Source organism: Gossypium hirsutum, chromosome D07 (genome assembly GCF_007990345.1).
Source record: "Gossypium hirsutum isolate 1008001.06 chromosome D07, Gossypium_hirsutum_v2.1, whole genome shotgun sequence".
NCBI lineage: Eukaryota > Viridiplantae > Streptophyta > Magnoliopsida > Malvales > Malvaceae > Gossypium > Gossypium hirsutum.
Window position 1 is genome coordinate 1,048,251 of NC_053443.1, and position 72,089 is coordinate 1,120,339.

Here is a 72,089-nt window from a genome sequence, read left to right on the forward strand (position 1 = left end):
TTGCAACCACGGTCTTGCAATCATGGTAGTTCCTTCTCAAATATTCTTTTGACAAAATCGTTGATCCTCGATTTTGAAGTGGGGGTAAATTTGAAGCACAATTAATTTCTCCGCTGTTATCTTAGACAGCCCAATATGAAGTCTTTATTTTCTTCTTTTTTTCGTAAATCCGTTTGTGAAAAAAAGATTACAAACAAATATGCCAGACCTCATTTTGGATATTGTCTCTGAACTGTCTGAGATCCGCCATTGCCATCAAACTAAGGCCAGCTCAGAAACTAGATCTCGTATCATCCACCAAGTTACAATCCTACCCTTTCTCTTAGCTCCGGATTCTTTTAGGGGTGTAATCAAATCGAGTCAAATTTAAATAAGGGACAAAGTTAAATTCGATTTAAAATTTGGAGTTCAATAGTTAACTCAAGCTCCATTAAACATCAATTTTTAAGTTCCAACTCGACTTAAGACATAATCCAATTGCTTGAACTCGATTAAATTTCGTACTCAATCTCAATTAAATTTATCCGTAATTAAATTCTTTCTATATAAACAAGATAGAAATGTGATTTCACAATATATAAATATATTAAAATGATTAAGCTCGTAAATCATTTGAATTGAGAATTACAATACTCAAATTCAACTCTATTGATAACTCAAATTTAACTTCACAATTACCAAATTGATTTTGAGTTTGTTCCTACAAATACTAATTTCTCATTTACGCTCTTAAGTTTTCCATCCATGGCATCCCAATCTTTTGCACCAGTTTAGTATAGAAAGAAATTAGATACATCAATTGAACATGTACAAGTTGCGTTACAGATTAATTTGTATTAGAAAATTTAAGATTATTTTAAGTTATATCATTTGAAGTTGAAAGTATTCGAGTATTTTACTCAAGCTTTTAAATTAAATTATTTATAATAAAATTAAAATTTTAAAAAATCAAATCAATTAGTTTCATCGATTCAATTGATTTAAAAGAAATTTAAAAAATTGATTTTAACCTAATTCAATTAATTACGAGTACTTTGTTCAAAACCTAATTTAACCCTTTAAATTGAAAGGAATTTAAATTTAAATTAATGGAGTTGAATTTCCGAAGAGATATAATTGATATCTAAGGGACATCATTTGTTTTTCACTTTGTCTGGTTACAATCAGTAAAGTGGCAGCAGTAAAAGAGTCAGGAAAATTCATAAAGATTCAGCATTAGCTATCAAATTCTTTTTATATTGAATTTCTCAAATTTGTATTTGGATTCTTTCATGATTGTGAAAAGACTGAGAACATAGGGTTTGATTTTTTTTTAAAAGGTACATGAACAGTATAATGATCTTTGTTGTATATATCCTTTAAGCATGGGTCACAATTTGGGTGTCCAAAAAAATATAAACATTCGAAAGAAATTTAAATTTAGAGCACAAATAAATGAAAGGGATAAAGTGGTGTGTCGCCCACAAATGAAATTCAAAATTGTTTTCCGTGACCCGTTCCACTATATAAGAAATTATCATTTTATCTTATTACTAAAATGATAAAATTATAATAACATGATATTGAAAAAATTCTATACATTTTAGTTTAAATATTTACTTGATTTTAAAAATATTAAAAATATTAAAGATAAGTAGTAAAAATTAAATTGAAGTAGAGCAGGGTGGGGTGGGGCAGGGCGGGTAAAGATGCATTCAACATCCATAGAAGTGATAGTGAAGTTCAAGATTATACATCCATAGTGGAGCAATGTGGATGGTGGAGGAGAGTATGCCAACTTTAGAGCAATGGTGGATTTAGTAATATTCCCCCGCCTTGCTCCTTTGCTATCTCTAAGCACAATCTTAGAGTTCCAAGTCATTACATCTGAATAGAATTCAAGTTCAATGATCAAATTGGGAAACATCATCAAATTTCGGAACTAATGTGGATCAACGAAAATTAAGAGAACAAATTGAAAAAAATAACTAATTTAGGGACTAAATATTGTTTTATCCATAAATGAAATAAAACAGTGAAAAAGAATTTTTTTTCCCTGCAAAATTCACAGTTATAGAAGCTGGGAATTGCAGCAATTGAGAGAAATGTTTCCCAAAAACCCCCCAAAAGCAAGAAAGGGCTGAATTTTGCAGCCAAGGGGCAGTACAGCTATACATTGGGGGTTTATATATAAATATATAATAGGGTCAACGTTACAGAGGGAATAAAGAAGAACAAAAAATATTCACCAGAATGCTACCCAATTTCATTGGCTGTGTTTGTTTTTTACTGTTTTCATGCTGTTAAGTTTTACACTGAAATATCGTTTGGCTTTTTTTTGTTTTCACTTCCATCAAACAATTTACCTTCCAGTTAAAATCTTTATTGATTTGAGTAGATTTATCAATTTTGATTCAAATCATAAAAGTTCAATTTCACAAACCCAACATACTCGAATTTGAAAACTCAATTTGGTAAATTTGAATCTGAGGTTGATATATCTTTACAAAAAATCATCATCTTGAAAAGGATATTAATTAAAAATTACCTGAATAAGTAATTGGAAATAATCTAAACTTGAAGTGAGCAAAATTCGAGATAGCTTGAACACAAAATTGACAAATCTTGAACTAACCCAAACTTGTAGTTAACTCAATTTGAAATGAACCGAAATTTTAAAATTATAATTGTTCAAATCTAATTTCACTTGAGTGAAAATTCAACTCGTATGTAATTAAAAAATTTAGGATTTAAAATTAAAGTTAGTTATAAAGTGTTTTCATGTAATTCTTGTTGAAACCTTTTTGAAATCGACCTTTTATTTTAAAAAACGAAAATAGGAGTAGCCACCAATCACTTTTGAGAGGCATGATCAGGTTACCTCGTAATTTGATCATTTTCATAAGAGGTTTGATTTATTAAAACGAGGTTTTTCGGTCTACAAAAATCCAAAAAATGGGTTTGGAAGTCGGTTACGCACTAGGAAAGTTTAGCACCCTCGTAACGCCCAAAATTGGTACCTAGTTGATTAATTAAGTGTCGAAAGTTGAAAACTCGAAAAGAGTTTAAATATAAGATCCCTCTTTGTATCAATGTATTTTTTTAGTAAAATCTCTTGAATAAATCAAAACGTGTAAAAGGACATCTTATCTCGAAGTAACGAAAAGGTCGTATCCTGTAAGTTAGGATACGACATCTCGAATCCTCGAAAATAAGCTTACCCTTTATTTAATTACTATTTAAATCACATGTGTTTTAACTTTGAAAGGTATGTCCAGTTATTTAGGTTCAATGAGAAAGTCAAACCCCGTAAGTTAGGGCACGACTTCTCGAATCACCAAATACGGAACCTTGTCTTGTTTCCTTTTTTAAACTTCCTTTTTTGAATAATAACAATGTAATATTTAAAACGATGGGTATAAATCTTATTTGAGATATAGTGTAAAGACAACTAATTATATCTAAATATAAAGCATGATGTAGTGATGGTGAATCAATACAAAATGACTATATGGATAGAATATTGGAATGATAAAAATATAAATAAATAAGGGTATACTTTAATAATAATATAATCTAAATAAAGTGACTTAAAATAAAATAAATGAAAAAATACATGATAGACAAGACACGACTTAAAAGTACCAAAAAAATAATAAAAAGAAGAATGAAATAAAATAAAAATGAGATAATAGTCAAAATATAATGATATGTACAAATATGAACAATATGGATTTAAAAAATGGAAAAAAAAAACAAGATAATAATAAATAGGTAAATAAAAAAATAATAATAAAATCCATGAAAAAGGCTGATATTGAATAAATAAAGGATTTAATTGAAATCTAAATGAAACTCGGGGTATAAGTTGCAAATAGTAAAAATAGGCTAATAAGGACTACAAAGTACAAAGTAATGCGCTAAAAAGAATAGGGATTGAAAAGGGAAATATCCCTTGTCCTTATGCGCGCCTTTTTTCGAATGGACCAAAATAAAAAAGAAATGAAATTATATGGTAAAATTTGGAAATATATAAAAATAGATAGGACTAGATTGAAAAATAAATAAAAGGCTGAAGGATCGAATCTGCAAATAACCCATTAGACGCGAAAACACGCAAATCTTGGTTGCTCTCGGGTCGGATCCCGGGTCAGGTGAAACGACGTCGTTTCAGGCGTTCAACTTTTAAAACGGTCCAAAGACCAAAATGAAACAAAAGTAAAAATAGGTGACAAAATCCAAAAATATAAAAAAAGGATAGGCCCAGATTGAAGCAAGCCGCAAAAGCGGAAGGACTAAAGGTGCAAATAGCCCCTTTGTCCAAAAACACGCGGATCCTAAGGCTCTTGGGTCGGATCTCGGGTCAAAGGCCAAAATGGCGCCATTTTGGGGCTATTGAATCCAGCTCTAAAACGACGTCGTTTAGCAAGTCTATTTAAACCAATTTTTTTTAAAAAAATCATGAGCCTATTTCTAAAAAAACATTTCTAAAACTTTCTCTCATCTCTCTGAAACACGTCCCTATTCCGGCCTAAGGGTCTGGCGAGCCCACGATGGCCACCAGTAGCCGGCGACTGGCTCCGTCGTTCCCGGAGGCCAAAAAATACCGAAAATACCCCTTTTGGCCCGCTTTAAGCCTAGTTTTAAGATCTAGAAGGCAAATGCCTGAAAAATAGAAAAAAGAATGGAAAAGATTCGACCTTTGCCCTTTTCTGCCGATTTCGACGCCAAAGAAAGTTTCCGATGACGAGTATGTGAAGCAACTCAGGTGAGTTTCTTTATTTTCTTTTTATTTTTATTTTTACATGTAAAATATAAGAGATTTTAAGAGTAAAAAATAAAAATAAAAAACAAAATAAATGAATCACCTTTTAATATTCTTTTGTATTCGATCTTTTTTTTTGTATTTTTTTCTCCTCTCCATTACATTGATGGTTGGTGTGGCTTTTATAGCCAGTTTTACAATATTTTTGTTTTCTTTTTCTGCCATACACTGTTTGTTTCCTGTTTCTTGTGTTGTTTCTGTCCCTTTTTTGCTTTGTTTGCAGGTGTTGGGGAGGTCAACGAAGGCGGGAAAGGCGGTCCTCTTGCTCCATTACATTGATGGTTGTTGTGGCTTTTATAACCAGTTGTACAATATTTTCTTTTTCTTTTTCTTTTTCTTTTTCTGCCATGCACTGTTTGTTTCCTGTTTCTTGTGTTGTTTCTATCCCTTTTTTTGCTTTGTTTGCAGGTTTTGAAGAGGTCAACGAAGGTGGGAAAGGCGGTCCTCTTGCTTCTTTGGTGAAACGGCGGCAGTAAGGGTGTTAGGCCTCGGGACAAGGTGCGGGCGACCCGATCGAGGAGGAGCGGCGTATGGCTCTAGGATTTTTTTTACTTCTGCTGAAATTGTTTAGGCTATGGACCTGCTAATTAGGCTTAGGGTTTTTTTTTACTTAGGGTTTGTAACTTGTAGCTTCAATCTATTCGACTACAACTTTAGGAAAATAAGACTCGCCACAATGACTTCAATCTGTTCCACTGCAATTTCAGGGGTATAGGATTTGCGACTTGTAGCTTTAATCTAATCCACTGCAACTTCAGGAAAATAAGATTTGTAACTTCAATCTGCTTCACTACAACTTCAGGGAGATAAGACTCGTTACAATGACTTCAATCTGTTCCACTGCAATTTCAGGGGTATAGGATTTGCGACTTGTAGCTTTAATCTAATCCACTACAACTTCAGGAAAATAAGATTTGTAACTTCAATTTGCTCCACTACAACTTCAGGGAGATAAGACTCGCCACAATGACTTCAATCCATTCCATTGTAATTTCAGGGGTATATGATTTGCGACTTGTAGCTTTAATCTATTCCACTGCAACTTTAGGGAAATAAGATTCGCATTTTCAACTTGCTCCACTGCAACTTCAGGGAGATTAGATTTGTAACTTGTATTTTTAATATGTTCCACTATAACTTCAGGGAAATAAGATTCGCATATTCAATCTGCTCCACTACTTCAGGGAGATAAGATTTGTATCTTCAATCTTTTCTACTGTAACTTTAGGGAGATAAGATTTATAGCTTTAATCTGCTCTACTGCAACTTCTTAGAGACAAGATTTGCTATCTTCAATATGCTCTACTGCAACTTCAGGGAGATAAGATTTATGGCTTTAATCTGCTCCTCTACAATTTCAGGAGATAAGATTTGCTATCTTTAATCTGCTCCACTGCAACTTCAAGGAGATAATATTTGTGGCTTTAATCTGCTCCACTGTAACTTCAGGAGATAAGATTTGCTATTTTCAATTTGCTTCACTACAACTTTAGGGAGATAAGATTTGTGGCTTTAATCTGCTCGACTGCAACTTTAGGAGATAAAATTTGCTATCTTCAATCCGCTCCACTACAACTTTAGGGAGATAAGATTTGTGGCTTTAATCTGCTCCACTGTAACTTTAGGAGATAAGATTTGCTATCTTCAATCCGCTCCACTGCAACTTTAGGGGGATAAGATTTGTGCCTTTCAATTTGCTCCACTGCAACTTTAGGGGGATAATATTTATGGCTTTAATCTGCTCCACTACAACTTCAAGAGATAAGATTTGCTATCTTCAATCTACTCCACTGCAACTTTAGGGAGATAAGATTTGCTATCTTCAATCTGCTCCACTGCAACTTTAGAGAGATAAGATTTGTGGCTTTAATATGCTCCTCTGCAACTTCAGGAGATAAGATTTGCTATCTTTAATCTGCTCTACTGCAGCTTTAGGGAGATAAGATTTGTGGCTTTAATCTGCTCCTCTGCAACTTCAGGAGATAAGATTTGCTATCTTCAATCTACTCTACTGCAACTTCAGAGAGATAAGATTTGTGGCTTTAATTTGCTCCTCTGCAACTTCAGGGAGATAGGATTTGTCATGATAACTTCAATCCATCCCACTGCAACTTCAGGGGTATAGGATTTGTAGTTTCACTGATTTGTTACACCATTCTCTGAAGAACATGACCTGTAGAGTCCATTTCATGGATCTATTTATGTCAAGTGATTAGGATGTCATGATCAGAATGAATCAAACACTCCTAACTAGATGTGTATGAATGATGTTTCCATGAATGTGAAATGTCATTTTTTTCGAGAATGATCATCTTTTAATGCTTAGGTTAACATTGCTCGTTATTCGTCGAAGTTCTATCACTGACGTATTACCTTGTCTTCTTCTTCAGTTGGTATTTTTGACAGAAATCTCGAGGAAATAATCACAATTTAGACTATTATTTGCCAAATGTTTCCACCTCTTAGACTTGGTTAGTTCTGACTAGTGGTCTGGTTTCAGGTACTCGTACCATTTAGAAAACCTTTCAGAAAAATATGCAGAACTTCTTTTACTTGAATATTATTAGTCCATTAATCGCTATTTCAATGAAAAATGCTTGAAAAAGATCATAACAATGGACAAGATTAGAATTTATTGGGACCAAAGCTCGAAATGAATAAATTAATCAAAATAGCAAATTTTGCTAAGATACAAAATGAATAAGATGAAAATAGGTGCCCTAGATATCATGGCATGAGCTTTTTCATACTAACTTCTCGAAGACCCTTTGAACTTGATATGTGTTTAGAAGACCTAGAGTACTTTGTTAATGCCCCAAGATGTAGCATCCCTTCTCCTTGTTAATTCGGAAAGGACAAGACTACCACATGCCCCATCTTCGATCAAAATTTGAATTTCCCTTTCTTGGGTTTTCAACTCAAAACCCCGTTGGTCTCAAGGCGCCCTTTTACGAGTTTTCACCTTGGCCTCTCTTTTTTTAAGTGAAGTATTTCTTTATTGAATTTAAATTCACAGGATTAGACAGGTTTTTGCCATCCATCTTGGTCAAAATTAATGCTCCTCTAGAAAAGGCTTTTTTTACCACATAAGGTCCTTCCCAGTTTAGTATCCATTTTCCTCTGAAACCCTTTTGTGTGGGAATGATCTTTTTCAATACCAGGTCCCCTTCATGAAATTCTCTGAGGCGAACCATTTTGTCATAAGCTCGCATCATTCATTTTTGGTACATCTGACCATGACAAATAGCTTTTAACCTCTTCTCTTCAATCAAGTTCAATTGATCATATCGGGATTGGATCCATTCTACTTCATCCAACTTCAACTCTACCAATACTCGGAGATATGGAATCTCGACTTCAATGGGCAAAATCACCTCCATTCCATAAACCAATGAGAAAGGCATTGCCCTGGTAGAGGTTCAGACAAACGTTCGATACGCATAAAGAGCAAATGGTAACTTCGCATACCAATCTTTGTAAGTCTCTGTCATTTTCCCCACTATATTCTTAATGTTCTTATTGGCTGCCTCCACCGCACCATTCATTTTTGGGCGATATGATGATGAGTTGTGGTGTTTGATCTTGAATTAACTACAAACCTCCACTATCGAATTGTTGTTCAAGTTCAATACATTGTCAGATATGATTCTTTCTGGCATTCTATACCAACATATGGTCTCTTTCTTCAAGAATTTACTGACTGCCGACTTCTTGACATTGGCGTAGGAAGTGACCTTTACCCACTTGGTAAAGTAATCGATGACCGCAAAGATGAATCGATCCCCATTGGAAGCTTTTAACAAGATTGACCTAATGACATCTATGCCCGACAAAAAGAAAGGCCATTGAGAAGTCATAACATAAAGAGGTGAAGGAGGCACATGAATTTTATTTCCATAAATTTGGCACTTATGGCATTTCTTGGCATAACTGATGTAATCCCCTTCTATGGTAGACCAATAATACCCGAATCTCATGATTTGTCTGGCCACTATAAAACCAAGATTTTTTTAGCCTCAACAATGTCTACACGTCTTAGTAGTACCTGATCATTTCTTCTATTATATAAGATCTACCCATTTAAGACATAGTCACTGGCCAGTCTTCTCAACGTCCTTTTATCATTCTCAATTGCTTGGTCAGGGTATTCACGATTCTTCACATACCGCAGTATATCATGGTACCAATCGTTACCATCCTTTTCTTCTTCTTCAATGTTGTAACAATGAGCCGGAGCCTCATAAATAATCATCTGGATAGGTTTTACATCTTCCTGTTTGTTCATCTTGACCATGGAAGCTAAAGAAGCCAGGGTGTCAGCCATATGATTTTCATCTCGCGGGAGATAACAGAAGGTGATGCCGTCAAACTCCTTAATTAGTTCAAGGACCAGCCTTCTATACTCAATCAACTTGGGATCTTTTGTCTCCCATTATCCTTTAAGTTGATAGATTACTAGTGCAGAATCCCCATATACCTCTAGTACTTTGATCTTGTGTTCTATGGCCACACGGATACCCATGATGCAAGCTTTGTATTCTGTCATATTATTTATGCAATCAAAATCCAATTTGCTAATAAATGGATAATGATATCTGTTTGGGGATACCAGGACTGCTCTAATTCCGTTACCCATAGCGTTGGAGGCCCCATCAAATTTTAGTTTCCAAGGATGTCCTTCTTGAGCCTCTTCTTCAGTGGTTGCAACATACATCAGATTTTCATTTAGAAAATCATAGTTTAATGGCTCGTAATCTTCTAGAGCCCTACTGGCTAGAAAATCTGCTATTGCACTCCCTTTTACTGCCTTCTGGTTTACATAGACTATGTCAAATTCAGAAAGTAGAATTTGCCATCGGGCCATTCTTCCATTCTGAGCAATCGACTCCATCATGTACTTTAGATGGTCCATTTTTTAGATTAGCCAAGTTGTATGGTACAATATGTACAGTCTCAGTCTCCAGGTTGTCCAAATTAAAGCACAATACAACTTTTTAATCGGCGAGTATCTTGTCTCACGACGGCAGTAAGGGTGTCAGGCCTTGGGACGAGGTGCGGGCGGTGCGATCGAGGAGGAGCGGCGTAGGGCTCTAGGGTTTTTTTGCTTTTGCTGGAACTGTTTAGGTTGTGGGACTATTTAGGTTATAGGCCTGTTAATTGGGCTTAGGATTTTTTTTTGCTTTGGGCTTGTAATAATTTTTATTTTGGGTTTGTAATAATTATTTTTATTTTATTTCTTAGTTTATTTTTTGATGGGCCCGGGCAAAAATGGCCCATTACAATTCTAAAAACCTAGCGTTGAGGGCTATAAAAGATAAGAATGGATGGAAGATCACTATTAGTGTTTGAATTGAGGCTATTTATTACCAAAATGAATGAGTTTATTCTCATTAATGGTAATGAAATTCTTTTAACTAAATATATAATTTATTTGCTAGGGTTAAAAAATTAAAAAGAGTTATTATATTTTTGTATTTTACGAATAGAGGCAATGTTGTTATGGCCCAATTAAGGACAACTGTTACATTGAGTTCAACCTCATTTAATGATCCCACCTCATTAGACTTACCAATTCATTTGATTCATAACCAAATCCAGTTCACACCGTAAATCAGACCTAAAATCAAACTTTATAAAGAGACCGTCATGAAAGAAGGACCCACTTTCAACCCTTCTTCATCTATAAAAACTTTGCCAAGGAGGCGGTGTAACACCCCTTACCCGTATCCAACACCGGAATAGGGTACGAGGCATTACCAAAACACATACACTTGTAAACGTATTTAACCGAGTTATAAAATTTTATTAATATATAAAACTTTCAAAATAATTAACATGTTTCTATAACTTTTCACAATATATCCTCAAAATATTATAATCATAATAATTAGGGCCTGCGAGACCCGATACATACTCATGCAATTTAATGCTTCATTTCCATTTCATTCAATTCTCAATTTCTCATGCTCATAATTTAAATCATATCACTAGCAATTTCCATTTAATTCACGTACAATTCAATGACATCAAATTCAAAACTAATACGTATTTACCATTTAACTCAATGTTTATTGATTATACCATTCAATAACACATTTATGAAATTCTCAATTTAGCAATGAAAATATCACTTTAGTTTGAATAACAACATCGTCCTGATATAAATACACTACCACTTATCCATTTACTTTAATTCTTTTGGGCCCATTTGTCACTTACCATCCTTAATCAAATTAGGGAACGGTCACGGAAAATTGAGTACTTCACTTTCACTTTGCCATAGTATAACTATGGTCTTACGTATGATCACTTATCACTTGTCCCTGATCAGATAAGTGTAGCCACCTATCACTTTGTTTCTTGATCAGATAAGTGTAGCCACTTATCACTTTGTTTCTTGATCAGATAAGTGTAGCCACTTATCACTTTGTCTCTTGATCAAATAAGTGTAGCTAAAGCTATCACTTATCACTTTGTCTCTTGATCAGATAAGTATAGCCGAAGCTATCACTTTTCACTTTTCACTTGTCACTTGATCAGATAAGTGTAGCCGAAGCTATCACTTATCACTTTCCACTTGTCACTTGATCAGATAAGTGTAGCTGAAGCTATCACTTATCACTTTGTCACTTGATCAGATAAGTATAGCCGAAGCTATCACTTATCACTTTGTCACCTGATCAGAAGTACTCAAATCCGGCGTTCCGCTCAATTTGATCATTTATTCATATATCAGGCTTACCAACATGTGTTAATTCATAAACCATTCATGGTATTATTTCATGCCAAATCATATACTGAATATACCATACACACATACTATGAAACTTTATTTTCACACATGAGCTTAAACCATGACCAATAATGCACAAAAATAAGCATCATTCATATTTCATCGTTTATGAGTTATAATCAAACATATGACCATTTATACACGAATCATTCATATATTTCCCAATTTTCCTCCTCCTCCTCTCCATTCCACATCCTTAATGTGTATAACACACTTAAACAACATTAACCATAATTTCAATATTCACTAACATGTATATTCAAAGCTGTTTATCCGAGTCAGAGTCACTAAATTATTTTTATCCAGAGCTACAGACCTCCAAATTAAGATCCGTTAATTTTCCCTGAAACTAGACTCACATATCTTCATACCATAAAATTTTCAGAATTTTTGGTTCAGCAAAATAGTACAGTTTATTCTTTAAAGTTTCCCCTGTTTCGCTGTCTGACAGTTCCGACCACTCTTCACTAAAAATTAATTATCTCATTGTACAGAATTCGGATGATGTTTTAGCTTGTTTCTTATAAAAATAGACTCATTAAGGATTCTAACCATATAAACTATAACTCATAATCATTTTTTTACAATTTTTAATGATTTTTCAAAGTCAGAATAGGGGAACCCGAATTCATTCTGACCTTGTCTCACAAAATCTATTATATCTCATGATTTACAATTCCATTGCTCATATCATTTCTTTTATAAGAAACTAGACTCAATAAGCTTTAGTTTCATATTTTATTCATCCTCTAATTCAATCTCTACAATTTTTGGTGATTTTTCGAAGTTACACTACTGCTGCTGTCCAAAACTGCTTTAGTGCAAAATGTTGATTTCCATTTTGCCCCAAATTTCACAGTTTATACAATTCGGTCCTTTCTCAATTAACCCCTCAATTAATCTAATTTTCTCAATTAGTACTTTACTAGACATTATAAGTTGTTACACAACTATTGAAATTCAGAATTTCCACATATAACTCTATCTTCAAACTCTTTTACTATTAGGTCCCAAACATTCACTTTCTATTCAATTCTTTCAATAAAATCAGCATATGAACAATTTAAAGCTCTAATTTCATGCTAAATCATCATATACTTCCAGCACATATTCATATCAACTTTCAACTTCTTTCATAAAATCAAAAACTAATGAATTTAACAAGTGGGCCTAGTTGTAAAAGTCATAAAAATACAAAAATTTCAAGAAATAGTCAAGAATTGAACTTACTTGTAATAAAAATATGAAGAACCAGCTTGAAGAAGCCCTTCCATGGTGTTTTAGCTGATGAGAATTCAGAAAAATGAAGAGAAATCTAGATAATTCCACTTGGGTCCTAACTTTATTAAGCAAATTTTCCAATTTTCCAATTTTGCCCTTAATTCTCCTTACTTTCTTGCTGATTTCATGCCTCTGCCGTCCAGCCCAAATAGACCTTGGGTCTATTTGCCTTTTAAGCCCTCTTCCTTTTATCATTTAAGCTATTTAATCATTTCCCAAAATTTTGCATTTGTTACAATTTAGTCTTTTTTGTTCAATTAATTATCGGAACTTTAAAATTTCTTAACGAAACTTTAATACTAACTTTTTAACACTCCATAAATATTTATAAAAATATTTATGGCTCAGTTTAAAATCCTCGAGGTCTTGATACCTCATTTCGATTTTAATTATTTTAATATTTATTTCTAGTGCACTATTCACTATTTCAAAAATTTTCCTAACTTCATATTTAACTTATACTTACTAAATTAATAATATTTTCTACCCATTTGTCGAATTTAGTGATCTCGAATCACCGTTCCGACACCTCTGAAAATTCAAGCCATTAAATTTTTTTTTCGTCGGATTTGTGGTTCCGAAACCACTGTTCTGACTAAGCCTAAAATCAGGCTATTACAGGCGGGGCTAGATAAGGGGATAGCTTTAACTCCCTCAAAAATGGTAAAATTGTCTAATAGCCATTTTAAAGCTTAAAAAATTACAAGTTAATATGATGATAAAATTACATTTTAACTTTTTATCTCCCTAAAACAATTTTTTAGCTTCAACCCTATGAAGAGATAAAGGTAAATAGATAATGTAAAAACTCCACTTTATAGATACACAACATACTTTTATCACTATAAATAGTGGTTTTCTACACCCCTAACCATATAAATTACTCTCGTTATCCATGCTCTAACGATGTAAACTTCCATAAGAAGCTGACTTTACATTTTATGTTGTTACAAAAATAAAAACAAATGCAAAGATTTGTTTACCTTACTCTTTAATCATGCGATCAAGACTCGATCCTATAAAGTATATTTAATAGTCAGCTGTATTTTTATGAGAAATTCCTACAATCAACAACGGATGTCCTGATATTGAAAAAAAAATTGCAAATAGGTAAAGAAGAAGCGTAAGCACATTAAAAAAATCAAAGGTTTCACGAGATTGTCAGAAGCTGAGGTCCCTAAGGGCATCTTTGTGTTTATATGTCTGTTTTTCACACTGCTAAGACACTGTTTTATTTTGTTTTTATTTTCTTGCCAAACCAAAACTTCCCTCAAACATTGGTTTCCCATTGGAGCTTTTAATTCTTTTTTTTTTTTTACTATCAATATATTAAAAATGAACTCTTTTTGGAGTATTAATCACATTATAATTACATTATAATTATTAATAATTTATGTTTTCCTTTTAAGACCCTCTGAATCTTTCAGCGGCATGTTTTTGTCATGTAATGCAGTTTCTCCCAATGCCATGGCAGTATTTTATAATTTTTATTCCCTTTTCTCTGGTTTTGAATTTCAAATACTACTAATATGAGCACAATGACTTTTGTATCATCAAAAATTAAAAAAAGAAAGGTCTAATTACGAATGTTAACCCTCTAGTTTAATTTGTCTTGATTAGGTCTTGTAATATAATAAAAATCAAGAAGTTAGGCAAATTGGGTAGCATTAAACATTGCCATTAAATTGTTGAATTGAATATCAACAATGTATATGCAACAGATTAGTACAATTACAAGTTCAATTTCTTATATTTTATTAATAACTACACTAATTTCTCAGTTTTCATAAATTGTGACATATTAAAGTAGAGAAGTTAACTTCTTAATTTTTGTATAGTAGAGGGATGAAATTCAGAATTAAACCAAAATATTTCTTTGTTCCCTTTTAAAAAAATTAGGAAATTAGTTTTTTTTTGGTAAAAGTATCATTGAGGCCCCTGTACTAGAAGTCAGATTGTATTTTACTCCCTCTACTCCAAAAATAAGCAAATTAGTCTCTATAAGTTAGATCAAAGAGCAAATTGATATTTTTTGTTAAAATTTTATCAGTTTGTACTGTTAAAAATCGACGTGGCTAACGGAATAATCAAGAAGTGATACTTAGTGTGCCACGTGTACCTCATGTTGATGTACAAAGATCAGTTAACAGTAGAATTGGAAGTAATTTTTAACAAAATGACTAGTTTGCCCTTTGATCAAACGTAATTTATCTAATTTTTAAATTAAGTGAGAAAACAGGGTAGAAGAGGATGATAAGATGATAACTTAGTTCCCTTTATTTTAGTTTATAAAAAACCAAACATCTTAATTTGCGGAAAATTGAGAAGTTAATTTATTTGTTAATTTGGATGTCGATAGTTATTATTAACATAAAAATTAATTTGAACAATTTATATAAAAAAATATTTAATTAATTTCTCGGTTTTCGAGGAATGGTTTAAAATTATTTTATTTTTCTTGTTTCCCAAATTTTCTTCTTCACAAATAATTGACCTTTCTTCTAAAATCATTACTTATAAAGTATAGTAATGTTATTCTTCAACAACTTGCCATCACCCTTTTTAACAACATGGAAAAGCAGCTAAAATTGTGAGCTGAGGCTGTATTCAGTTCACCATTTCTACTTCCCAAAGCTATCGTATAAAAATGGGCCACTTTTAGATTTCACTTTTAAAAGAACCCCCTTTCTTTCACTTGTTTTGCATTTAAGTAATGGGAAAAGCTACAAGGTGGCTAAAGAGCTTATTTGGGATAAAGAACACCAAAGAATGCCCAAGTTCCGGTGACCGGAAAGATAAGAAACGGTGTAGCATTGGGCATTCAGGGCGGGAATCAAGCGGCGGATTATGTCACAACCCTACAACGATACCACCAAATATATCACCGGCAGAGGTGGTTTGGCTGAGATCATTCTACAATGAAACGGAGAAAGAGCAGAATAAGCACGCAATTGCGGTGGCAGCTGCCACGGCTGCTGCTGCAGATGCCGCTGTCGCCGCCGCTCAGGCAGCTGTGGCGGTGGTGAGGCTTACGAGTCATGGAAGAGGTACCATGTTCGGCGGTGGTGGACATGGAAAGTGGGCTGCCATTAAGATTCAATCCGTTTTCAGAGGCTATCTGGTAATTTAAATCGATTTTGGGTAGTTACATATGGCGGAGCAAACGTTGTTTTCTTGACTACTCGACCTAAAAAGGGTGGGTGTCGATTTTTTGTTTTGTTTTTGAAACATGGAGTTTTTATTTTCGAATTTCAAAACAGGCTAAAAAAGCATTACGAGCTTTGAAAGGATTAGTGAAAATTCAAGCACTTGTTAGAGGATATTTAGTGAGAAAACAAGCTTCAGCTACACTTCATGGCATGCAAGCATTGATAAGAGCACAAGCTACAATCAGGTCCCAAAAAGCACGAAAATCTATGGTAAAAAATTGCAATAATTCAACTTTATTTTCTGCTTTTTTTGATTTAGACCTTTTTTTTTCTTGTTTTTTAATTAAAATCTATATTGTAGGAGAAATTTGATGATACAAGGAGTGAACGCACTGTTTCTTTTCATAGTACAAGATTATCGGCTTCTCTTGATACACTTAACATTGAAGAAAGTCCCAAAATTGTGGAGATTGATACAGGTAGACCTAAATCGAGATCCCGAAGAACCAACACATCAGTATCAGATTTCGGTGACGACCCATCATTTCAAATCCTGTCTTCTTCGGTTCCAGCTCGACTTCCGGCTCGTTTATCTGTTCCGGATAGTCACACTGATTGGGGACTAACCGGAGATGAATGTAGGTTCTCAACAGCACAAAGTACACCTCGGTTCATCAATTGTTGTGTGTCTAATGCACCGGTCACACCAGCCAAGAGTGTATGTGCTGATAACTTTTTTAGGCACTATGGGATTGGGAACTTGAATTTCCCTAATTACATGGCTAACACACAATCATTCAAGGCTAAATTGAGGTCACATAGTGCCCCGAAACAAAGGCCGGAACCGGGACCAAAAAAGCAGCTTCCGTTGGTCGAAACGACGGAGTCTAGAAGTAGTTTGAGTGGTGTTAGGATGCAAAGATCATGTTCACAAGCTCAAGAAGCTATTAGTTTCAAGAATGTAGTGATGGGAAAACTTGATAGATATTCCTTAGAATTTGGTAGAGATAGTGAAAGGACCTGTTTGCAAAGAAAACGGTGATGTTGTGTAAGAAAAAAGGACTGCCTCTGCCATGGTAGTGAACAAAGATAGGTGATGAAACAAGGTAAATTGAAAATTTTCCCATATGAATTCAAATCTCAGTGTTATCTCAAGGAATTTGCCTTATTGTCAATGAAATTAAATTCCATTTGTAGTGGCAATCTCTTTCAAATTATTGGTTTCCATTTGGTTGCAAAAAAATCCTTTTCTTTGTAATTGTTTTCACTGAAAATATGGAAAATGTATTATGGAGTACTTGTATTAAGAGTTAGATTACTTTTTATCCTAGACAAATTAGTCATTATACATTAGATTAAAGAGTAAATTAGTCTTTTTATTAAAAATTTCATCCATTTCTACGATTAAAAATGAATGAAATTTTTAACAGAATGACCAGTTTACTCTTTGATTTAATATACAGAGACTAATTAACTTATTTTTTAAGTAGAAAAGACAAAATGTAATCTGACTCTTCATACAAGGGATCTATAATAATTTTGCCCTAAAAATATTTTATAAAACAAAATAAGAATAAGTTGGGGAAGAATTTTGAATTATTCCCACATTGTTATGGTTATTTTATTGGTTAAATTATGGTTTTAGTCCTTACACTGCATTGAAGATTTAAATTTTATATTTTAATCTGTCATAATTTCATCGTCTTATAGTTATTAATATTATGTCTTAGTCCAAATTACTAATAGCCTTAAAATTTTCCGATGGTAGACTGATGTAAATTTTTTTAGAAAAAAATTCCAAATCATGAGGCGAAGCATAACCTTTTTTTAAAATGAAAAAAATCATTGAAAAAATATTTTTCTGATAACCATAATTTCACCTTTTAAATAAGGAATTTCGGATTTTTATACATGTCGGAGTAATGAATTTTTTTTTAATGGTGTTGATTTGGACTAAAGCAGATTAAATATAATGCATAAGTTCACAAAATTGAATATAATATAAGGACTAAAACCATAATTTGACCTACTTTTGTTCTCCACCATCATTGGAGATAAGTGGAATTAAAGATTCATAAGGATGTTGAAAAATCATGCCATTTTGATGGTGGATTTTTTTTTTCCCTTTTCTTTCTCATATATGAAATAGTATATTCCTCTTTTTTATGAAAATAGAGATAACAAATCATTTAATGAAATGTATTGTATTTTGTTGAAATCGGATCCTTCCAGGGACGAAGTCAAAACTTTATTTTTAAGGGAATAAAATTAAATTTTAAAAGAGTAAAAGTAAAATTTGATCTTGTTATTTTAAGATTTTAAAGAAATAAAATTAAAAAAAAACATTTTTAGTATTTTTACCATTAAATTTATATTTTTAAAAAAGTTAAGGGGCTAAAATAGAAATTTACCATTTTGGAGGAGGCGGCCCTACCCGCCCTTTGGTGTCATCCCTATCGGGTACCGACTTCACTAAGGTGCCGTAAAATATCATCTATTGGGGGTGATAAATAAAAATCTAAAATGATAGCAATTCCAGTACAATATTCCCTCCTTTATTATTTGAATTTGGAATTGTGTGTAAAAGTCTGCAACTCATTGATCTTAGTTCTTTGTTTATATATGATGAATGATAGCTTTCATGGCGCCAATGCCCCCTTTTTAGTACCTTCAATTATGACCCACCATCTCTTACATCTTTTGTTTCTTTCTTTCCTCTTTATTTTCAACCTCTTTTTTTCAATTATTGCTTCTTCCCATCCCATTCCAACTATCAACTCATGTAATTTAGTATGTAACTAAAGCTAAATGAGGAAACAACATGCACCCATTTCTCATTATCTTACTCTCCTTTATAAACACTTTAGTCTTCTGACCGGATAAATTACACATCCAAAGAGTTTTGTCTATCCTTTAAGGGTTTTATCTAATTCGACTTTAAATTTAGTTAGCACCTAAGGTAATTATGAGATACCGGTGGGTCTTACATTGGGGCGAATTCAAAATATTCTTTTAGAGAGGGTCTGAATTTTTGAGGGAACTTAACAAAATTTGTTTCATTTTTAGAGAGGTTAAAGTGCAATGTAGAGGTGCTCATGGGCCGGGCCGGACCTAAAATTTTGCCCAGGCCCGCCCCGAGAAAAAAGCATAAGCCCGGGCTCGGCCCGGCCCGACCCATTTTTTAAATAAAATACCAAAATTTTATTTTAAAAATTAAAAATATTTTAAAAATATTTTAAAATTTAAAAAATTTAAAAATAAATATATTTATTATATCAGGCCGGGCCCGGCCAAAAAAGTTGTGCCCGAGGCCCTGCCCGTTTCTAAACGGGCCTCTTTTTTTACCCAAGCCCATATTTCGGGCCTATATTTTTACCCAAACCCTCCCATATTTTGGGTGGGCCGGGCCGCTCGGCCCATGAGCACCTCTAGTGCAATGTTAATATATATTATTTTATAATTTCTTTATTTATAAGAGGATTGAATTCAAAATTTTTCATTTTTGACGGGCCAAAATTTAATTTTATTATATATTAATTTACAATTTCTTTATTTATAAGAGAATTGAATTGAATTTTTTTCTTCTTTTTTGGAGGGCCAACGCCCCCTTGTTTATTTACTTTTTTTTTCTTTTTAAGTTACAACTTACAATTAGATCAATGAACAATTATCATCATAATTAATAATTACATGCGCCAATTTCTTGTTATTTTAGTGTCTTTGATTACTTAATGTTTCCATTGATGTTTATTGAATCGAATGATAAGGAGCTTGATGTCTTTAAGGGTGGAGCCTAGAGTTTTGTAATGGGAGGCTGAAATAAAATTTTAAGAGATTGGAGTCAAAGGATAAAAATTTGTTTTGAAAAAGGGTTAAATTGAATACTTTGTAATTGAGAGGAATTAAAATTGCTAGTACTCTATTTAATCAAGAGAGTCATGGCACTTGCGAGCCTCTACATCCCTAGATGTCTTTAAGTAAGATATTGAGTTCAAATCTTACAAGTGAACAAAATAGACTCTAAAAGAACTTTATCCTCGCATAAAATTTCTACTCGACTCAATTCTAAATTTAATTAGGACCTAAGGTAGTTATGAGAATCGATAGGTCTTGCACCAAAAAGAAAAAAATTTCCCTTTTCCCTCCATCTTTTTTTTTTTTGTCTTTATAGTTTCGTAGCTATATTGTTGAAGTAATTTTTCTTTTTAATTTAAAACTTAAATCTAGATCAATTAACAATTATCTTTAGAATTAATCGACTCAAACTTAGACGCTCAAGATCTTAGAACCTCAACTTTCGCATTTCAGCCAAGGTCTAGTTGGCATTATTTATTTACATGTTAGGTCATTAAACATAGTAACAACCCGCTAATGTGACTTTTGGTTGTTAGTGAAGTTGAAGTCTTAGACCTTTAAGTGTCAAGGTTCGAATCTTTATTATAATGTAAATCATGTTTAGTTAATTTTTTTTAACTTAAATCTTATCACATGTAATTCTTGTCCAAAGTTATTCTAATCCGAATCAATATAATTGTATTTAATACTTAAAAGAAAATTTTAGTATCAACTTTCATTTAATTCACAATATTTTGATTTCATCAAATTATATTAAAAACTATATCTCTTATGTCAAATCCTTAAATAATTTTAATGTAAAAGTTTTCATAATTTGAATGTTTGACTTATTTTCTAAATAAAATCAATTTTGAAATTTATTGCGTTGTAACGTTTTGATCACGCATCTAATAACTTTTATTATCCCCTTATGAAAATGATGATGTGGCACATTAATTGAAGAGTTAATAATTAATTTGGTCCTTGAACTATAGCTAAAATATCAATAAAAGTATTTGTGAAGTTTCTCTATTATAGGGACTAGATCAAACTAATCCCTCAACTATTAAATGGATAAATTTAATCTTTGTACTATTAAAAAGAATTAAATAAGACCAATTGTTAACATGAACGAGAGAGCACTGATTAGTATGAAATGAGTTAGGATCAAATCCGATCAAAATTTATGAACTTTTTATTTGTTAAAATTTATTTGCTTAATAATAATTTTAAAAATTACCTTTTATAATTTTAGAAATTACATTAAAATTTTCATTTTTTATATATTTTTTATTTTTTAAGTTATAGTTGAAAAAATTTTTAAAAAAAATCAAATCAATATTTTAACCATAGTTCATTCATCAAATTAATTATTAACATTCGACATCATTCCGTCAAAAGATAACGAAAGTAAATAAACAAATGATCAAAATATTATAACTCAATAATATGAATGACTGTATTATAATGTAGAATAGAGATTAAATATAATTTAATGACTATATATATATATATATTCCGAACGTGCTTCACGACGGCCCCAGTAAGTAGAATTCAAAAGAAACAGATGTTTTCAATTTTTCCTTAAATTTTGTATCAAATCAAGTAGCAGAACATTTTGTTTTGGTTGGTTCCTTTATAATGAATCATTCGGCAAATTTCTTTTAATTCTTAGTCAACTATCTTTTTCATTTTTCACATTTTTTATTTCAAACATGTATCATGTTTTCTTCAACTTTGGACATATTTTGTTTTTGAATTTAAAAGTTTAATTCAACTAATTTGATTTCGAAACTCGATATAATTTAATTTCATCTTAAAAATTAACTAATTTGAACTCGTATAATTTAATCCAAAAATTTTCTAAATTTAAAATGAATTGAACTCGAAAATGGTTTGCACTTGGTAACTTTCTCGCATTGGGGTCTGAACTTGTATTGGTTCAAGTTAATTCCCTAAACTTGACATTGTTCTCATACTGGGCTTGAATTGTTTTTTATTCAAGTTACGCACTAAATTTGTCAAATTCAAAGGCTAACTTAGACAAAAGAAAAGAAAAGAAATTCAAACCCTAAAATAAAAAGACTTGCCGAATTTAAACCTTGATAATGATTTAACCCAATCTAAAATAACTCGGCTTAAAAAGTTATTATTGAGCTGGACCTAACATTGGTAGCCGGCCTAAGCCTAATGACCTGTCTTTTAAAATCAACAGGCTTTAATATAGTTGTATTGAATATTTGAGTAGGTAACTCATCACTTATAAATGTAGAGATTTAGTGTATATGTTGAATCATTTTTAATGATGAATAATAGTCTTTATTAGTGTCGAAATGTTGCTAACAACTTTCTAGAATTTATCTCAGGAATCTTGAATATTGTAGTTATGGATAGAGAATAGATGTGTGTCGACTTCAAGCAAAAATGATCTGGTTCATCTCCTTCCCCTTTCCTATAAGTTATGGGGTTTTATTTAGGAGGAAAGAACAAATAATAATTCAAATATAAACTATCTCATAATCATTCCAATGCGTACAAAGTTCTACAAATTATGATAATAAATTATGTTATTATCGTGTTTATCTAAGTGTATATTCTTGTATTAAATAATTAGAACTATATTTATGATAATAAAATTTATATTTATTCAATTATTATATAAAATATTTATACAAATTTCGCATGCACAATATAGATAGTTTTCCTTCTAAAAATTAAAATAAAACTCAATCGATTAACATTAAAGAGTCTGCCTGCCTTCTGCTCTCTTTATGCATTCATCCCATCAGCCCATCATGCAACTGGGCCATGCCTTCCCATATCATTCACTTTTATGTCATTGCATTGTAAATAGAGTCATTAATCTAAGCTCAACCTTTGTGATTTTTATAAGATTTTTCAGCTCCAATCAATGGTGAAATTACCCATTCAACCTTGAAGTCGGATTCGATATTTGAGAAAGTTTGAACAAAATTATTAAATTCAAAAAATAAATTTAAATTAAAAAATTAAGTTGGCCAAAAATATAAATTGTGCTTAGATTTTAACATTCAAAACCCAAGTAGACCTATATTTAATGTTGTAAACTATTATATTATTTTGTCTTTATACAACATGTAATTCATATCTCAAAAGTTAACTTTCTAACCGTATATAATGTTATAATGTAAATATTAAAAAAGATATCAACAAGTGTTAGATTGTTAGTATCCGGTGGTAAGACACATTACACTCTTAAGAAAACAACTTAAGTTCAAATCTCATAAATGGCATTGTTGGAAAGGGTAGCTATAAACCTCAAAAAAATTAATCTCCGTAGACTGTAAAACAAACATGGAAGATATCTTGATTCATCCTTACTCAAGCCTAATTTAGCCAGAAATATGGTAAACCTAATATATAAAAATAACATAATATAATATATTAGAAACTTAGAAGTGGGTCGGGCCAAGCTCAACCTTTGAATATTTAAAATTTAGCTTGACCCATTTTAAATTAGACTCTCTTTTCTTTTCTTTTTTTTTGTCTAAACCTATTTTTTAGTTTAATATTTCTATCAAAATTCTTTCAAATTTCGGGTGAACCTTTAAAATAAAAACGAATAACCTGACCTATCAACATCTCTAAACATAACAAAAGAGACAAAATTATTAGAAAGTGAATTGCTTCTAATCAAATTTATCATGATTATCATCATCGTCTTCAAAAAAACCTAGCTATCATCTTTTACAAATACTACTTTCTCGTTTTGTTGATATACATTAAAAAAATAAAAATTGACGGATCATCATATAATTATAATTTGATCCATTCAGAGCCATCAATGAAACTAAGAGAAATAAAAGGTTTAGCTTCCTCGTCTGTAAGTTCCCTTGACCATGAAACCCTGCCTGCAAAGCTTGCTCCTGGCCCTGTGCATTTGTATTGTCCATAGAACACCGTCCTGCCGATGCACCATACCACAAACATCAATGCAATTTGCAAAGCCAGGCCACTCAGTCTCTTGAAAATGCATGTGCATGCTATATTAACCAAATATTGCTAAATGTATAATAAATTTTAGCAGGGTTCAACTTCAGCTAAGGCTTTTCTTTTATAATCCATCAAATTAGGGGTGATGCTAAAAAATTACTTTACAAAGGCAAGGATAAATCATAGAATTTTGATGAATCAAAGTGTAATTTTATTATAATAGTGTATAATTTCATAAAATTTTAAAGGGTTAAATAACAAATTTACCATTTTTGGAGGCCAAAGCTCACCATTTTTTTGGATTGCCTTGTGTACTACATGTAGTTTCAGGGTGAAACCAAAAGATTGTTTTAGGAAGTTAAAAGATAATCATAATTTTTTAGAAAGTCAAAAACATAATTTCATCATTATATTAATTTGTAATTTTATAAATTTTAAAAAGACTAAATGGTAAATGACAGATTGATCAAAGCCTCTTTCTTTCCTTGTGTATTCAGGTTGGAGTGAAATTAAAAAAAAAAGATGTTTTAGGGATTAAAGATGAATTATAAATTTTTAGACGTCTCGGTGTAATTTTAACATTATAATAACTTGTAATTTCATAAATTTTAAAAAGATTGAATGATAAATTTATCATATTTGAGGGAGTCAACGTTAGTACATGCCCCTTTTCTAAAGGGTTAAATTCAATTTTACTATATTATTAACAAGCAATACCCGGTGATACCTGAGTCCTTGATAACTTAAGGGTGAGCAAAAGTCTGTTCAAATAGTTTAAGTCAGTTAGTGCACACTTCGTATGTTCAATCTAAAAGTCTTTTAAATCTCTTAATGTTTATGTGTATATAATGTATGCATTATGCAAAGCATGCAAGAAAAAAGAGCAAAAGAGAAAAGGGAGAAAAGATTATTACATCTCACGGTTAGGGTCACCCCAATTATACCAGCCCTTAGGAAGTATGATGTTGTCCATGTAAGTGTAAGCAAAGACCACCCTCGAGAAAGGACCCCATGCCCTCCCTAAATATAAAGCCCCTGACCCTGTCACCTTACACTTCACAAAAGAGAACCCTGTGTCATCTAGGATACTCCCTCTGTTTTGTGCTGTTACTGCGCCTGTTAACCTTGCTATTGCATGCACATGACATCCCTAAAACAACAAACATAATTACATGACCCGATTGAATTAAATTCGGGTTTTAAAATGTATGTTCAATCATTGTAGAGCTACGGTTTCAAAGGCAATAATTGTGGGGCGGTTGGCGTGACAAAAGCAGATATGGTAACTTATTCCCTCTCCTTCAAAGTTTAGTAAATTTTCTATTGCATAAAAAAGAAAGGGGTTTTATGTTGGGACAGTTTTGGAAAATCATGATTTTCGGGCAAAAGTGCTATGGAGGTCCCTATATTAAAAGTCAGATTGTATTTTACCCCTTTATTCAAAAAATGAACAAATTAGTCCTTGTACGTCATCTTAAAGAGCAAATCGGTCCTTCTTGTTAAAATTTTCATCCATTTGTGCTGTTAAAAATTGGCGTGGCTGACAGAATAACATAACAGTGCCACGTGCACCTCATGCTTAAGATGAAGCCAAAAATTTTGTTCGGGGGCTAAAGCTAAAAATATTGTATTAAAAATGCTTAAATTAAATTTATTAATTTTTCATTTAATCAAAGGCTAAAAAGGATTGAATTGAATTTTTTAAATTTTGAGGGGCTATAAAGCAAATTTTCTATTTAGCCAAGAGGGCTAAGGCACTACCTACCCCTTTAGTGACGCCTCATGTTGACTTATATGAACTAGTGTTTAATGGTAGGAATAGATAAATTTTGAATAAAAGGATCATTTTGTTCTTTGATCTAATATATAATGATTAATCTGCTTATTTTTACCCATAATTTTCATTTCAATTATAGAGGAATCTTTAGATGTTTTTTTTTCTTGTTTTTAATGATGATGAAACTAACCTCAAAGAGGGAGAGAGCATTGCCAAAGATGAAATCTACTGAGCCTTCAATGTAACAATCTTTATAATAATGTCTGCCAAAGTGATCATAAAGTGTATCTTGAGCTCCAAGGAATCGACAACCGACGAAAGTAGCCGTATCCGCCGATATTCTAAATGCTACAGCTTGTTTTCCGATTGCTCCTGGTGCTGGAATTGGTGCAGTGTTCTGAAAGGGCAACAGCATTAAAAAAAATTGCAGGCAATGAAGACTAATTTAAGGTTTTCTTTACCTTGAATGTAATGTGTTTGGCAATAAAATAAGGTGAATTCACAGCAAAAGTTGCAGAACCATAGGTTCCTAAAGGTTGTCCTCTAGCTCCAGGTGTTTGAGCTGTGTCTCCCCATTGAACAATTGTTTTATCTGCCCCTGCTCCTTCAATTGTTATGAAGGCCTTCAATGGTGGAATGTTAACCTTTTCCCTAAAAAAAATTACATTTTCACAAGCATGAAAAATCAAATGCAGGAGAAAAGAAATGGTCTATATGTTGCAAAGGTAAGTCTTGTATGTCTTAATTGGTGGTTCGAACCCCATATTACGCACAAAACTGTGACACTTTTTCTCGTGAACCCTTTAGATAAAACCTCAACATAAAGATAATATTTTCCGCTCGGAGACCGAACTCCCCTCAACAGGGTTAAAGACATAAAACAAACAAAAATGGGGAATCACACTGAACAAGGATTAACATACAATTGAATGTGGACAAACTCTAGAATCCCGAGTTTAACCAAATAAACAAAAAATGCAGAAAAACGTAAGGACAAAGAGGGGGGGAAAAACAGATTATGTAGTGTGAATGTACTCACGTGTAGACCCCAGCATGGACCTTGATTACAACTCTCACAAGGTTAATGAAAGGAAGAGAATCAATGGCATCTTGAATTTTGGTGAAGTCACCGGATTTGGGATTCTTGTCGACGGTAATGGTACGAGAAGGGAAAAGCTTGTTTTTTGCTGTCCTGAAAACTGAGTGATTAAGGCTGCCAACAAATTTAACCCATTGCATGAATGGTTGTTCTGAAACATGGGTTCCTGTCACATTTGATTGCTTGTGATGGTGCTTCCTTTTAAGTTTGATACCTTTGGTATGGCACAATGTCTGAGCTGAATTCAAGAGAAGAACAAGGATGACAATGTAAAGAAAACATTGAAACTTAGACATTATACAGGTGTGTTTGTGGCAACTAGCAACTGATCAGGTCGAAATTATGGTTTATATATACACACAAAGGTAGCTACTAGCCAGCAAAAAAAAGTGATGTTTTATTGTTGAAATAGAGAATCAAATGACAGAAAGGGAGAGTTCACGGGTGGTTTAGATGACAAAACAAAGACTTTCAAAGATGAGAGAATGAGAGAGAGAAAAAGGCAAAACAAAACAATCTAGGCCACAAACACAGACAGGTTGCACTTTCTGGAATTTAAAAAGAACAAAAATTCTTGCTTCATGTTAAATGTTGTTTGTTTTGTAATGCCCGTGAGTGGTCTCTCCTACCTGTTTCTGTATTAAGAGGTGAATATATTCTGTAAGAGAGATAATGGGGTTTTGGAATGTCTATATCTACTAAAATTTCATTAGTTTTATCAATATTATTCTGGGCTTAACTACAAAATTAGCCCCTAAACTATATTATTTAAAGTGCTATCTAAACCATAAATTTTAAAGAAATTATTTTATATGCCTTTTCTATCTCATCATTCATTATTCATTTTTAAGTATTTAATGACATTTTAACAATTTTTTTCATATCATTAGCCCATAAATTTGATAATTTTTTTACCTTAAACCATAAATCCTGGTCGAAATTCTAAATTCCAAACCTAGAACCTGAATACTAAACTCAAACCCAAACCCAAACTTCAATTCAGAAATTAAAGTTGAGGTGATTTTATCTAGCTTTCTATGATTAGATTATTGGCCTAAACTAAGCAATTTGGGTGGCTTACATGAGGTGGGGGCAGGAAAAATTGTTTGTGAGTAGTTAAAATGGGTGAGGAAAAGGGGTTTTTTTTGCCCATAGCAGGGCCACTTGCTGTACTACACAAATTAAATATATACACATCAACCCTGGCTTACCTACGGCTACCATTACAATTTTGTTCTTGTTGTAAACCTAGTTTGTTACCATACTTGTTGAGGGTAACCCATTAAAGTTTGAAGGTTAGTTCAAAATATGAAAAAAAATTTAATGAAAAATATAAGATTTAAAAAGTGAGATGTTTAAAATATAAATCGGACTCAATTTTAATTTTTAAGATTTGAGCCTAATCAACTCGGTTCATTTTATAAATTTGTTATATATATTTTTATTTTATGTAATTTATATCACATAAAATTAAAAAATAGAATAATAAAATATTATGTAAACGTTAAATGATATGGTGAGTTGTTTAAATTTAAAATTCTAACAAAATAAAAACTATCCAAAATATTAAATATTAAATTAAAACTAATATGGACGAGTTTAAAACAGATTTGAACTAATCATTTATAAAAATAGACAGGTTTTGATAAATTTTAGACCCATATTATGAATCAATCCGACTTAATTTGGACAAATATAATATATAAATCCAACCTCAAACTTGGTTTGCCTCGACCATAAACAAGTACATTTTCTCATATACAAACTTATATTCTCACTGTTATAGAAAAAACCACTACCACTCAAGCAATGACTTACCCACAACTACAATTACATTAAAAAAAGAGGGTGTTGTTTGTGTTTGGATTTTAGAATTTTGGTGATGTTGATGGTAGGGATAGAAAAAGAGGGTGCTGTTTTGGGTTTCACAATTCCTTAATATATTTATAGACAGTCAGACTATGATATCTATATTTAATCTCATTTTGTGCTGCAACATCTGGAGGTGGGAACCACTTTTCTGCATTTTCTTTTAAGGCTAAACTCATTCATATATAATGATTGATTCATTCCGTGATAAATTCATTCAGTAATGAGAGAAAGCAAGAAAACAGTATGGACCATCAAATCTAATCCGCGTGGTATAAATGAAAACAAAAATATTTTTCAATAAACTATTCTTAATTCGATTAAACATTATGTTAAAAAGAATAAATATGATTAGAACTTATAATTTGAAAGGAAAACATCCTTAAGCTAGTTAAAAATTTAGAAAAGCTGATAATTTTTTTTGGGTAATTTGTTACAAGGTCATTAAAATATTAATAAGTTTACATTTTGATTACTCAATTTCAAAAAATTACAAAATGGTCATTGAACTGTTCGAAAGTTTTCATTTAATCTTTCTCTTCTACGGTTCATTTTTTTTATGAAACAACTTTAAATATAAAAAAATTACAAATTAAAATCCAAACAACTTTCTTCCTCGATATCCAACACTAATCATCAAATCGATTTGGATCTAGCACATCAATAAATATTGACCTACCATACCGATCATCAAATTCTCACTTGCAGCTTAACTCTATAATTTAAATAAAAATTTTCAAAGAATTCAATAATAAACGAAAAATTTTTAATTAAATTTATTAATAGTCCAATAACCTTTTTAACAACAAAAATTCATTAACTATGTCCTGCTCTATTTTAAGCCATGGAGGAAAAAAAAAAGAAATAATTTACCATATGTTTCTTTAAGAACTCCCGTGACATATGTCTTTCTTTTATTATCAGCTGACTAATAATTCTTGGCCTTGCTCACAAATAATCCTTTTCTACAGGTACGTCTTTTCACAGATTCCAACAAAAATATCAAAGCTAATATTATACCTGTTCAAAGGTTCGGATTATCCGTCTAAGCTCGGATGCTCGCCCGAAATTTGAGAGGATTTAAGTAAAATTATTAGATCTAAAAAATAAACTTGAACAAAAAAATTAGACTCATTTAAAATATGACTTGAACTCGAACTTAAACATTCAAGGCTCGTACCATACATTATTTCATACTACTTTTAGCATACATTTTTTTAAATATTGATGCTTAATAATTATATATATATCGATTTCATCAAATTGAAAAAAAAAAGAATTACATAAATTATAAGGTTTCATCAAATTAATTTTTGATTTGGCTCGTTGTCTTGACCAATATTTCATATAAATTGACAAAAAGCTGACTACATATAAAAAATTGAAAATAATTTCAACCATTTTTATTTTTTTTCACTGAGTAATATATTCTATTCATAATAGATGGTTCAAGTATAAGCAATACGAAATCTTGGTACTATGTTCAAAATAGTCCTAATATTAGTAAATATTTTAAAAAAGAAGCAATATGAAAAAAAAATAGAAAGTAATTCTTATATTAGTAGAATTTTCAAATTTATTTATTTTTAAATCAAATAAAGAAAGAAAAAAACTTTAAACCTCAAAAACTCATTCCAAATTATAAAGGTAAGTATACAAATAAAACAAAAGTCATGAACAAGTTACAATTGCTAGAAAAATACTACTGTAAAATAAATTTGGTAGCACTGACTGAAAAAATAAATTGAGTGTAAATAAATAATAAAGTATTTACTGTGCTGTGGAAGAACAATTGTCTTAGAAGAAAATTTAAACCCTCTTACAAACCTTTTCTCAATGAGACGGAATAAGTAGCAAAAAAAAACTATATATATATATATATAAGTTAGCATATAATAATTTGAAAAAGAAAATCAACCATCTAACTCATGTTTGCAAGTTTTGGGTTTGAAAAGATAAAAAGTTTCTTTTTATTATTCAAAACACTTAATATTTAGTTGTTAAGGATATATTAAATTAATATAAAGATAAAAAAAAAGTGACATTTAAAACATATTTTGTTATAGGTGAAAGTTATTCTTTATTTTACATAAAAAAAAAGTAAAAAAGTCACGAAATCTTATTATTTATCAAGGCTAGCATATGTCTTATTTGAAACTCATGTAATGGTCATGTAATGAAGGAGTTTTGTGGAAGGAGAATACCATGTTAGAAGAGCTCGGTTTTCCCATTTAGAGATTCGACACGGTCCATTTAGTTAAAATCTAATATAATTATTGAATCTTAAAATGTCCTAAACAAAAAAAAATACTAAAAAATGAAAATGATTTCAATGCGGTGAAAGATGGACCAATGATGTTAAAATCGGATTGAACCAAAGTTGAATTGGCAACTCAACAAGTTAAAAATTCGATTGTTGAATCGGAAATCAAAATCGATTGAATTAATTAAAAAATTTGTCAAAATTGGGTTTTTTATACTCGTTGGGTTATTGATAAAATACAGGCCCAAATACCATATTTTTAACCCTATTTGCAAACCCAATGGACAATGATCCAATCTAATAAATAAATAAATAAAATGCAAAAAAACCTAACACTCGTGTCCTAAATCAATTAAAATATTATTTTAATATCTATTCACTTTTAAAATACATAAATTATATTATTTAAAAATATTCTAATTTTTTTTAAAAAAATCAATAAAAATTTACCACCACTCAACTAAAATTATATTTTGATAATTTTATATATTTTAAGTTTATTTGAGCTTTAAGTGATAAAATTTTTTTAATCAATAGAATATTTTTTTAAAATTTTTTTTGAACTCACTATAATAATGTTAAACTTCATTTGACAAAATACTTAATTTTCTGAATTTTAAATATTATTTGATAAATTTTTAAAATTTTATTAATATTTAAAAAAAATATTTTTTAAATAAATAAAAATAATTTTTTATATAACATTTTAAAATTATTTTCAATATTTTAAGTTCAGAATATCTATATTTACGTCATATAAAAATTATAATTAATTACAAATTAAAATAAGAAAACCATAAATTTAATTTACATTTTTTAAAGTTTATTTGATTCACTGGAAAATGCAGAGATCAAGTACACTAAGGCCCAGTTCTTCATTGCTTAAAAAAAACACTTCTGACTCTAAAAATACTTTTGAAAGAAAAGCTGTAAAGAACAAGCTGCTTTTAGCTGAAATTTTTAATTTTTCAAAAATACTTTTCAAAAGCAATACTGAAAAGGAGCTGAAAATGAAAAGTTAAAAATTTTAGCTTTTTCTCTCCCAAAAATACTTTTGGTGCTTAATTACTTTTTCACCCCTCCAATAATATAGTATTTTTTTTTTCTTGGTGCTTGATTACAATTATATTAAAATCATCAATTAAAAATAAAAAATATTTTTAAAAATACTAATTACAAATATTTAATGATTATATTTAAATATTTAAAATATAATTTATATATTCTAATTAAATTTATAAATAATTAATATTTATTGTTTAAAAATATTTAAAATTTACATTTCATATATTAAAATGTTAACAACAAGTTATAATAATTTTTTTTATATTCTTACTAAAATATAATAATATTAACTAATTTAAATATTATTTAAATGCATATTTGTTACTTGATAATAATATATTTAAAATGGACATTTTATTTCTCAAAAGTAATTTTTAATAACAATGTTAAAAACTCAAATTTTAAATAAATTTTTTTCAAAAACACTTCAGTTCTAAAAGTAATTTTCAAAAGGAATGTAGAATTGTACCTAAACCTTTATCTCCTCTCTCTATACAACTCTCTGGATTTGTTTGTTTCCCGGGAAAATTCAGACCTTCAAAACTCAAGGCTAACCAACATTCAACATTTTCAAAAACAAATTCCTGAAAATTTAGACAGTACACTATTTCCAGAAACCATCCAAATCAAAACCACATCAATTTTAAACATCTTACAAAAATTTTCTTTCGCGATTTAGCTAAGATAATATCATTAAAAAAAGAAGAAGAAGCAAACATCAACAATTAAAACCGCAATTTCTACAAAATTTATTCATAAACACTTTTCATGGTCTCATCATAAAAACTAGATTAGAAAAAAAACCAAAGGCAACGATCGATGATGATAATAATAACGATCTCACACTACCATCATAGACAACACAATTAATTATCATTCACGATTTCATCAGGATCTTCAAAGTTAGGATCCTTAACATCAAAAACCTGTTTCTCAACTCCAATCTCAGCCGGCGAAAAGCCATCTCCGGCCCAAGTGAACTTCCCGCCATGACCTCCTTTCTTTGGCGATCCAATCATTCCAGTACCAGATCTCCTATCTTTCCTCACGTCCGACGATTTTCCGGTACCTTTGCTACTCTTTCCGGTATTCTTCATCTTTTCTGCAACTCCGGCTACCAGTTTTTCAATTTTCAAATTATATTCGAACCGATTTCTTTTGGATTACTTATGGCGTGAACCGGTGGTTTTTTGGAGGTAATGGGGGTTTATATAGAGCTTGTAATTGGAGGATTTGAGAATGGATAAGATCACACTGTAAATTAATAATGGTTTTTCTTTTGTCGGAGATGAGACCACGTGGAAGAATTAGGTTCCTGATTGATCTGACCCGTACACGTGGTTAACTTTGGGGTCCACATTAAAATAGTATAAAAGCAATATAAATGGATTTCTTTTCCAAAGTGTTTTCTATAACATTTATAAATTTAGATTATCATCGTATTATAAATTTAGATTATTATCGTATGATTTAGGGTAGGTTTAGATGAACGGTGTATTTATCTGTGATTAGTATAAAAATAACGGTGATGGTAAGATTAGATATTATAATAATACTGTAGTATGAAATAAAAATAAACGCACCGTACCTAGTCGCCCATCCAAACCCACCCTAAATAAAAAATAGATAAATTTTAATAAAAAATATTACTATGATAAATAATTGATTAAAATTAATCTTTAGCCCTCTTAAAATGAAAAAAAAATTTAATCTTTTTAAACTTTCATCCTTTTAAAAATTTATAATTTAATTTTAAGCCCTAAAAGATAAACTTTGGCTTCGTCCCGTCAACAACAACAATTTAATTGCTTCAAATATAGCTTCCCATATTCATATTTCCATGAAACCATAGTCCAAAGAAAAAGAACCCCTCAAAATGGTATGCTACTCAAAAAGGGGTAGCTAGGTTTATAAAATTCACATATTAATCACTATATAGGTTACTAGGTAGCTAGAGAAGAAGACATAAAACAAACCCTTGTTGAACTTGAACCCTTCTTTGATATGGTAGCCTTAGGGCTATAATACACCTTGTTATGGTGATGATGACCATCTAATCCCCATCCATAGCTCTTGCATGATTTCATCATCTTAGCTCTTACACGAACCACTTTCTTTGGTAGGTCTTCAATGCTCTTCACGTTTGCTAGCGATGTGAATGACTGTGATTTCCCATGGTAATGCTTTGATAGCCCTCTCCTACAAATACATATATAAACAATTAATCAACCTAACCATGGGGGCAAAATAGATGCATGCGTGCATGTATGATGATGCTTACTTGATAGGTAGTTGAGCCATCATCTCGGATAACTCATAAAGTGGCCCATTCGATGATGATGCAGAAGATGTAGCATCATCAACCAAGTCTGATGAAGAAGCTATTGAAGCATTAATGGAGTTTTCAAAGGAGAACTCATCACTTTCCATTTTCTTCATTTTCATATCTCCAAATATTTCACTCATTAATTTACTTTTGAAAAACCCTATATATGATATTTTAGGAGGGAGAGAATATATATATAGATATATAGATATGTATTATCCTATTGTACTTTTTTTTATTCAAAGATTTGTCATTATCGTCTCCTTATGGTCGAAATTTATTATAGTTTTTCTTTTTTTTTAAAATTTTTTTCCCATATAGCACTAGAAGATTGGATAAGGTCTAAAATTGAAGGCCATATCCATATCTGAATCACCATTTTGGCTGGAAATTAGGTCGTTGTCTTGAGAAACTTTGCCTCAAAAAGCTATGACATATATTACATGTTTTAAGATCTCAAGGCATTCCACATTGTACAAGGGAATCTTTGTCTATCTTACATATATATCGGTAATCATAAGAACCCTAATTCCAATTGATTTTAGGGAGATTTTTCTTTTTGAAGGTTTTGGGTTGTCTTTAATTTTACCACTACTCCTTGTTTTCCTCCTCTTTTTGCTTTTAATGGTTAAACAATTCAATCCTCCAAACCCTCACTTTGCTCTCAAAATAGGTTTAATTATTATTTTTAGTCCCTCCAATATCTCTACTTTTGTAATATTGGTAGTAAGTCTAAACTGATATAAAATACTATTAACTTGGATTTTTTTGTTGATTACTTTCTTACCAAAAAAAAAAGAAGATAAACAATAATAGTGTTATTAGTTGATGACAAGTAGTTAATATTATTATCAATTCCAACCTATTAATAGTGGCGAAGGCACAAACCCTCCTTGCTTAAAATGGGAAATTTTTTTCTTTAATCCCTCTCAAAATATAAATCATTTAAATTAAATTTTTTAACTTTTGAATAAATAGAAAAGTTCCATTTGTGGCCCTCTAAAAATATAAACAATGTAGTTTAAACATATTAACATTTTAATAGAAAATTTAACTTTTAACCCTTTCAAAATTTTATAATTTTATCTCAACTTCCTTAAATAGAATTTTTAGCCTCACCCCTACTTACTAATAAAACTATAAAAATAAAGAGATTGTTTAAAGAAGGTAGCTAATTTTATTATGGTCAAAAAGTAAAGGCTGCTCAGCAGCTACTATATTCTTTTAAGAAACCATGTTATATTTAGTGTGTATTTTAAGTAATTTTTATAATTTTATCTTGAAAAATGAGTTTTTTTTAAATGTTTATTGTATTGATTTAATTGGCATGAATTTTATTATCAATACAAAAGGACATAAATTTGAGTGCGATGAAATTTGTTATTTTTTTACTTATGAATTGAGGAATGACTATTAATAAATTTTAGATATTATATCAAAATGAGAAAATATAATCAAAATATTAAAAAAATATATATATTCATTATCATTATTGCTTTTAGAAATGGAGTGGGCCAAAAAGTTGAAAAGTTAGGAATAAAAGATAAGGTAATGTTTGGAATGTATCATGATGAGGAAATAAGGTATCTTTTTATCTTATTTTTTATAATTACTTATTCAATCCCAAAAGGAAATATTTGATGTTGCTTAAATAAATTTTAAATTTTAAATTTTATAAATTAAAATTTTGGGTAGTGAGATTTTATTATAATGGACTTTTATAAAAAAAATTAATATGATTAAAAGATAAAAATAAAAAATTTATAGCGGTTCAATTAAATCATGACAGAAATTAAAACATTATGTTGATAACTTAAAAATCGATTGTTTCCCTTAATCGATTGAATTGGGTAAAATTTGTAAATTGATTTGACAATTAATTTAAAAAAAATTTACGAAATCTCGTTACAGTAGAATCTAAATATATATATATATATAATTGATGGGGCAACAGAGAGGCCACCACATAGCCTTATCCCTGGTTTTGGTGCCCACAGCTTTGGAATTTGGACCCCTTAATCAACCCTTTTTAGCTATTGCTTTAGTACCCATAGATCTGATTGGTTTATCTCATCCATCCACCTCTGCTCCCAATAAACACTCCTAGTTATTCGAGATGATATTTAAATAAAATTTATACTAGAATAAAAAAATCAACTCCCTTAAAGTATTGCTATCATATATGGAAGAATTTCAAATTTTAGGGTTTTGAACAAGGTGAAGAATGATTAAGGACCAAATCAATTTTAGGATCAAAACATGTTTTTGTGACAAAAGACCAAAAATTATCTTCGTCTTGGGTAATTCAATGGAGATTCCAGCCAACCTACAAAATACACAAGGTTGAGGTGTTGGGACTTTTTGATGAAGGGGTGACTCTGCAAATAAAAAGAGAGAGAATCATGGTTTTGGAGGGTAAAAATGGAATTTCCTACAAAGAATTTAGTGGTAAACGAAAACCATTGGGGAAACTTACCAAGAGGTCCAAAGATGATGCTCTCTTTTCAGGGCTCGTCTGTAGGCTAAAAACATTGAAAAGGCAAAAATAGAATCAATGTTTATGATCACAATAAACCAAATTTTAATTCTTCATATAAACCCTATTAATTGAGTATAAAAAAAAAGTGAAGTCTCAATGTGAGAATAATTGTCAATTTCTGAGCTTAATCTAGACAAAAAATGTTCAAATCTTAACACGGAAACAATTGTTAAGTGCAAGTATTTACCTGGCTGAGACAAATGAACAGAACTCTGAAGAGAACTCATTTGGTGGAGCATTTGTCTTCAAAAGCTCATCAATGCTAGGCCAAGTTTGCGGATCTTCCGATTGCTTATACGGGTAACGTCCGATGGCGCACTCGAGCGCTACCATGCCTAAACTCCAAATATCGCTGCTATAATCATAAGTGCTCCCACTAATTCTCTCTGGCTACAAATGGGGAACAAGATGATTACGATAAAAATACGAAGATGCCGAATCGAATCACAAACAACACACTTACCGACATGTAGTTGTTATCAGTCCCAACAAATGTATCTTTCTGGTCCATTGAGCTAGCTACCAATGTACTAAGACCAAAATCAGCAATCTTCACTTCTCCATTTCGGTTTACCAGTAGATTAGACGGCTTTATGTGACCATGTATTACATGATTTTCATGGTGCAAATAGACAAGACCTTGTAGGACCTGGTCACACACAACAGCAAGAAACGGTTCGGGTATAGTTTTAACTTGTCTGAGCACTTCGATCAAAGATCCACGGTCCATGTATTCTAATACAAGAAATACGTCTCCTCTGTGATAGAATGAATGGTTGCAAGACACGACATTCGAACATTTTGATGCCTTGTTTATTTTAAGATACTGCATGAATTGTTTAAGAATCTCTTCCTCTTGTAAGTTCATTTTTATAACCTGCAATGCAGACTGAGTATATTAGCTCGACTGGTACCAATGATGTGGTAGGCTTCATAAGGGTGTGAGTTCGAGTGAAGCTTGAGGCACAAGCAATTGAAATGATTCTAAAAGCTTACCTTCAAGGCATATAATTTTCCATCCCATCTATGGCGAGCAAGTTGTACCGGACCTCCACGGCCATTGCCAATAACTTTGACGGTCTCGAGGTCTTCCAATAAGAATTCAAGATCAAGGTTTTTGATATCAAAAGGCTGCTCAAAGTAAATCCAACAAGAAACATTATCTTCCATCCATAGGATTGTTATATCACAACTAGTTAACTACTACAAGTTCATAACAAAAGTTAAATAACACAAATGAAACAAAACCGCCCCTACCAGAGACTTAGCCCCCAAAACGGTAAATTTTCCATTTAGTACTTCTACAAAAACTGATACAATGGTAAATATGCAATTTGTCAACACAACTAGTTAACTACTACAAGTTAATAACAAAAGTAACCCTCCAAGAAAGCAAGGGACTTGGCCCCAAAATGGTAAAATTTCCATTTAGTCATTCTAGAAACTATAATGTTATAAACAAGGTAAAATTACAATTTGACACCCCCAAGATTTTATAACGTTGCTATATTGAGTTCAAGAAACTTACGGGGGAGTCTTTTTCAGTGGAAATGAAAGGCGCAGGATCCCGAATTAGAAGCTCGTCATCAAGTTCATGAAGTGTCCAACGTACCGTCCTGCTAAAATAAAACGAATTAACATTCAGCATGCAATGGAAACCATAAACCAATAATAAAAAATTCAACTTTGATTTCAAGAACCTATTTTTAATGAATAAAAAATGAATCTTTTGATCTCAAAATATGGTTACATAAAAAAGAAGAAAAAGAAAAGAACTTACAAGAAATTAGGTTCTGGCATTGGATTTGGAGGAAAGAGGCTCAGTGGCTTCGGCGGTTTCTTGTTCTTCATTTTATTTTTCCTTTACTTAATCTTTATTTTTCCTCTCGGTGATTATATATAAACTGTGCGTTCAGTTATGGTGTTTATAATTTACTTTGATAATTTATCACATAAAAGTCTTTATAAATCAATATCCCAACTGCTTTAAAACTCTCTCAAGAGATAAAAAGACTTTCAAGCTTATCCATCCACCTCTAAGTATTCGATTGAGAACCTCAGCATCCTAGTCGACCTATGCTTTAGTTTTGTCAAATATGCCACATTCAAGTGGGCCGAACTCAGCACAAATAAAACTTATTCAAGGCCCAAGTAGAGAAACAATTTCGTTATTGCGGAAACGAAACAAGCAACAATATCTTTCCCGACAACATTGTTATTCTGTCAGCCACTCCAATTTTCAACAATAAAAATTAATGAAATATTGATTGTAACGACCCGTTTGTTATTTAATCTAATATGTATAGACTAATTTACTTTTTTTCAAATAAAAAAATAAAATACAATTTAACTCCTAGTGTCATGGGCCTTGGATCAAAACTCATAACGAATGCACACAAAACGTCTTGTAACACCTCGAAAGTTGCTACAGCAAAAAAGTGAGATATTATCCTTGATACAATAAAATAAAGAAATAAAGTGACCAAAAAAAATACTCAAAAGTGACTAAATCAAGAAAGGACTAAATCACAAAAGTGAAAAAAATTTTATGGCCTAAGAGTAAATACTCAAAATTTGAGGGTTAAAGTGTAAATATAAAAAAGTTGAAGGACCAATAGTGAAAATATTTTAAGGATAAAATGATCTAGAAACTAAGAAAAATGGATGAATAAGGACCAAATTGAATAAGTGAAAAAAGTATGAGGGGTTAAATCGTAATTTTACTAAAATAAGTGATGATTCAATGGAGGAATTTTGAAGGATCATGAGGGGCAAAATGGTCATTTAGCAAGGAAGATAAGTTTGAAGAGTAATGATGATGTTGATGATATTTTAGATTACTTAAATAAATATTAGTGTATTAATATTTTGATTTGACATTTAATTATATTTTATTATTTTATTTAGTATATAAGGAAAGAAAGATGCAGAATTCTCTTCATCTTTCCATGGTTCCAACGTGACAAGAAGAAAGAAAGAAAAAAATTCTTTTCTTTACAATTTGGTCTTTTTACCAAAAAATCACTATTTTCACTTAAAAATCAAAAGAATTTCCACAGCCATCAAGAGAGAAAAATATTAAGGAGACTATGGGAGCTAGAATATTAAGTTAGATTCAAGAAAATAGAAGTTGGAGGAGAGAGAAAGTCAAGTTAAAATTTGGTTTCAAGAGAATAAGGTATGGATGTTAAGGTTTTATGTTATTTTTAAGTTTAGTAGTGATAGAAAAGCATAAAAATGGTGTTAAAGTAAAAATTTCTCATGATGAAGAGAGAAGTTGAGTAAGTGAATCAAGTGGTAGGAGAAGAGAAAAACAATAGATTTTGATAGAAAAGAGGTAAGTACCCATGAACTTCCTTGTTATTTAAGGATTAAAATGTGATCTTTGTAAATTAAGTGGTAATTAAGCAAATAAAAATAAAAACAGTGTGAAATAATTTACTATGTGAAGTAGGAAATTATAATAAAAGTATAATAGTTGGGTTATGTGTTAGTGAAAAATATACAAAGTATTAGATAAGTGAAATCATGGGAAAATGTGAAATTTTATGGAAACAATGACTAAATTGAAAGACTTGAGAAATACATGTGGTGGAAATAATACAAGTGAAATACATAGAAACTTGATGTGGAAAATGAGATTGTAGAATTAATTATGTGTAACACCCCAAACCCGGTCTAAACGTTATGACCGAATCTGGCAATGTCACATTGTAACACTCTTACCCGTATTCGATGCCGGAATAGGGTACGAGGCATTACTAGAAGACATACATTTGCATACGTAATAAACCGAGTTACAAAATTTCATTCGAATTGAAACTTTTAAATTATTAACATTCTTTTATAATTCTTTACAACATATCCTCGAAATATTATATTCATAACAAATAGGGCCTACGAGACCCGATATTTACACATGTAATTTAAAGCTTCATTTCCATCTCATTCAATTCACAATTTCTCATGTTCACAATTCAAATCAATTTCTCAATCCAATATATATATTTCAATCATCTAAGAATATAATTCAAGTTACACGAACTTACCAGGCTAAATTGTAGAAATACCAAAATTTAGGGTCGTTTTCGTAATTTTCTATTTTCCTCGAATTTCCTCTCAATCTTGATATAAATTAATATTTCATTCAATTTATTAATTTAAATAATAAAACAATTCATTTCATGCAATTTGGTCACTTTTTGACATTTTACAAATTTACCCTTAAAATATTACTTTTATTCAATTTAGTCTCTGAAACTAAAACATGCAAATTAGCCATTTTTAATGAAAACTCATGCTAGTTAAATAATCATATATTTTCCTCCTCCTCCTCCTCCTTCTCCTCCTCTCCACATCCTTAATGTATGTAATATGCTTATATGTAACATTATCTATAATTTCACTATTTATTTGTTCATTCAAAGTTGTCTACTTGAGTCATTATCACAAAATTATTTATATCTTGGGCTACAGAACTCCGAATTAAGATCCGAAAATTTTATCTGAAACTAGACTCACATATATTCTTACCATAAAATTTTTAGAATTTTTGGTTTAGCCAATAAGTACATTTTATTCTTTAAATTCATCCCTATTCTGCTGTCTCACAGTTTTGACCCTTCTTCAATAAAATTTAATTATCTCCTCGTACAAGATTCGGATAATGTTCCCGTCTATTTATATTGAAAAAAGACTCATTCAATATTTTAAACATATAAATTTAAGCCCCTTATCATTTTTATCCAATTTTTTATGATTTTTAAAAGTCAAAACAGGGGAAACCAAAATCATTCTGACCTTATCTCACAAAATTTATTATAACTCACGATTTACAATTCTATTACTTACACCATTTCTTCTATGAGAAACTAGACTCAATAAGCTTTAATTCCATATTTTTTTAATCCTCTAATTAAATTTTTACGATTTATGGTGATTTTTCAAAGTTAAACTATTGTTGTTGTCTAAAACTATTTTAGTGCAAAATGTTGATTACTAGGTGTATAACTCCCTTATTCCCTTTCTCTATAATATTTCCCATCACTTTCACTTATTTTTCTTCACTAATATATCAAGAAAATAAGACCTTATATGAGAAAACTCTACTATAACATTATTTCCATGTTTTTTCAATAATATCAAACTTAAAAATATATTGAAATCTTGATGTTCTTACCTTGTACTATTGATTTCAATCTTTAACTTGATTTTCTCTCTCCTCCAGCTTCTATTTCTTGAATCTAACTTGATATTCTAGCTCCCCGTTGTCTCCTTGTTATTTTTCTCTCTTGGAAGCTATGGAAATTCTTTTGATTTGTAAGTGAAAATGGTAAATTTTTGGTGGAAGGACCAAATTGTAAAGAAAGCAAAACTTTCTTTCTTTTCCTCTCTTCTCACGTTGGTTGCATGGAAGAAGATGAAGATTCTTCATCCTTCCATCCATATATATACTAAATAGAATAATAATAAAATAATAAAATATCATTTAAAAATTAAATTAAAATATTAATAAACTAATATTTATTTAATTAATTAATCTAAAATATCACCAACATCATTATTGCCTTCTAGATTTCTCTCTCTTCTAATTGACCATTTTGCCCTTCATAATCTTTAAAAATTCCATCCTTGAGTCATCACTTAATTTGGTAAAACTGTGATTTAGTCCCTCAAAATTCTTCACATTTTCATTTTGGTCCTAATTCGTCCATTTTCCTTAGTTTATAGATTATTCCACCCTTAAAATATTTACACTATTGGTCCTTCAAATTTTTCGTATTTACACTTTAACCCCTCAAATTTCAAGTATTTACTCTTGGGCAACAAAACTTTTCTCACTTTTGCGATTTAATCCTTTCTTGAATTAATATGTCATAATATAATTCCCGGTGTTGCCATAACTCAAAATTTCCCTTTTTGTCACGTTATTTCCTTATTTTATTATCAAGGATACCTACTTTCTTACTGTAGTAATTTTCGGGGTATTACAGTAGTAATTTTCGAGATATTACATTATGTGAACTGAGTGAGTTGTGAAAGAAAATTGTTTAATAATGAATAAAGGTTTTTTTTTAAAAAAAGTTACTAAATTGGAAAGTTATAAAAAGTTTACAAGGAAATATTGATACTAAAGCATATAATGCAAAATAAAAGAATATATGAATTTTGTAATCCAAACTACAATTATTTCCTAAGTTGTGGAAATTAAGGGTTAAATCGTAAATTTAGGAAAATTTATATTAGAAATAGAAATATGAAGTGCATAACACTTAGAATGAGAAAAATTGATGTTGTAGTGAATTTTGGAATATTAATAAGTATTGAATTATGTTATATGTGTTACTAAAAGTAAAATATATTGTCACACGAAATATTGTGCTAATGACTAAATTGCAAAATATATAAAAGTGCTATGTGAAATACATGATAAGGATTATTAGTGAATTATGGATGAATATGAATTTAGAAATATATTACATGTATTAAAGATAGTGAAGATATAAGTATACAGATTTTTGGTACAATGATTAAATTGTAAAGTATGAAAAAGCATTATGCGAAAGTGTAAAAGTGATATGTGTGCATGATATAATTTGCCCAAGTAGACGAGATAAGAACTATTGGGATATTAGTAGCATGCCATTAAGAAACCTTAGCGTGCTCTCTGATTATTAGCACGTTAGTGCTCTCTGATTATTAGCACATTAGTGCTCTCCGTTTAGCTTATTTATGCTCTCTGTATAGTACTTTAGTGCTCTCTGTTTAATAGTACAGAATAATGCACTTCTGTATCAGTTCCGTATATCCTAAGTGTTCTGTTTAGTTTACTGGCCTCTGCTAAGAAGGTAAACAATTTTCGTTACAAGGTAAATGTCTATTTCTGATTCATGTTTGAAATATTGAATTAAAAATAAATTATGAAAGAAATAGTGAGAGAATCATGAAAATTTACATTAAAGGGTGAAATATGATACATGTATAAAAAAAGTAGTAATTTTTATAAGTTGATTTGAGGACTTAAGGACGAAATTGTGAAATAAGTAAAAAGTTACAAATGAATATGATAAATAAACAAGGAAATGAGATATTAGAAATTAAGAAATTTAATAGAATTTAAATATCATGGGTACTTACTAAGCCTTCACCGACTTAAGCGTTTATTTTCAACGTGTAGGTATTGTGATTTTGAAGAGTTGTAATTGAGGTTGTGAGCATCCATCTCATCGCATCTCCAAGTGCCAAGAGGATATGTTTTAAAATTTTAAATAGAATGGCATGTACTTAGGAAGATCAAGTATGTTCCAAGTAGTAGGGATTAAAATATAAGTTATGAAAACTTTATTTTTTTATTGTTCAAATATATTCGTGATTAGCCAAAATCACTTTGGCACCAAATGTAATATTCCTATATCAGGTTCCTTGGATCTAACCAGGTATAGCAGTGTTACACGTCTCATGGAGGTCAGTTGATTAAATGGGGTTCATGTGACCCAATTGAATTGGCCCGATTTGTAGAACATGTGAAAAAGCACATCGACTTGAAGCTTTGGTGGCCCAATAAAACACTCCAGTAAAACTAGAGTTACCATGGTGAATATTGTAAATCCAAAGGAATAAAATTGTATAGAGTTTAAATCACTTAGAGCTCTCAACTTATAGATAGGTTTTGATCTCGACCGTCAATAGAATTTAAATTGCACAGGTGGATTTGGGGAGCTCAACTATAAATAAATGTCAAACTCTAACAATTGGTGTGTGTTGCCTTTCTGTTCGCTTGTAGCTTCTTTTCTATTCAAGTTTGCTTCCACTTTATCTCGATGCCTTAAAACATTTTTTATGAACTCTCATTTTTCGACAGTAAGATTGACTTGTACAAATTTAAAGCTAAATATCTATTTAAAACCACGCAATTTATGAGACTAACCCCTTAGTCATGATCCAAGCAGTATTCCACCAAGAAACAACCAATGCTATCATTTTGCCACGAGGGCATTATACAGACAGTGGTATGATAAGTTGAATGCAACTTGAATTACCATTATTAAATTAATAAAAAATAAAAATTTAAATTCTTTTTAAAATATGACTTTTGGAACATGAATTGAATGTAGCCCTTTGAAACAATATGAATATATATATTTATAGTATGTTGGGTAGACCCTCCTCTCCAAATTAATTTCTCTAGGGAAGATGTTATAATCTATAGACCTTGACCAATTCACTTTTTTGCATGGATAAGATCGAGTTAGATATTTGTAATTTTATAATATTTAAAATTAAAATTATTTATTATTTATATTAAATTTGAGTATTATTATTATTATTATTAAATTTTAAATTAAAACAATTATTCGTTGATAAAAAATAAAATAAAAGATTTGGTCTTGACTCATCGAAACAAAGACAAAGTAGTGATAAAGAGTTAGGGTACTAAAAACAATGGGGTATACATGCTATGCCTCCTAGGGTCAGGTCACCCCATAAATACAAAGGCCCCATATCCCATACCCCCCCCCTCCCCAATCACTTTGTTCCATTCATCTCAACTTGGATAATTCAAGATAAAATAATTTAATAAAAAATGAAAATTTTTTGAAATCGGATTAGCGGATGATTTGATAAAACATTGATTTGATTGGTTTAGGTGGATAAAAACAAATGAACTTTTGTGATTAGCGTAATAGTTAAAGAAAGTTTACTTACGGAACCAACCTGAGTTCGAGCTTGTGAAGAGCAAATGGTAAGCATTTAATTAGACAACTTCTTTTGGACGTAATGTATATGTATATAGTCTGGGTATGTTCTTACCGTGTATGTAAATATTAATCCTCTAATTGTTATGTACCGAAAAATTCGTGTATATAAGGAATATATAAATCTAATCCTTTTTTGTTTAATATGATATTTCTTTTTGATAAAAATAGTAATTTTATTTGGTGATTTATAAATCAAAATAATTTGTACATATCAAAGGTATATTTGAATCTGATTTATTTTTGGATTCATCATTTACTTTACTCCTTAAAAATTTTATTTTAAAATAATTTTATATTTAATAAATGCATAATTTAGCAAACTCAAATCTTTGACGAATTATGTAATTAATATAATTAATTCAAAATTTAAATATCCAATCCGTAGTCATATATGGTAAAGAGATTAAATATCAAATTCCAACATAGCAAAGGGACTAAAACTGGAATTAAACCGAAAATAATAGTTGTTTTAGCGCCGCCAAATGGAGCCGACCAAAAACGGCGACTTTGAAGATGAAGAAGCGCCAGAGAATGCCACGTCAACAATGTGTAAGCCGCTAATATGTAATGGAAAAGGTTGAAGACAAAATCCTGCCACCCCCATTCCAAGTCCAGCTCAGCTTAGCCTCCCATTTTTATGACAACGTGGTGACAGCCTTTTTCCAGCTGTCATGGTCCCCGCAATTTACCTCGAGATAATTCTATTTATTTTTAATATAATTTTATTCAATTACATTAATTCAATACTGACTGTTAAAAGGTTAAAAAAGGAATAACATGTTGAATATATCATCAGGTATTTACAATTTAACAAAAGTTGTATGTTTTGATATTTAAAGGTAATAATTTTAATTTTTTAATATTTAATTAAAGTTTTGATTTGATTTGATGAAAGTTAATTGCTAATATTATTAAGTTTAGATTTTTCATAATTTTATTAATAGAATAAATTTAGTATTAACTATGATTTTTTTAAATTTTAATTTAATTAGTCAAATATAATTTCATGGATATGATTTATTTTAGTTTTAAGGTTGCTTTAATGAATATTATTTATTAATTATAAATTTTCATGAAATCAATGTTAAAATTTAAATTAATTATTAAACGCTAAAAATAAATACTATTATTTTTAGATATTAAAAAGTTGTAATTATAAAGCTTAATCGACGACAAATGAAAGAAGAAATAATTTTATTTAATATTATTAAAATTAGAAGACTTTTTGTAAGAGATGAATTTTCTAATTAGATTTATAGATAATTAGCGGACCAAAAGCCAATTACTAAAATAGTTGCATTATTACATCATAAATTAGACTAGTTAGATTAAAACTCATATATATCAACAGTAAATTATAAGAATTCGACTCGTGACCCACGGCACATATATTTATGCATCGTGGATCTCGAATTTAAGTACTCAATACACAAACTTTGCCCTTTACTTAAAAACGACGAGCAGAAGAAGATAAATTTGTTAATGTTAAAAAAATAAAAATATAAGAGGTTTTCGACCATGCGCAAAATTTAAGGGTTAAATGACCCATAATCCTATACGGATAAGGTCTTGGACTCTTTGCCCAGCATATCTCTAATTTTACCTCTCAATTTTATTTTTTTAACAAGTGAGTTGCACATTAAACTTTTCAGATAAAATCAAACAAAATTCAGATTACATATTTCTAATAAAAATTTACCCCTCATTTTAAACTCCGATATGTCTCGAACTAATTTAATCGAAATCTAATATGAATCGGTTACAAATATGAAATCACATTTTCTTGTTTGTATTGCCAAATTAATCATAAATTTTTTTTCTCTATTACCATATTTGGAATTTTTTAAAAGTTACCATATTTATTAGCAAATTTCAAAGCCAGGCAACACATTATATAAACACCCGTAGACTTGAAAAAGAATCATTTGGGTCAAATCAACCATGAAAATCCACTATTCCCTCCATTAACAGCTCGTCACTCTCAACGTAGATGTTCTTTTAAGAGAAAACCCATCAAAAAAGGCAAATTTTACACTATGGATCCATGTCCATTCGTTCGTTTGATCATCGAATCATTAGCTTTAAAACTGCCGCAACCCACAAAACCAGTCGCCGTGGCCAGTGGTGGCGTTTGCCCAACGACGACACCGTGTTTCTGCAAGCTCAGGCTCAAAAACTTCCAGTCTCAAACGGCTTTGTTGCCACTCAGCAACGGTTCCGGTGATTCTCCCCCTGAATCTTCCACCTCCGCCGCTGGTTTCGACCTCGACGCTCTAACGCTCCGTCGTGTCTCCAGCAAGCCTGTGACGCTATGCGTCGAGGTATTCACCGGGCGTATGGGTCGCTCCTGCGGTGTCAACAGTGGGAAGTTGGTCGGTTCGGTTCAGGTTACGGTCGACTTGGGTGTGTCGCAAACTAGACCGGCAGTGTTTCAAGATGGGTGGATGAAACTCGGCAACGATCATGAAAAACCCTCCGCCAAGCTTCACTTAACGGTCAGAACCGAACCGGATCCTCGGTTCGTTTTCCAGTTCGGCGGAGAACCGGAATGTAGCCCCGTCGTGTTTCAAATTCAGGGCAACATTAGTCAACCGATTTTCAGTTGCAAGTTTAGCGCGGACCGGTCAAGATCGCGGTAAGTTACTCTGTTTCCATTTCCACTATAGCACGGTACATTTTAGTCCCTTCTCTAGGACAGTATGCTAAAATGCGCGTCAAACTTTTTTCTATAGTGTGTCAAATTAATTTAGAATTCAGTCCTCCATATTTTAATTTAACGTAATTTGATCTAATATTTTTATAATATTATTAGTTAATTAAAATAGTAAAAAAATTAACTCTTTATATTTTAATATAAAATTTTAAGTTGATACAAAAATAATTTTGTATTTTGGTATTCTAAACTTTTTTTATTTAATTTTAGTCCTTCTATAAAATTTTGTCTTATAAAGTTTGTAAGTTAAAAATAATTATAAATTTCTTATCTTTGCCCTCTCCCCAAAAAATTATAATTTATTTGCCCTCTCCCCAAAAAATTACAAATTAATTTTAGGCTTTTAAGAAGAAAATAATTAATTTATAAATATAAAAACTAAAATTTAAATTATGATAATAAAGTAAAAAGTTATTGATTTATTGGATGATTAAGTGCTGAATATATTAGCCATTGACCAACTATGAACTTCAATTTTAATTAAAATAAATAAATCTCATTGTAGAATAAAATCCCCCATTAGATACTTAATCTCATGGGAGAATAAAGTCTCATGCTTAATTTGGGTCAAACCTATTGTTATCTGTCACAATGCAACCACCATTGATTCTCTTCCATGTGCTCAAACATTTAATGTTGTTTACATATAATTATGTATTTAATTAATCAGGTCTCTCCCACCCAATTTTTCCAACAAGAATAGAGGATGGATGAGAACATTAGCAAGAGAAAAGGAAAGGCAAGGGAGGGAAAGGAAAGGATGGATGGTAATGATATATGATCTATCCGGTTCCCCGGTCGCAGCCGCCTCGATGATCACTCCCTTTGTGCCTTCCCCTGGAACCGATCGCGTCTCGAGGTCCAACCCCGGGGCGTGGTTAATTCTCCGCCCACACGGCTTTTCCGTCAGCAGCTGGAAACCATGGGGTCGTCTTGAGGCGTGGAGGGAACGTGGTCCTGTTGATGGCTTGGGATATAAATTCGAGCTCGTTACCGACAATGGCCCTAGTAACGGCGTCCCCATTGCCGAAGCTACAATGAGCGTGAAAAAGGGTGGCTTATTTTGCATTGATGGGAGAGTATCGAAATCAGATTCGGCCGCATCGACGAGTTCGAGGTCACCCATTAAGGGTTTTGTTATGGGTTCAACCGTTGAAGGTGAAGGCAAAGTTAGCAAACCAATGGTACAAGTTGGGATCCAACATGTTACATGCATGGCTGATGCTGCACTGTTTATTGCACTGTCGGCCGCCATTGATCTTAGTATGGATGCTTGTCGACTTTTCTCGAGGAAATTAAGGAAGGAACTTTGCCATGATGAACAAGATCCATGTTCTTAATTTTTATTTTATAAACCCCCCCCCCCCAAAGTTTCACTTTTGTTGCAGTGATAACCAGTTGGTTTGAGTACAAAGCTGAAAATTGAATATTTCTTTTTTACCCCCAACATGTTTTTCAAAATTTCTTCCATTAGGGGACATATTTATAATAATTCACACAGTTTTTTTTATTCTGTTGAAACATTATAGAGGAACATTTTACTACATGAAATTTGTATAGGCAAAATTCAATTGCTTAATACTGTTTGTTCATTGTTACCTTTTCCATTCTTTGAAAGATCAACAGCTTTATACTCTTTAAATTATTTTGTTGGTTTAACTGTTAAACATTTGTCTTTACATAAATTGGTCAAATTTTGGTTTTAGTCTCTTCACTATGTTGAAATTTAGGATTTAATCCTTCTATTTTAATTTGATATAATTTGAATCTCTTTACTAATGTTATATTGTTAGTCGTTGTCATTGAATTGAGAAACTGAAATTGTTAAAATATGTTGCCAGTCCTTATACTTTGATAAATTTTGGAATTTAGTCTTTGCACTTAAAAAATTAAAAATCAAGTCCAGTTGCTTTTTTTTATTTAAAAATTTCAGACCAATCATTAATGTTGTTAGCATTTTTCAACCAAATTTGTCAAATTGACATATTGATTAGACCGTCCTCGTATAACGTGACATATTGTTAACCTTGCTAGCATGCTGATCTGTCTAATAATTAGTCTTAATTGTTTGTTTAACCTTGTTGGCATGCTGACCTGTGTAATAATTAGTTTTAATTGTTTGGTTAACCTTACTGGCATGCTGACCTGTCTAAAAATTAGTTTGAATTGTTCAGTTAACCTTGCTGGCGTGCAAATCGATCTAATAACTAAATTTTAATTGTTTGGCTAGCATGCCAATCTGTCTAATAACTAATTTGCATTGTTTGGTTAATCTTGCTGACATAATAATTAATTTGTTGGTTCATGCTTATTGCTAGCATGCTAATCTGTCTTAACAGCTGATTTATTGATTTATGCTTATTAATTGCTCGGATAACCCTGTTAGCAAGCTAGCTAGCCTGTAGATAGTTCATTGATTTATGTTTATTAATTGTTTGGTTAATTTAATGCATTAACTTGATTGGCGTGCTATGTGTCTAGTAACAAGTAATTGATACTGTTAGGCACTTGGAGCCTTATGAGTTTAACCTTTCTCTAAACTATAATATGCCTTACTATTAGGCTGTGACCTACTTATATATTGGTATAACATATTTCCTCTCTTTTTTTCAGGCTTTTAGTTATCTTTATCTTGGCCCAATTAACCCACTTTTATTTTCTCTTTTTGTGGATTATATAGTTGAGCCTTTCAAAGCATGGACTCTAGTCCTTAAGAGAGAAAGGCTACATCCAAAAGGGCCTAATTTATTGGCAATAATATTCATGCATACCCTCATACTTGTCACCCAAAAATTAAGAGAGAAAAATTACCCAATGCTTTTAACCATGATTAACAAAAAGAAAAAAAGAATGGAATCAATTCTCTACTTAGCATATATATATATAAAGGTTACATTTGATTTAAGAGACAATTGGTTCAAGAAAAGGCAACCATTCCCTTGAGACTTTGTAGCTTTAAAATAAAGAATTGTGTAGTAGGTTCTACCCACTTCGTTGCCTCAAATCTTTAGAAAGAAGGCAACTTCAGAAAGATTCACACACAATTGCAAGTAAGGAATTATGTGTATGTATACTTCATAACTTCACATGCATTTGTTTAGTGCTGAAGCAATATATGGTGTCACCCATTATATATTTTGCATATTTTCCCCATACACTGTTTCTCACACTAAGAAGAAGGTTAATTCATAAATTGGTTGCTAACTGCTGAGCATACCTTTCCTCCCACTTTAGTATTCAAATATTACTTTTTTAGGTTTAATTCAGAAATTGACTTTTAAAGCATATCTTTTTTAGTCGAATTAGGTACCTATGTTAAAATCATCGGGCCAATGACAAGATGCTATATACGTGTGGCTTTTATAATTATAAAAAAATTATATAATAAAAATATAAAAGTCACATACGTGGCATTATGTCATTGGCCCAATAATTTTTTTTAACATCCGTTCACTTTTGAACTAAAAACTAGGATCAAAAAATAATTTAAGTATTAAAGAGAAAAAAATATAGTATACTTCAATAACCAATTAATGAATTAAGCCTAAAATAACATATTTGTTAATTTTGTTTATAATCGCAACTTCTGGGTTGCATTTGGGTCCCAAATTGAAGTATTTGGGGGAAAAAAATACCATTTGATCCCGGTTTAAGTGTAAGGTTTGAAGTAAGTAAGGGATGATAATGGATAGTGCAAATATTCTATTTGTTTTACTGTTTAGATATTTGAAATTTGGATATATTAATTATAATAATTAAAGGGAATTCAAAGCAGATGTAAATATTAATTTATAAATATCCATTATCAGAATTCATTTTACTCTCGTGGATGATAAATGAGGATTCAAATAATGGATATTTGAATCCACCTATATGAATAACGGATTATGATATTTAAATTTATTATTTTCTATACTTACCAAATGCAAATATTTAACAGATTCAACTATTTAAAAAATAATTTAATTAATTCATACTTAAATTTGAATGATAAAATTCAGATTTAATGCATAAAATAAATTTGAATTTAAAAAATTAAATTGAAAATTGAAAATTGGATATTTTTAAACCCTATACTTGGGTGGCCAATAATGGGTCTTAGGGCTAATAAATCATAGGGTTTTAGAGTGCTCAGTGAAGTAGAGAGAAGCTTAGTCAATGCATGCAGCCAAACCTTTAAGTAGGGTTAGCAGTATAACAAACCATAATATTGCTAGGCTGCTACCATTAAATTTCAATTTACTCTCCTTCTTGCTAGATAAATAAGTAGGGATGGTAAAATAATCCGAATTCTTTATATTTTGTTTTATTTTTTTTATAGAACCGGTTTTTAATCTTTAAAAATTGGGTTGAAAATAGATGGGTGAGTTTTGATCAACCCTGACTGCTTTAAATAAATAATAATGTTTTTGTCTTAAGCTTTTAAATAAAATCGAGTTTCAGACAAGATTGAGATCAAAGTGAGAAAAAATTATCTCGCTTCACTTTGCCTCTTTACGATCGTTAATTAATAAGATAGTAGAAAATCTGAAAAGTCAAAATTTTATTATGTTAATTTATACCATCATATTATAAGTAATATATTTAGCATTCCAATTATGTAAATTTTGTTTTTTTTTCTTTTCTGAAAATGAAGGATCAAAATTCAGAAAAGTCATTTTCTTCTATTATGGTAAAACAAAATCACGCAAACCCAAACCTAGGAGACATCCAAAATAATATTGTCTAACAAGAAACAATATATATCCTGTGGGTTGACTATGACATGCAATGGTGGCAGCTTGTCCTAAAATTAAATTGAAAATTTTATACTTTATTATTTATTATAAACATTAAAATATATCATAGTTCTCCGCAATTTTCATAAATTTAAATTTTAATTAATATATTTTTATTTTTAAGAATTTAGTTTGTTAACATTGTTAAATCTTTTTGTTAATTAATTTATTAATTTGACATTTTGAAATAAATAATAATAATTAGTAATAATTATAATAAATTTCAATTTTAAAATCTAAAAAGTACAATGACTAAAAAATAAATTTTTAAAAAGTACAATGACCTATGGTATATTATAATCTAATATAAATATAATTTTAATATTTTATTATATATAAATTTACCATTTTAATCTAATATCCTTAATATTTTTTTCATATTTACATTTAAATCCTAATATATATTTCTCACCAAAATCAATATCTGATTCAATGGAACATCCCAGAATTGAAGCAGTTGGGTTTATGATGTGAGGCATCCATCATATTTTGGAGCATATAGTTGAGAACAGGTAATTTGGGATCAATATTCAATCATTTCTTTTTTGAGCTCAACCTATTCTTAGTTATCCTTCTATCAACTGATTTCGCACTTTACATGATCCTCCATTTTTTTATCTTAATACGATATCTAAAATTATTTATAATCATTCATCGACTTTTAAGTAGGAGGATAATATCTTTCAGTATATTCAAACTCATGTTTTCTTATACTAATAATAATATTGATACCAATCAAACTAAAACGTAATCGACTAATATAAATTATTTTATATAAATATAAAAACATTGAAAATTTTATACTGTAAATAAGAAGTAGTTGCAACTTGAAAATTGGTCAATTTTGTATCCTTTTAATACATTTTCTTAGGTTAATGGATAAGTGTCGCAACTTGTAACTTTAATATGAAATATCATTTATTTTCATTGATCTTCTAAAATAAATTATTCTTTATTGGAACTTTAAAAAGTTGTTATTCTGGTTTAATAAATAAATAAATTCCACGAAAAGATAATATATTCCTAGATCTCTTGTCTCTAAAAATCATTTCCATGATTATTTTTCACCATTGTTAATTAAAATTTAAATATCTTTTAAAATTATTTTATTTTCCAATTTACCTTTTCTCATGTAATTCATTTTTAGGTTCAATATTAAAGTAGGATGTTCATGTTAAGTTTGTGAAGTGATGTCGAATCAACATAGCTCCACTACAAGGCCAAGACTAGACAAAAAATCATCTCCATGAATCATGTGTTCCAACTAAGGATAAGCTTTTTTTTTTTTTTTCGATATGTGTTTTTGTTTAGAGTTAATAAAGTTTTCATCCTATTCGATATTTTTCGATAAAGATTTTGTCTCTCGATTTTATTAAAAGTCAAAACATAATTCATAAAATAAAAATATTTTATTGAATGTTTGATAAAATAAATAGTATGCGTAAAATTTAAATTCATACCCTTATACAATATTACAACAATAATTTAGATCGATAAAATTAATTATAAATAGATTGATTCGAAAATTCATCAAAAATTAAATAATCAATTAAAACCTATGAAAAATCAGAAATCTATTTTCTTTAAACTCTTTTGACGTGGAAAGCAAAGTTTGTATGCTTCTATGTATAAATTAATTCATGTGGTTTTTTTTTTTCCTCCATTGATGAATTGGTTGAGTAAAATTAATAATTGGTTTTTGTGCTTCTTTTGGCCAAGAAAATCGTATAGAGAAATGGGAATCCTCTAAACACATAAACCAGCCCCATATTTGGAAAACTTTTTACAAAATCTCCCTTTTATAAAAAATAAAAGGAAGAATCTTGTTGTTATATTAAATTTAAGATAAATTACATTCACAGTCATTAAATTATTAATAAATTTACGTTTTGGTCATTGAATTATTCAAAAGTTTTACTTAAGTCATTTGACTGATAAACTTTTTATTATTTAAAAATATTTACTTAACAGGCTCCAAGCGACGATTCAACGATTGATACAGAGGATCAATACCCATCGACAAGTAGAAAAACATAGATCCAAGTCAATCTAACGGTCAGTGTTGGAAATCGGAGAAGAAAACTGTTTGAATTTTGACTTGTAGATTGGTGACGTTCAAAATTGTTTCATGAAAAAAAAATGAATTGTAGTAGAGAATGGGGGAATTTTGATTGGTGCAGGTGATGTGAACATATAAAGCCATACAACAATGATTTTAACAACCCAATAACTTAAATGAAAACTCCTGAATAGTTCAATGGCTCTTTTGTAACTCTTTGGAATCGAGTGATCAAAATATAAATATTCTAATAGTCTAGTGAACTTAACTGTAGTTTATCTTTAAATTTAATCAATATTTTATAATCATATTAAGTTTTGACAAAATTTAAAGTCGAATCTATCGAATCCATAAAGACAAAACTCTTTTAATACTACTTTCTTTTTTAACAAAGAATGTTGAATTATTTACCACTCGATTCGATTTAACATGCATTTATAACTACATTAATATATTTTTTATTGTTAAAGATAATATCTTTTCTCTTCTTTAAGGAGACAAAGTGTCTTTTCGTAGGTTTAAAACTATAAATTAGTGTCAATGTCTAAATGATGTATAATGTTTGCTTTAAGTAATTTTTTATTACCAAACTGATTAGTTTTTGATAAATAAAAAAAGCAAATGTGATAACTTAAAATAACACCCAAGTGATATCGTTGCCAAACAGTTAAAATATTTGGTAATTACGTTGCTTTAAGGGCATCCATGAAATGAAAGCAAGACAAAAAAATTGTATTAGTTACATTTTAGATTTTAGATTTTTTTATTAAATTAAATTCATAGTTGATGAAGTTATTTTAATATATTTAATTATTAAATTTAAATAATTATTTAATGTATTGACAATATAGTTTTTAATTTGTAGTTATGTTTCGATGTATATATGAGATTAATTATCAATGTAAGGTTGCCACCAGATCTACTAAGAATCATTTATGAAATGTTTTATCATGATATATCATAGTGATGGTGACAGATTCAAGATGATGAAGGGGAGGATTTGACATCTAAGACTTTATATTTTGTACATCATTAATAGAGTGGGCCTCTTGAAGCTTTTTACAATTATTTCTTGATTTACCAATATTCATCAATCAGACTTCATCAATCAGACTAAGTGGTGCTCGATTTGACTTGATGTGATTAGTTAGGGTAGAGTTTTGTTCTATGAAGTTGGTATTGGTAACTATGAAAGGACAAGTGTGATTTTTCCCAAGAATTTTGTTTGAGGTTCAATGGGTCCTCCCTCTTTAAGTCGTTCTCTTTGGCATGGTGACTATGCTAGTGATGGACTTTTGGCAAAGTATTTATATTGGTATAACAATTGCCATCCTAGGCACACAAGGACGAGGTTGGGAAGTAGCCTTCGTCGAGGCTACCTTTTGGCAAAGTAGTTGTGGCGATGTATGTTGTGGTGAGGAGTTGGGACTCAAAAAAGGTGTCAAACTAAGCAAAAAAAAAAAAAGTTTATTAATGCTTAAAGTTAAAAATCAACAAAAATATATAAAAGACACTTAAATTACTTGAGAATAAGTTCATCAAGTGTATTAAAGAGTCTATTTTAACATATCAACTTACTCAATTCTTGAGGGGTACATACATGGTTTCTTGCTATTTTCTCATGGATGACATTAATTGTTGATGCAAACAATATAAACAGAGGTTACACAGGAGTTTAGATGTAGTTCACACAGTATTACCGGGAGTTGTTTAGGGACTTTTATAGAAAGTTTTGGAGTCTCTTGAATAAAAATCTTACTGTCTACGCCCAAAAGTAGAGTGATGGTTGGTTCGATTAAGTAGTGTCGAAGTTGACTTGATGTGACTAGTTAGGGCAAAGTTGATTTTGAGAAGTGATAGAAGCGCATGTGCTCATCTTCGCAAGAAATTTACCTAAGATCTAATGATCCCTCCCTTATTAAGTCATTCTTTTTGGGAAGGTTTATATATGGTAATAACAATATATATTATTAGAGTATTATGAATGTTTTCAGAATTAAACCAATTATCAAACATGTCAGACCACCAAATTTTAGTCTAATAGGTTCAAGCGCTTATACTATTAATTCAACCGCTTGAAAATTATAATAAAAATTGTAAACACAAAGAAATAAATAAAAAGAATGACATAAACTCTAATTAAACATTTTAATTTTAATTATTTACACTACTATTGGAATATTGGAAATTTAAAAAATATTAATTAAGATACATACAAAAACCCATATCCGAGTTAATTTAGTACCTTCAGTCAAAGCATATCAAATGGTTCGAGCGATCAGCACCAGCTTCAAGCCTTTAAACGACAATAGGAGATGGTCTGATGAGTGCACTGAGCTGCTTTCGGCAGTCAAGAACCCTCACTTCACAATATCAAGCAAACGACAATACTAGACACCCTTCTTGATGCCATGCTCACTTCCCCTTTCACCAGGCAATAGGTGATTTTAATATAAATATAATATGTGGTTGTTTTTTTACCTCGGCTTTGAAATTTGATATACAAAAGAGTATATATATTTAACACAGTTGCTATCAGGATGTAAATTCAAGAGCATTTTCCTTCTATTTAGGAATTTAAAGGTTATAAATAAAAGTAAGTACTGTATGATATATATATATAAAATGTATAGATCGGGAAAAGGTAGATTAATTAATCTCAGTTTTCAGCCATTTCACTTTCAAATCAGCGTACCCACAAGATCCTCTAAATCCCAGAAACGTTGACATCCCCTTTCTTCTGCAGTAAAAGAAAATGCAAATATTTTCTTCCTTTCGTTTCAAAATTACTTTATTTTTGGATTTTGGTGGTTCTGATTTAACTCGGGCCAAATGAATTTGCTCCTCGACTCGTGGCATCAATTAGGGTTTTCATTCGTGGCCTCGCTTTCAGTCACTGTTTTGAAAAGTCTTCCATGAATTATCACACCACTTCCACCATTTAAAGCCAGCCTTTTGGAATCTGTTCAAACATTATTTTGAGTGGCTTTCAATTAACCTAGGGATCAATTTCCCACACATAATTTTTCTTTTTGCTTTTTAAATTGTTCTTCATCATGGAGTTAGAATATATGTGGGGAGAGATTCATTTTTACTATATAAAATTAAAACAGTTTTATATTATTTTAACAATTAGCTCATCATTGAATAAATTGTATATGTCGAGTTTTGAGTAAACTTTATGTGTAATGATTGAATTGTTAAAATATTAATAGTATAAAAATTTGTGAAAAGTATGTAAACCTACTATATTAATTATAAAATATCTCAAGTTTTGGAAATTTAATTTAGATTTAGTGACTATACATATTAATATATGTTTCTAATTTTTATTTGTTTCCTAAACTCTAAAATGTTTGAATTAAATCCTCAAACTATAGTATTGTTTGAATTAGATCTTTTTATCATACTAGTTGTTAGTTTTTGGCATTAAATGTTAGTTTGGATATAAAATATTTAAAAACATGTATTAATCAAAGGTAGAATATAATACTAAAAACGGCTAGACTAACGAAAACACTTAATTGAAACGATACTTCAGTTTTAGGCTTCAATTAAATTGTTATGAAGTTTAGAAAACAATTTAAAATTTGACCCATAGTTTGGGGACATACATTGAATTAACCCTTACTTTATATAAGGGCAAGCAACAAATGGGTTATTCTTTAAAGACATAATACTAAATTTAGCCCTCATATTTTTTATTTTTGTCAATTTGGCCCTTTATTTTTTTTAAGCTAAATTTTGCCATTAACCTTTCAACAAGAGACAAATCTATTTTTCCAAATGGAAATGTTGACTAAACATTCATTTTTTAACGATGTTGGTGTGACAACCCGTGTGTACTTTATGTTGACATAGCATATTTGTAATATATGTCACATCAACAAGTAATAAATTAAATAAATAATTCTAAAATCTAAAAGATATATAAAAATTCAAAAAAAAAAGCATGAAGTACGTGTGGATTGTCATGCGAACTACTATGTTTAATAATTTAACGTTGTAGTCGGTATTTCCTATAAAAAGGTAAATGTATTTTTTATATGTGTTTTTCACATATATCCTATTATTTTTAAGGGTAAACTACACCCAATGTCACTAAACTATTATTTACATTTTAGTCGCTAAACTTTAAAAAGTTACAAAATGGTCACTAAAATATTCAAAAGTTTTGATTTAAGTCACTGAACCATTTGAATTTTTTTTATTTAAGTCACTGGGTTGTTAAGTTTTATTTTCTTAAAAGTCTAGCCAGCGAGTTTCAAGCAACGATTCAACGACCAGTGTGATGGATCAATACTCTTCAATGAGTAGTAGAATATAGATCCAAGTTTATTTGATTATCATTGCCAGAGATCAAAGACTAAAACTGTTTGAATTTTAGATCACAAATTCATGATGTTCAAAGTTATTTCATGAAAATGAAATTGTAGCAGAGAAGGAGGAGAGCTTTTTATTGGTGCAAGTGGTGCGAACAAAGAATGCCATATAATAACGATTTTAACAGTCCGATAACTTAAATCAAAATTTTCAAATAATTCAACGGCCATTTTATAACTTTTTAAAATTGAGTAATCAAATCATAAACTTAATTTGTATTTTACTTTATTTTTTAGATATATTTATGTTTATATGGTTTCATCTTGTCTGAAGTTGTCCAGTCTATGTCACGGCCACATGCATGCATAGGGGTTTTTTTAGACGTGATTTCATAGCATATTTCTGGAGGAGAAAATCAGAGCACAATTTAATTGACAAAAACATAGAGGATTAATCGGAAGATTTTTATTTATGCAAAGACGGTGACCCTACGGCACCAAAGTACATCACGGGAAAATGCAATGTTGAGAACCAAAACACTAACGAATGCATGCATTTGGTTAGGGTTCTTTATTAATTCACATGGGAATATAGCTAAATTCATTGTTTCCATCCATATATCACTACTATCCAATCACGTGTGCATCATTGCTTGTGTTATTTCATATCGGCTTAAAATTTATTTATATGATCATGAAGGTATTCTTAACCTTTTCCTCTTTTATAAATTAATAAAAATTTATACATAATACGACTTGAATCTGAGACATTATATACGAAAAAACTTTTACCATATGAATTTAAGCAAAATTTAGCTTAATGTAAAATAATAAGTATATTTGTTATATAAAATTGTTATATATACTTCTATATCTATATACTTTTTATTTATAAAATAGTTGATATCACCCATTTGCTTACCCTAAAATTATAAAAATTCGATTGAATCCTTTAAAAATTATAAAAAATTAAAATCCACCCTAAAAATTTGTTTTGGCTTTGCCCTATCACCAAAAACACCATTTTATTTGCCAAGTTAGTTATATGATTTTGTAAGTGTTTTTATATTTTTTATATTTTTATAATCGTTATTGTATCACATGCATACACTTGTGATAGAATTTCTAGTTATTTATAAAGTATTTGACTGAATCGGTGTCCTAAGTAAATTAAATATTAATATAACAAATTAATCGGACACCAATTTACTTGAAAAAGGTTAAAGTTTACCACAAGTCCTCGTACCATATCATAAAGTTCATTTTAGTCTCTCTACTATTAAAAGGAACATTTTAGTCCCTATACATTTCAAAAGCTAACATTTTAATCCTTGCATGTTAAGTTTGTCGTTAAATGAATGACATGACTTAACTATTATTGACGTAACATTAAATCAAATATTAAATCAAATTAAACATTTTAGTCCCCATACATGTGAAAAGCTGACATTTTAATCCTTGCATGTTAAGTTTGTTGTTAATGGAATGACATGACTTAACAGTGACTGACATCGCATTAAATCAAACATTAAATTGAATTAAAAGGCTAAAAAAATATTTTTGAAGAATGAGTAGAGGTAAGAATTTGATTTTGCTTTTATCTCAAATTGTTTTCAATTTTATTTATTTATTATTTTTACATAACTATTATGTTTAAATTATTTGTAGTTTGGTCCACATCAGCCACGTTATTTTATTTGTTTCCAAGACCAGTAAGCTTTTTAATTTTATTTAATGTCATGTCAACAACAATTAAGTTATGTCATTCCATTAACAACAAAGTTAACATGTAGGAAGTAGGAACTGAAATGTCATCTATTCCAACGTACAAGGATTGAAACGTTTCTTTTAATAGTAGAGGGACAACAATGAACCTTTTAATATGATACATTAACCGTTGAAAAAAATATAAACCACAATTTTAAAACAAAAATTCTATTTTAGTAGGGTTATAGACGTAATTTACTTTTTAAATAACTTGAATCTAAGAACTCGAGGAATTGAGATTTTAATCATATCAAATCAAAATTCCATTAATAAAATTTTCGTATCATAAATATATTTTTAAAATATTACTTAAATATATTTTTTATTGTTTTTAGTGGATGTAGTTTACCTTGCACGCATTTATCCATGATTTTAGAGATTGTTACATGTTCTTATCACTAAATTAAAATTAATTAAAACAATAAAAATTCTTGAATTTTACGATTTTATTTAAATTTTAATTCATACTTATTAAAAAAACCTTTGATTTGCACTATTAATTGTTAGAATTGATGTTAGAACACAAGTTGGAATATAACAATTTGGACGAAATAGTTTTAAAATTGGGTGAAGTAAGAAGAGAATTAACATACGGTATTTACTGATGCAATTCGAATTTACCAATTCTACTCTGTGAATCGTAGCTAAGAGAATAATTTTACTCAACAGTTTATATGGTACATATATTAAGTTTAAAAAGTTGTTTTTATATAATAATAATAATAATAATAATAATTTTTTAATTTTTTGACATATAAATTTTTAAATATAATTATATATTATTTTACTAATCTTGTTTAAATAATTTAAACATTTTATTAGCAAGAGATAATTTCTCATATATTTTAACTTACAAAATATTTAACTAAATTACATAATATTTCTTATAAATTATTTATACTAATTATTTATTTATATTTGTCCAATGAGTATATATTGAATATTAAAGAGTGAATAACTCAATAAATATAAAATCTTGGAGTAATTAGATAAATTTGCATATGATATTTTTTTTCTTGTCAATTTTATTAGTAATTGTATTGTTGATACTTTCTTAGACTCACACATTACATACGATAATTTGCTTTTATATAGTGTTACTTGTTTAGAAAAGCTTGTCTCAAAATATTATTGATATTTTTTCATATTATGTTTGGAATTTAAAATTATATAATTGTGAAAATTAAAATTTATACTACTAAACATGGTCTAAGTAATTACTGTAACACTCTCTAACCCTAAACTGTCGTCGAAACAGGGTTACGAGACATTACCGGACATCTCAGACAATTTACAAATAATTCTTAGATAAATAACAAACATATATAAAAGAATCAAAAATTCATATAAATTTATACTAATTGGCTTCATTCTTTTTCTTTTTCTAAATTTTTTTTTCAATATAACCTCTTTATAAATATTAAACCTTCCCTGCAAATTTCAAATCGCAACCAAACCAATTCCAGTATTTCAACCAATGCATTTATATACTCAAATATACTCAAATCATAGTTAACATATTGACTTAACAACTTAATTAATGAAAACCCTATTATCATCTCTAATCAGTTCATAAACAATTCAAGCCATTCCAATTCAATACCATTGCCATAAACAATTTTCACCGTTTTACTAATTTAATCATCAAAACAACAAATATCTTTCTTTACAACAAAATTATATAACATACCAAAATAACCATTATAATCCCTATGTACATGCCACTTTCATTTAAAGGAACAAAACATCACCAAAATCTTTATGCTGGAGTCGGGATCATTCAGATGTTGGACCGGGACTCGTGACTTCTACCGACCTGCGCACGGAAACAACCGTACGCTGAGTATTTTATACTCAGTGGTATTACCATAATTCAAATTATAACATTAATAAACATGTAATGCAAAAATCATACATATAAATTTAAATTCAAATTTCATATTTCATATTTCATATTTCATATTTCAACAATAACAATTTATCAATTAATATCATATATCCACAATTTGAACTTGGACACATCATGAACCTTAGGTTCATTCTTCAATCTCATATCACATTTCAATTCACAATTTAAAAACTTCTTCTCATTTCAATAGCTTTATTGATCAACTCATTCGGTTTATCATTTCATTATTTACCCTATTAACAAAACTCAGACTTTGGCGGATACACAGATCCAACCATACACTCCAGTATGGCACCCAGTGCCTTATCGGATAGTTCGGAGCAATAGTTGACACCCAGTGTCTCATCGGCAAAACCGAAGAAAATTGGTACCCAATACCTCATCGAATCTATCCAAAGAAATATAGTGACACCCAATGTCTCATCGACTCGAGGTCGAAGTATCCCTAAACTCTTCCAATCCTATGGCATGCCAACTATATCCGACTCAGCTCGATTAGTTAATAGGGTCTCCAAATTCACATTTCAATTCAAAATTCACTTTTCCATTTTCAAGTCAATATTCATTTCAATTCCACACATATATTCATCATTCAATTGAATTTCTTTCACCTTAATAGTAATACTTACCTTATATTTCACTTACCATACATATAAATTTAAATATAGCATTTAATAATAAGTAATTTGAATTGTAGTAGTACAAACCGTGCTTCTCGTGTCTACTCCTCGTCCACTTTTTCTTTTCCTTTCTTCGTGGATGCCTCGGGTGCGATATTAGCTACGAAAAATTAAGATAAATTTCATAATCATTAATACAATATAAATTTTTCATCTAATACTTGAATTTCTATTTTACTTTCATCCCAATTTCAATTTAATCCCTAAATAGATTCATTTATTTTTCTATCTCATTCTCAATTCATACCTCATTTCTACTCAATTTCAACTAAAGTTAAACTTAACTATCTAATTTTTATTATAAATTCCTAATTTCGAAATTCTTGCAATTTTGGTCATTATTATATAAAATTTATAGCTTATTTTACAATTTAATACATCTCCCAATTCAAATTAGAAATTTTATTAATTCAATTTCTAATTCACACTTTTACCTAGCAAAATTAATGTCTAAAAATCTAATAACTTCCAAAATTCAAAAATTACAAGAAAAGAACTTAAATTGACTTACCAAATTGGAATTGAACCTTAAAAACCCCAAACTTCTTCTTCTCTTTTCTCTTTTTCTTTGCTTTCTGTTTCGTCCCCTACTCTGGTTCAATTTCCTCTGTTTTCTTTCTTTACTCTACTTTATATATAATATAATATCATATATAATAATAAAACATAATAAATATCTTTATTATTTAATAATATAATATATTTATTAAACTTAAAAATCTCATATTTTTAAGGATTAACCGTCTCAACTTATGCTTCTAGTTTAATTGCCCTTTTAGTCCCTTTTATTTTCTTTGTATTATATTTGTTTATTAATTTAACAATAATATAATATATAATTATAACAAATATATATTACTTAAATAATAAGTAAATTTAATACATATATTACAAATGTACATATTTTAATTAACACTTGTATTTTATCATCACCTTACACTTGTCTTTATTTATTTTATTTTATATTATAATAATAACTAATAAATATCTTTTGCTTATTATTTAAGAAAATATACAAATATATTACAAGTGTATTTTCATGTATTTTACACATGTTTATTATCACTACCATATGTTTGTCACTATTTTAATATAAAACCATAATAATATTTATATATATAATACATAATAAAAAAAATCTTCTCATTTGCCACCTCACCTAATGAAATAGGCATAATTTCCTATTTAATCCCCTTATTTTATTTTAATCTATAATTAAACTTTTACCCCTAATTCAATTTAGTCATTTTTACTATTTTCTCAAAGTTGAGCTAATTTCACTTAATTAAAGCCTACTTAAACATACTACTAAACTCACAATTACTCCTAATAATTATTTACGGACTCGGTTTACTAAGACGGAGGCCTAATAATGTACTTTTTCGATGCCCGTAAATTTTGGGTCATTACAATTACGATGTAATTACATGCTATCAACAAAACGCGTCTAGTGAATTAAAATACCTTGTAATTACATGAGAGTGTTGATAGTAATTACGTTTTCATTCAATTAGTCATTCGTCTCCAAACAGACCCTAAATAAAAAATTTGAATAGATAAAGTTAGATAAATATTGAACTACATTCCTTATAATTTTAAATTACTTTTTTGATATCATATAATTACTTTAACTATAATATTACAGTATAAATATTATTCAAACTACTTTATTTATGATTTAAATTATTGTACAAATATAATTATTCTATATTTTACAATTACTTTAATTATTGTTTAAAAATATTTTATTTTATTCACCAAAAAATATTTTCTTTATTTAAAAATAATTACTTATATTAATTATATAAAATAAATAATTAAACACATATATTTACGACTGTACCTAATTAAAAAATATAGAATAATCAATTTGAAAATTATAGTACAATAAATCAATATTTCATTTAAAATAAAAAAATCATTTGGAATAAAAAATTTTGCTTTATATCACTATCACCAACTAATTTTGAAAATTTAAAGGAGAAAATTAAGTGTCGGGAAAGCTTATGGGAATTATATATTTTGATAGCCGCATTATAGTATTACGTGGCACCTCATATTGCAGAGATGTATAAATTATATATTACGAGATTGATTGAATTAGTGTCATCTTTTAATTAAATTCTGACTTAATTATAAAGTAATTAAAAGTCTTTTGTTTTTATAAATTCATAGATATTACATAATGAAAATTGGAGTAAAAATATTATGATTTTTAATAAATAATTTTACCATTTTAATTAAAGCCACGATTAATTCTTCCATCTATTTTTAAAATTTTATGAGTATGGTGTAATCTAATGTCACCAAAGTTGGCTCAATCAATAAATTCTAATATTCTCATAGTTTAGAATCTTTTTAACAGAATTTTTAAATGGTGTTAAGAGATTAAAATGTAATATTATTTTGTATTATGATTTAATAAAAAATCTTTTCATTTTTTAAGATAAAGTGTAAAATTACCACATGATAATTTTTAATTTTACTATTTATTAGAGGACTAAAATATAATTTTTTTCATTTGAGGGGGCCTTGCACCCTCTAAATTTATTTCTGTCTCTAGAGTTTGAATACGTATTTTTTCTTTAAAAATGTAATTATCTCATCACTAAACCTAATACATATCTATAAGTGTGTTCTTTATTTAAACTAAGATATAATACTAATAATAAATCAAATCATACAAAATTAAAACACAGTGATTAAATCTTTAATTTAAATAAAATATAAAAAAATCATAATTTAACTTGAGTTATATTATTACAAAGATTTAAACAGTAAAACGAATGAAAACACATTTTATAAATTGTATATATTTAGGCTTAGAACTTGAAAATCCGACAAAACACGAATCTCGATATAAGAAAAAGGGTAAAGAAGCGGAAGACAAGAAGATGATGCCACGAGTCGTTTCACACATGTCGGGGAGTTCGTTTTGTTCCCAACTCCCTTATTACAAAGAAAAAGACAAGCCAAGGCCACGCGTACGGTCATACTGTTTACAGAACACAACTGACAAAAGGACACGTTGAGATCATCCGTACATATAAAAAGGAGTTTGGCCGTTTGCATTTCCATGCGAGATGAACAGGTCATTGTGGCAAAAACTGAGGTTGGGGTGTAATTGTAATTCCCTTTATTATTATGTTAATATTTGAGATATAATTTGTACTCTTTTATAATTGTCTTCATGATTCATAAAGATTAGTTTTTCAAAGTTTATGTGTATCTTTTTAAATAATATTATCTTTAAAATTCGAATTTAAATCCTTTTTCTGATAATGTTGCATTGTAAGAATGTATAAAAAAATATGAATTTGTTAATTTCACGTTATTGTGTTAATGCCAGTAATTAATGACGTTACCATTAGAATTTATTAATAATACTGTAAAATTATGTAAAATTAAAATAGAGGGTTTAAATATAAAATTTTAACATAGTAGGAGGACTAAACTTAGAAGTATACCGGCGGAAAAGGGATTTTTCTCGTACCACGAGCTGAACATGGTGTTTTGTCCGAACGGGAGAGGATTCTCTAAAGATTTGCCACGTGTAATTTTATAATTATTTATTTGTTCTTACTTTTGGACCCTGTTTCTGATTCTGGCTTTAGATAACGTGACTTCACGTGACTGTCGTTGACTCTTTTTTATTTCTCCTTTGACTATATTCTCCTTCCGACAATGGCCCTTTAAAATAATTATATATAATAATCTAAATCCATTTTAATAAAAATTTAAAAGATTAGTTAAATTTTATAATAACATCTAATTTACAAAATTTTGAAATATTAAAATATAATAACATTTGTAGTGTATGCCGTTGTCGAATTTGACGCTTATTCTGTGTAAATATCATTGTGTGAATAATTTTTAATTTATCATGTTTAGTAGATCGAGTATATATTATTTATGATTTTTGTTGTACTTATAATTGTATTTATATTTGTAAATTCTTTTATATTAATTAAATTACGAATCAAGTCTTAATAGCAAAGTTAAAGATCATTGGAACTTTAAAATCTCATGTTTGAGTCTCATCTTATATTGATCGTGTATGAATTATCTCCATATTTACTTTTTTTAATCCATTATTTTATTCTAGGTATGAATGTATTTTGATTTTCAATTAAACTTTTTCTCTATAATTGATTAACTTTAATTATTGCTATTTGAATTAATTATTTATAATTACAATGGTAATTATCTATAATTTTACATTGTTATTTAAAAAGGTTGATTGAATCGATGTCATCTATTTTCTTATCCAATTTTATATTTTATGTGAATTATAGTAAATTTGAATTTAAATTTTACCATTTTAATCAAAACTTTGTTTATATAATAATTTTATGTATATTTTCCACCTAATTTTATCCTTAAAAATATATTAATAAAATTCCTAGGATTTAACACACAATATTTTTATAAAATCAAAATGGTTGATAAAAAAATCAAATTATTTTTAAAATATTATTATTGGCTTATCTTAAATCATACATAAAGCTGATTGTCACTGTTTTCTAGGGTTTCGTTTCTTGGATTATATTATACAATGGAATTTTGTAGCTGTCACTGTTTTCCAGGGGTGGAACCTTACGTAATACTTAATACTTCAAGAGATTTCTGCTTTTAGAAGTTCGAGATTCCAAATTTAGTAATATTATAATATAATCCCTCAATTATTGTATATATCTGGGGTTGTCTTTAGTATAAAACATAGGTTAACATGCACGCATACAAATTTCTATTTTAATTTTACTCATACCTATTGAGATCGGTAACAAAATGTGACATTAAGCTTTGGGATTAAATTTTTTTAAAAATTTTAGGGAATTTTTTAAAAAAATTAGATCGATAATCATAATCTATCCAGATTTACAGTAAAATAAATTTATACAAAGTCTACATATAGTAAGACATTAATAAAAAAATATACAGAGCTAGGACTCACACACTGTTTACACATAGTAAGACTCAAACCTAAGATCTTAAAGTTCCCAAGGTATTAACCTTATCATTAAGCTAAGGCTTTGTTAAGGGAGGCTAACTCTATCAGGAACAGCCTATGAAGCGATAAACTCCTCAACGGGTGAGTATAGTCCTCGGTGGGGGAAGGTTGTTTCCCAACTCTAATGATAGTTTGAATGCCTGAAGAGATGACAAGTTCATAGAGCGGGAGTACCTTGTTGGGTGCCTGATAAGATGAACCATTTGAATGTACATGATCACCCACTAAGGAAATCTTAATATTTGCTTTTGGTGGAATTTGAACATATGTCTAGATCCGAAGTCAGAAATTTAGTATTGGAGACGCAAAATGAAATTTTTAAAATTTTATATTACCTTAATACTTTTTATTTTTTATTATTTTATAATAAAAATTAGAAAAATGAAGAAAAATTAGTTCAATAATAACACATGTATACATTGATGTTTATTTATTTTAACGTGCTTAGTAAATACATCTCATTGAGATCACTATAGGAGTAAGTTTTTTTTTTTTGAATAATCTCATGTTTCGATTATATATGTATTTTTTTAACATAATATTTAAAATTTTTTATAGTTTCTTCCTAACCCCTAAATAGGAAAATAATGCGTTTTTAAACACTTGAACTCACATCCTCCTGCATTGACAATAATGTCCATGTCAATTGAACTAAGACTCAACTAATTTTAAAGTTTAAGTTTTTAATCTTATAGTCAGATCATGTATATTAAATTAAATAAAATTATAAGAAAAATTTTAAAAAAATCACCTTTTTCCACGAAATTAAAAAAAGAAAATTAAGCTATTAAAATCTCATCTTGCAATTATTCACAAATTTAGAAATTATCTCATCGATTTATTCAAACAAATAAATTTACTTTTTAGAATTTTAAATATTTTGATAAAAATGAAATATCTTCTACAAATCTTTCATGGAAGCAGACTCTAGGTGTAATTGTATATTGCACTAAACCCGATGGGTAAGTATCTTTTACCCTTTTTTTTATCTTTTAAGGTATTGTTTGTTAAATTAAAAAATTAAGTACAAAAATTTCTAAGGGCTGAACTTACATCTAAATTCTTAAATATAAATATTGATTTAAAAATGATATAACATTTTATATTATTTTAGATAGATTTTGATAAAAATTAGAATAATAATTTAAATATGTATTTTTTAATAAAAGATAATTTATTTTGAATATATTTTTAAAATAAAATTAACTTAATATTTATGACTTTTTTTTAAAAAAAGTTTGATGTAAGTGAAATTTTGTTAGAATTATCAAACACTTAAAGAATTAGATTTTTGAAAGTTTTCTTTTTTCAATTAATTTATCAAACATTTAAGGATATGACTTAATGATGAAAACATATTCGTTAGAAAAGATGTTTTTTAGTTTCTTTGGTTTTTAATTTATGATTTGGCCATTGAATTCTTCCTTTTTTTTTCATTTTGGTATTTCAACTTTTCCTTTTATCACGTTTCGGTACCTGCACTCTCAATTTGTACTAATTCATCCTCAAAAAGTTCGATGTCAATAAGTTTTGAGCAAATTAAGAAGAAAATAAATAGTTTAGATATCAAAATCAAACAAAAATTCTAAATACGGAAAGTTTTTCTTCTATTTTTGGTCGTGTACATTAGTTATTTCATAAACCACACAAATTAAATCTGTCGATTCTAATCCAATTTAATTTAAATTTTAATTGACCCAAATTCAAACAAACTCGATAAAATAACTTAAATTGATTAAATTTTAAAAACTTCCAACTCCAATAACCTAAGCAAAAACAACTCTGAATTAACTTAAACCCGAAAATAATCAAAATAAAATTTACTCAAACATCGATGACAAGTAAAAAGGGTCAACTTGGGTGATCTAATCTAGGCAAAAAGAATAGTGGTTTTAGATGTGAAATAATATTTTAATTATTTTTATTTTTCAGTGTTGGATGCATTTAATTTACCTTTTATTTTATACTATAATATCTAATCTTTTTATTACTACTATTTTTACACTAATTACAAATAAACACGCTTTTCTCAACAAAATTAGAGATTGAGATTTTATTTTGTTTTTAATTTTGGTGTCAGATAAGTAGATGGACATTTATCATTATGTTCAGTTGTACTATAATTGTACTGTTAAATAATAAGGAATAAAAACTTCAATAAAAAAGTGAAGAAAAAAAGGATTTTTTTCATCTTTATCCCTTTGGAAACCTAGGGGTCTACCATCTTATTTTTTCCTCTACACCTATGTCCCTGCACTTCCGCCACGTTTCAGTAAAAATTACACTCGTCCATTTTACGGTTTTTATTTTTTAATTTGATTAAAATATGCTAAATAATTAACACATTTTATAAATTTTATATAATTTGTTTATTGTTGATGCTTATTCTTTGGGGTTATTTTATTTTTATATTTTATTATTTTATTATAAAAGAATTTATGGAATTGGTATAATACATTAATTATATATAATTTTAATACTACGAGTTAATTATTTTCCAAAGCTTTTCTTCAGATAAAATTGAGTCACCATCGATTAAATCCGAGATTGATGAATATATACAAATCTTTTACCATTCTAATTAATGAATAAAAAAATTATAAATATATATTTTTTCTTGTTAGATAAATATAATTTACCAAAAAATTATATTTATTAAAGGTACATTTCTTACTGATATTACTTTTTATATTTTGAAAATATAAACTAATGACAGGTGCCAGTTTTTTAAAATGTATTTGTAGAGTTGAAAATTCCACTGTGATTGTAAATGATAATTATAGAGTATTTATATTTCATTTCTTTTAAAACATAAAAAATATATTTGTAAATGAGGTGTTTTCTTAGAATGTAACTTTTAGATTAGCATAATTGTGAATATTGATTGAATTTTAGGTCAGTTGATATTATTATTCTTATAAAAATAAAAAAAAATGTGTATAAAATTAATTACTTTTATATATTTTTTATAGTTATTGGTAAAAGTATCATAGAGACATTTATACTAAGAATCGGATTATATTTTGCCTTCTCTACTAAAAATATGAACAAATCAGTTCCTATACGTTACATTAAAAAGAAAATTGGTATTTTTGTTAAAAATCACATATATTTCAACGATTAAAAACTGGTTTATGTATGTTGAAATGAGGTACAAATGACATTTCATATGTAACTGTCTGATTACTCTGTTGCCACACCCGTTTTTAATGGTAGAAGTAAATAAAATTTTTAAAAGAAAAAATTAATTTATTCAAAGAGACAAAATGTAATTTAATTTCTGGTATAGGGCTTTTCACATATATTTTTCATTGGCAGCA

The 72,089-nt window shown here is 29.5% G+C and overlaps 7 protein-coding genes and 1 long non-coding RNA gene across 9 annotated transcripts in view; 3 read left to right on the forward strand and 5 right to left on the reverse strand.

Moving 5' to 3' along the window:
- Positions 1–1,661: 1,661 nt before the first annotated feature.
- Positions 1,662–12,914, reverse strand: LOC121219214 (uncharacterized). Its single transcript, XR_005915882.1, has 2 exons — positions 12,828–12,914; positions 1,662–1,866 (listed from the first exon to the last, which is right to left on the reverse strand). It is a non-coding gene; the product is annotated as an uncharacterized lncRNA (long non-coding RNA).
- A 2,436-nt stretch (positions 12,915–15,350) lies between these two features.
- Positions 15,351–17,230, forward strand: LOC107932218 (protein IQ-DOMAIN 14). The gene is made up of 3 exons (XM_041096969.1): positions 15,351–15,999; positions 16,139–16,297; positions 16,389–17,230. Exons 1-3 carry the CDS (start codon positions 15,592–15,594, stop codon positions 17,067–17,069), a joined length of 1,248 nt encoding a protein of 415 aa, XP_040952903.1. The 5' UTR covers positions 15,351–15,591; the 3' UTR covers positions 17,070–17,230.
- Positions 17,231–23,511: 6,281 nt separating this feature from the next.
- LOC107932256 (probable pectinesterase 53) lies at positions 23,512–27,208 on the reverse strand. Its single transcript, XM_016864224.2, has 5 exons — positions 26,650–27,208; positions 26,072–26,261; positions 25,801–26,007; positions 24,748–24,983; positions 23,512–23,804 (listed from the first exon to the last, which is right to left on the reverse strand). Exons 1-5 carry the CDS (start codon positions 27,003–27,005, stop codon positions 23,657–23,659), a joined length of 1,137 nt encoding a protein of 378 aa, XP_016719713.1. The 5' UTR covers positions 27,006–27,208; the 3' UTR covers positions 23,512–23,656.
- Positions 27,209–32,631: 5,423 nt separating this feature from the next.
- LOC107932279 (programmed cell death protein 4) lies at positions 32,632–33,195 on the reverse strand. Its single transcript, XM_016864248.2, has one exon. The coding sequence runs from the start codon at positions 33,001–33,003 to the stop codon at positions 32,773–32,775; it is 231 nt and encodes a 76-aa protein (XP_016719737.2). The 5' UTR covers positions 33,004–33,195; the 3' UTR covers positions 32,632–32,772.
- LOC107932278 (uncharacterized) lies at positions 32,632–34,479 on the reverse strand. Its single transcript, XM_016864247.2, has 2 exons — positions 34,188–34,479; positions 32,632–34,105 (listed from the first exon to the last, which is right to left on the reverse strand). Exons 1-2 carry the CDS (start codon positions 34,370–34,372, stop codon positions 33,850–33,852), a joined length of 441 nt encoding a protein of 146 aa, XP_016719736.1. The 5' UTR covers positions 34,373–34,479; the 3' UTR covers positions 32,632–33,849.
- Positions 34,480–36,377: 1,898 nt separating this feature from the next.
- On the reverse strand, positions 36,378–39,283 carry LOC107932209 (mitogen-activated protein kinase kinase 6). Of its 2 annotated transcripts, none has more exons than XM_016864168.2 (7): positions 38,552–39,283; positions 38,300–38,387; positions 37,768–37,902; positions 37,235–37,648; positions 36,959–37,161; positions 36,709–36,754; positions 36,378–36,610 (listed from the first exon to the last, which is right to left on the reverse strand). In XM_016864168.2, exons 1-7 carry the CDS (start codon positions 38,620–38,622, stop codon positions 36,518–36,520), a joined length of 1,050 nt encoding a protein of 349 aa, XP_016719657.2. In that variant the 5' UTR covers positions 38,623–39,283; the 3' UTR covers positions 36,378–36,517. The 2 variants fall into 2 exon arrangements, with proteins under 2 accessions (XP_016719657.2, XP_016719656.2); XM_016864167.2 differs by having other exon boundaries at positions 38,300–38,390.
- Positions 39,284–47,423: 8,140 nt separating this feature from the next.
- Positions 47,424–49,835, forward strand: LOC107932277 (uncharacterized). The gene is made up of 2 exons (XM_016864246.2): positions 47,424–48,165; positions 48,914–49,835. The coding sequence occupies exons 1-2, from the start codon at positions 47,567–47,569 to the stop codon at positions 49,581–49,583; spliced, it is 1,269 nt and encodes a 422-aa protein (XP_016719735.2). The 5' UTR covers positions 47,424–47,566; the 3' UTR covers positions 49,584–49,835.
- Positions 49,836–72,063: 22,228 nt separating this feature from the next.
- LOC107932252 (zinc finger CCCH domain-containing protein 49) overlaps positions 72,064–72,089 on the forward strand; it is a 1,737-nt gene continuing 1,711 nt past the window's right edge. Inside the window, exon 1 of the mRNA XM_016864221.2 lies at positions 72,064–72,089. This exon is cut by the window's right edge and continues 1,711 nt beyond it. The gene's annotated coding sequence lies outside the window, so the exon portion shown is untranslated.

Excerpts from the sequence above, each read along its gene's own strand:
- LOC107932218 (XM_041096969.1), top strand. The coding sequence starts at position 15,592 with ATGGGAAAAGCTACAAGGTGGCTAAAGAGCTTATTTGGGATAAAGAAC. Across the intron at positions 16,000-16,138 it reads CCGTTTTCAGAGGCTATCTG|GCTAAAAAAGCATTACGAGC; the intron begins GTAATTTAAATC and ends ATTTCAAAACAG. Across the intron at positions 16,298-16,388 it reads AAAAAGCACGAAAATCTATG|GAGAAATTTGATGATACAAG; the intron begins GTAAAAAATTGC and ends TCTATATTGTAG.
- LOC107932256 (XM_016864224.2), bottom strand. The coding sequence starts at position 27,005 with ATGTCTAAGTTTCAATGTTTTCTTTACATTGTCATCCTTGTTCTTCTC. Across the intron at positions 26,262-26,649 it reads GTCCATGCTGGGGTCTACAC|GGAAAAGGTTAACATTCCAC; the intron begins GTGAGTACATTC and ends AATTTTTTTTAG. Across the intron at positions 24,984-25,800 it reads ATGCTCTCTCCCTCTTTGAG|GGATGTCATGTGCATGCAAT; the intron begins GTTAGTTTCATC and ends TTGTTGTTTTAG.
- LOC107932279 (XM_016864248.2), bottom strand. The coding sequence starts at position 33,003 with ATGAAGAATACCGGAAAGAGTAGCAAAGGTACCGGAAAATCGTCGGAC.
- LOC107932278 (XM_016864247.2), bottom strand. The coding sequence starts at position 34,372 with ATGAGTGAAATATTTGGAGATATGAAAATGAAGAAAATGGAAAGTGAT. Across the intron at positions 34,106-34,187 it reads ATGGCTCAACTACCTATCAA|GAGAGGGCTATCAAAGCATT; the intron begins GTAAGCATCATC and ends ATGTATTTGTAG.
- LOC107932209 (XM_016864167.2), bottom strand. The coding sequence starts at position 38,622 with ATGAAGAACAAGAAACCGCCGAAGCCACTGAGCCTCTTTCCTCCAAAT. Across the intron at positions 37,649-37,767 it reads GAAAATTATATGCCTTGAAG|GTTATAAAAATGAACTTACA; the intron begins GTAAGCTTTTAG and ends TCTGCATTGCAG. Across the intron at positions 36,755-36,958 it reads TGTTCATTTGTCTCAGCCAG|CCTACAGACGAGCCCTGAAA; the intron begins GTAAATACTTGC and ends CAATGTTTTTAG.
- LOC107932277 (XM_016864246.2), top strand. The coding sequence starts at position 47,567 with ATGGATCCATGTCCATTCGTTCGTTTGATCATCGAATCATTAGCTTTA. Across the intron at positions 48,166-48,913 it reads GCGGACCGGTCAAGATCGCG|GTCTCTCCCACCCAATTTTT; the intron begins GTAAGTTACTCT and ends TTAATTAATCAG.